General features: G+C 38.5%; 5 protein-coding genes and 2 pseudogenes across 5 annotated transcripts in view; 3 read left to right on the top strand and 4 right to left on the bottom strand.

Moving 5' to 3' along the window:
- Window positions 1-6802, bottom strand: part of LOC100660724 (olfactory receptor 51I1-like) — a 17592-nt gene extending 10790 nt beyond the window's left edge. The window contains 2 exon segments of the mRNA XM_064289494.1: window positions 5597-5712; window positions 6741-6802. Of these exon segments, the coding sequence (XP_064145564.1) occupies window positions 5597-5712; window positions 6741-6802 (178 nt within the window).
- A 421-nt stretch (window positions 6803-7223) lies between these two features.
- Window positions 7224-8171, top strand: LOC100661014 (olfactory receptor 51Q1-like). The gene has a single exon (XM_003421507.3). It carries the CDS (start codon window positions 7224-7226, stop codon window positions 8169-8171), a length of 948 nt encoding a protein of 315 aa, XP_003421555.2.
- A 15371-nt stretch (window positions 8172-23542) lies between these two features.
- LOC100661298 (olfactory receptor 51Q1-like) lies at window positions 23543-24489 on the top strand (annotated as a pseudogene).
- A 21781-nt stretch (window positions 24490-46270) lies between these two features.
- LOC100661580 (olfactory receptor 51Q1-like) lies at window positions 46271-47224 on the top strand. The gene has a single exon (XM_003421508.2). The coding sequence runs from the start codon at window positions 46271-46273 to the stop codon at window positions 47222-47224; it is 954 nt and encodes a 317-aa protein (XP_003421556.2).
- Window positions 47225-56149: 8925 nt separating this feature from the next.
- LOC100661864 (olfactory receptor 51I2-like) lies at window positions 56150-58057 on the bottom strand. Its single transcript, XM_003421509.3, has one exon. The coding sequence runs from the start codon at window positions 57663-57665 to the stop codon at window positions 56721-56723; it is 945 nt and encodes a 314-aa protein (XP_003421557.2). The 5' UTR covers window positions 57666-58057; the 3' UTR covers window positions 56150-56720.
- Window positions 58058-66573: 8516 nt separating this feature from the next.
- LOC100668869 (cytochrome c, somatic-like) lies at window positions 66574-66919 on the bottom strand (annotated as a pseudogene).
- A 3926-nt stretch (window positions 66920-70845) lies between these two features.
- LOC100662147 (olfactory receptor 51I2-like) overlaps window positions 70846-72089 on the bottom strand; it is a 1288-nt gene continuing 44 nt past the window's right edge. The window contains exon 1 of the mRNA XM_010600938.3: window positions 70846-72089. This exon is cut by the window's right edge and continues 44 nt beyond it. Within this exon, the coding sequence (XP_010599240.2) occupies window positions 70846-71790 (945 nt within the window). The 5' untranslated portion in view covers window positions 71791-72089.

Genomic DNA, 72089 nt, shown 5'->3' with positions numbered 1-72089 from the left:
GGGTTTCCAAGGAGTCCCCAGTGGATTCAAACTGCTGATCTTTTGGTTAGCAGCAGGAGTTCTTAACCACTATGCCACCAGAGTTTCCATTTTTAGCCTGGTGACATGGATTTCAGACTTCTGTACTACATATAAGATAATAAATTCGTGTTGTTTTAAGCCACTATAAGGAAACTTGGTGGTGCAGTGCTTAAGTGCTCAGCTGCTAACCAAAAGGTCAGCAGTTGAAACACTGCAGTCACTCTGCTGGAGAAAGATGTGCCAGTCAGCTTCTGTAAAAATTTCCAGCCTTAGAAACCCCATGGGGCAGTTCAACTCTGTTGAACTCTGTTGCTGTGAGTCAGAATGGACTCAACAGCAATGGGTTTAGGTTTGCTTTTTGTCCTTTCAAAATAGATCTGTTATTTAGATAGTTTAATTAAAAAAAAATTATACAACTTAGTTTTCCATTATTAGAGTCTTGAATAAAATTCATCATTGTTTTATGCTTGATTATAGTTGTATTCCTCTACGAGTCTGACAGTTTGTTGTATTGTGGGGGCTTGTGGATTGCTGTGTTGCTGGAAGCTATGCCTCCAGTATTCAAATACCAGCAAGGTCACCCATGGTTGACAATATCAGACTAAGACAGACTAGGAAGAAAGACCTGGCAGACTACTACTGAAAAAAAAAAATTATACTGTGAAAACCTCATGAATAGCAGTGGAATATTGTCTGATATAGTAGTGCCAGAACATGAGCCCATCAGGTTGGAAGGCACTCAAAAGACAACTGGGGAAGAGCTGCCTCCTCACACTAGAGTCAATGTTAATGATGTGGATGGAGTCAAGCTTTCAAAACCTTCTTTTGTTGATGAGACATGACTCAAAAGAAGAAGAAAGAGCTGCAATCATCCATGAATAATCAGAATGGAGAATGTACAAAGAATAGATCTAGGAATATTGGAAGTCATCAGAAAATGAAATGGAATGCATAAACATTGATATGCTAGGCATTAGTGAGCTGAAATGGATTGGTATTGGCTGTTTGGAAACAGACAGTCATATGGTCTACAATGCTGTGAAAGGCAAATTAAAGGGGAATGGCATTGCATTCATAATCAAAATAAATACCTTTCAGGATGTATCCTGAAGTACAAAGTTGTCAGGAATAGGGTAATATCCACGTGCCTACAAGGAAGACCAGTTAATGTGACTATTATTCAAATTTAAGCACCAACCACTAAGGCCAACAATGAAGAAATTGAAGATTTTTCCCAATTTCTGCGGTCTGAAATCGATCAAACATGCAATCAAGATGCACTGATCATTACTGGTGATGGGAATGCAAAAGTTGGAAACAGAGAAGAAGCATTGGTGTTTGGAAAATACCACTTTGGTGATAGTGATGATACTGGAGATTGAACAATAGAATTTTGCAAGACCAAAGATTTCATCATTGCAAATGCCTTTTTTCACCAACATAAATGATGACTCTACAAATGAACCTTGCCATATAGAATACACAGGAATCAAATCGACTACCTCTGTGGAAAGAGATTATGGAAAAGCTCAATAATATCAGTCAGAACAAGGCCAGGGGTCGTTGTGGAACAGATCATCAATTGCTCATATGCAAGTTCAAGTTGAAGCTGAAGAAAATTAGAACAAGTTCCCCAGAGCCCAAGTAGGACCTTGAGTATATACTACTTGAATTTAGAGACCATCTGCAAAATAGATATGACACATTGAACACTAATGACCAAAGACCAGACAAGTTATAGAATGACATCAGGGACATCATACAGGAAGAAAACAGAAGGTTATTAAAACAATAGGAAAGAAAGAAAAGACCAAAATGGATGTCAAAAGAGACTCTGAAAATTGCTCTTTAGCATAGAATAGCCAAAGCAAAAGGGAGAAATGATGAACTAAAAGAGCCCAAGAAAACAAAGTATTAAACTGAAACGTGCAAAGCCCTGGAGATAGAAAGCCAAAAAAGAAGAACAAGAACACACTGGGCATTTCTCAAGCTGAAAGAACTGAAGAAAAAACTCAAGACTCGACTTGCAATATTGAAGGATCCTATAGGGAACATACTAAACAACACAGAAAGATGGTTCTTCAAAAGAAGATGGAAGGAATGCACAGAATCACTGTACCAAAAAGAATCGGCTGGCATTCATCCATTTCAGAAGGTAGCATATGATCAAAAACTAACGGTACTAAAGGAAGAGGTTCAAGCTGCACTGAAGGCATTCTGTGAACTGAATTAGGGATACCAATTGAGATGTTTCAACAAAGGGACACAGCACTAGAAGTACTTGTTTGTCTATTCCAGGAAATTCAGAAGGCAGCTAACTGGGCAATCAACTGGAAGAGATCCTTATTTGTGATCATTCCAAAGAAAGGCGATCCTAGAAAAAGTGGAAATTATTGAACAATATCATTAATATCACATGCAAGTAAAATATTGCTGAAGATCACTCAAAAGTGGCTGCAGTAGTACACTGACAGAGAATTGCCAGAAGTTCCATCCAGATTCAGAAGAGGACTCAGGACCAGGGGTACATTGCTGATGTTAGATGAATCCTGGCTGAAAGCAGAGAGTAACAGAAAGATGTTTATCTGTGTTTTATTGACTATGCAAAGGCTTTTGACTGTGTGGATCATACACATGGATAACATTGCAAGAATGGGAATTCCAAAACACTTATCTGTGCTCATGAGGAACCTGTACTTAGGCCAACAGGCAGTTGTTCGAACAGAACAAGGTGATGCTGCGTGGTTTAATTCAAGAAATGTGTGTGTCACTGTTATATCCTTTCACCATACTTATTCCATCCGTGTGCTGAGCAAATAATCCAAGAAAATGGACTACGTGAAAAAGATTTTGGCATCAGGATTGGAGGATGACTCCTTAACAAACTATGATATGCAGAAGACACAACATAGTTTGCTGACAATGAAGAGGATTTCAAGCACTTACTGATGAAGATCAAAGATCTCATCCTTCAGTATGGAACACACCGCAACATAAAGAAAATAAAAATCCTCACAACTAGACTAAGAAGCAACATCACAATAAGTGGAGAAAAGATTGAAGTTGTCAAGGATTTCGTCTTACTTGGATATACAATCGATGCCCATGGAAGCAGAAGTCGAGATATCAAACCATGCATTGCATTGGGCAAATCTGCTGCAAAACATCTCTTTAACATGTTCAAAAGCAAAGATGTCACTTTAAGGACTAACAGTGTTTTCAGTCACCTCATATGTACATGAAAGCCAGGCAATGACTAAAGAAGACTGAAGAATAATTGATGCCTCGGAATTATGGTGTTGTCAAAGAATATTGAATGTACCATGGACTGCCAGATGAATGAACAAATCTGTCTTGGAAAAAGTGCAGCCAGTGAATCGATACATGCACACCCATGTTCATTGCAACACTGTTTACAATAGCAAAAGGATGGAAGCAACCAAGGTGCCCATCAATGGATGAATGGATGAATAAATTATGGTATATTCACACGATGGAATACTATGCATCATTAAAGAACAGTGATGCATCTGTGAAACAGTTCATACCATGGAGGAATCTGGAAGGCATTATGCTGAGTGAAATTAGTCAGTTGCAAAAGACAAATATTGTATAAGACCACTATTATAAGAACTCGAGAAATAGTTTAAACAGAGAAGAAAATATTCTTTTGTGATTATGAGAGGGGGGAGTGAGGGAGGGTGGGAGAAGGGTAGTCACTAATTAGATTCATAACACCCATTGCTGTCCAGTCGATTCCGACTCATAGCGACCCTATAGAGAGTAGATCAGAACTACTTTAGGTGAAGGGGAAGACAACACACAATACAGGCAAGGTCAGCACAACTGGACTAAACTAAAAGCAAAGAAATTTCCAGGATAAGCTGAACACATTGAAGGCCAGCATAGCAGGGCCAGGGATTTGGGGACTATGGTTTCAAGGGACATCTAAGTCAATTGGCATAATAAAATCTATTAAGAAAACATTCTGCATCCCACTTTGGAGAGTGGCATCTGCAGTCTTAAATACTAACAAACAGCCATCTAGGATGCATCAATTGGTCTCAACCCACCTGCATCAAAGGAGAATGAAGAACACCAAGGACACAAGGTAATAGTGAGCCCAAGAGACAGAAAGAGCCACATGAAGATAAGACTACATCATCCTGAGACCAGAAGAACTAGGTGGTGCCCGGCCATAACCGATGACTGCCCTGACAGGGAACACAACAGAGAACCCCTGAGGGAGCAGGAGAACAGTGGGATGCAGACCCCAAATTCTCATAAAAAGGCCAGGCTTAACGGTCTGACTGAGACTAGAAGGACCCCAGTGGTCATGGCCCCCAGACCTTCTGTTGGCACAGGACAGGGACCATTCCCAGTGCCTACTCTTCAGACAGGGATTGGACTAGACAATGAGATGGAGAGGGATGCTGGTGAGGAGTGAGCTTCTTGGATCCAGTGGACATTTGAGACTATGTTGGCATCTCCTGCCTGGAGGCGAGACGAGAGGGAATAGGGGGTTAGGAGCTGGTGGAATGGAAATGAAAAGGGTGAGTGGAGGGAGGGAGTGGGCTGTCTCATTAGAGGGAGAGAAACTGGGAATATGTAGCAAGGTGTATATACGTTTTTGTGTGAGAGACTGACTTGATTTGTAAACTTTCACATGAAGCAAAATAAAAATTAAAAAAAAAAAAAAAAGAAGAAGAAGTGCAGCAAGAATGCTCATTAGAGACCAGGATGGTGAGACTATTCCTCATGTATTTTGGACATGTTATCAGGAGGGACCAGTCCCTGGAGAAGGACATCATGCTCAGTAGAATAAAGGGTCAGCAAAAAACAGGAAAACCCTCAAAGAAATGGATTGACACAGTGACTGCAACAATGGACTCAAGCATAACAATGACTGTGAGGATGGTGCAGGGCCGGGCAGTGTTTGATTCTGTGTTCATAGATCCAGTATGAACTGGAACTGACTCAACAGACCGGAAGACAAGAACAGAGTCCTATTTCTTTTTTCTCATGAATTCTGTCATATGCATTTCCCATTAATCTGTCATGGTCTTAATATTGATAAATCTGTATACATTTATCTTTTTAACTTATTAATGCCTTCTATGTCTTGTTTTGGGGTCCTGGGTGGTGTAATTGTTTGTCTGATAAAAAGAGTTAAAAGTTCAAATCCACATAAAGACACCTTGAAAGAAATGCCTGATAATCTACTTCTGAAAAACCAACCAGTGAAAATCTTATAAAACACATTTCTACTCTGACATAAGTGCAGTCGCCATGAGTAGGAGTCCACTCAGTGGCACTGGTATAGCATGTTGAAATAATTTTTTTTTTTTTAGTTTCATTATTTTTCTGGTATAGAGAAACATTGAATTTTTCTGTGTTCTCATCCACTTGTCTTTACCTCAGTGGTTTTCGTAAAATTTAGAGAGACATTTCAATGAGAGTAAGTACCAGTATTATTTTCTCTATTACATATTTTGTTACTGATTTACATTTAACTTCTTAATCCATTTGGAATTTAGCAAAGGCTCTTAATGACAGAGCTGACTTACCAACTTACCAGTGAGAACTTGGGTCTCAGGATACCTCTTCAGGTAATCCTGAGGGGACCTGCCACACTTCCCCACCCTCCAGCCTAGGGATTTGCAAAAGGTTGTAACATAGCTGCCCCTGTGCCTAGAAGATAAAACAGAGGCCACAATTAGTGAAGAGGAAACCAGACACAAGAAACCACAGGTCAGATCCCTCTGTAAATGATAAGAGAAGAAAAGAGGGATGATAACTGTTGGTAGAGGATGAAGAGAATTAATACAGGTAACATACTTAGAATGGTGCCTAACATAGAAAGTACTCAGTAAACGTGATTGGCCTCACCTGGGCTGCTGTGTTAGCCTTCTGACCCGTCCTTCTCCTTCTCTCACCCTTCTCCTGTGCACCTGCCCTTTGCCTCCAGTTTTCTTTTGTTTCAATATTGAAGAAATATAATCTATAGTATCAGATGGCATTAACTAATGAAAATAAAAAGTGGTATGTTAGACTAGAAAAAAGGACTAACATGAGGAACACTGACATTAGTGTATGATAAAAGAGAGAGGCAATAGTAAAAAAGATGACACTGAATTGGAAGAAGTGAAACAAATGAAAATGTTGTTATAAAAGTCAAAGAAGAATTCAGAAGGAGATACTGGATATAAACAACTCAAAAAGGATGAAAACTCAATATTAGCCATTACTTTTAGTTAGGAGTTCTTTTTAAGTCTTTGTGAGAAAGAACAGTATTGGTAGTGTGATTTGGTTGAAAGGCAGATTTCAGATTGTTAAGAACTGAATGAGAGTAGGAAAACAGAAGCAGAAAAAATTTAAAAGTTTCCCGTGAAATAATCTGTATTGAGTCTTGAAGGGGAAAACAGTTGTGCGGACGCAAGTTCTGATAAGACAGATTAAGGAAGTGCAACGATGATGTTCTTGAAACTGTCCATAGTTACCCTCCAAAACTCTGAATGTTTGTTTGGATAGAGTTTAGATCAAATGGGCTAAAGATACAGTTATGGAATAAGAAGAGTATTTCTAATGTTTCTGGCTCTCTTTGGGTAAAGACCCTGAGTCTGGAGCCTCATTCGTCTATTATGCCCCAGATAACTAACACTACCCAAGACCCGTTCTGCTTCATCCTAACAGGCATCCCTGGATTTGAGGCCTCTCACATCTGGATCTCCGTCCCTTTCTGCTGCTTATACATAACCTCCGTCATGGGCAACAACGCCATCCTTTCCTGTGATGCCAAGGAGAATATACACTAGTATTAATCTTTGTATTTGGTTACTAAAATGTTGTTTGAAATATTAATGAGAGCACTTATCGTTAGCAAATCTCTAAGTATATATGTATATAAACATATATACAGGAGCAGGAGGGAAATGTAATACAAGAAGTTTGCTTGAAGTATAAATTAAGCTGGAAGACATGAAAGATTTAAAAAAATGAGTTCACTTTAAATAGAAATGCATTTCAGAAGAACCCACAGTCGATAGTGTTCTAGCTAATTATGCGGCTCATTAGTATCATGAAAAGCAATCCCAGACACATCTCTGAGTCTTGAATTGAATAGATAATGACTCTACGACAGCGGCTCACTGATGCGATTCTTATTGTAGGAAACAGACATTCTGGTTCTCCATTCATCAGTCATGTACAAGCAAAATAACACCACCCAAGACCCCTTCTACTTCATCCTCACGGGTATCCCTGGATTTGAGGCCTTCCACATCTGGATTTCCATCCCCTTCTGCTGCTTCTATACCATCTCCATTATGGGCAACACCACTATCCTCGCCGTCATCCTCAGAGAGCCATCTCTCCACCAGCCCATGTACCTATTTCTCTCCATGCTGGCCCTGACTGACCTGGGTCTCACCCTCACCACCCTGCCCACAGTCATGCAGCTGCTCTGGTTCAACATTCAGAAGATCACTTTTGAGGCCTGTTTTGCCCAGTTCTTTTTCCTCCATGGATTCTCATTCATGGAATCTTCTGTCCTGCTGGCCATGTCCTTTGACCGCTATGTGGCCATCTGTCACCCCCTCCATTATGCCTCCATCCTTACCAGTAAAGTCATTGGCAGGATCGGAGTAGCCATCATTTGCCGTTGTGTTCTGGCTGTCCTTCCCTCCCTTTTGCTGCTCAAGCGCCTGCCCTTCTGCCACTCTCACCTTCTCTCTCACTCCTACTGCCTCCACCAGGATATGATTCGGCTGGTCTGTGCTGACATCCAGGTCAACAGCTGGTTTGCACTTGTGGTGGTGTTGCTCATTATTGCAGTTGACCCACTGCTAATTGTGCTCTCCTACGCACTCATCCTGAGAAGTATCTTGGGCACAGCCACCTGGACTGAGCAGCTCCGGGCCCTCAATAACTGTCTGTCCCACTTTCTGGCTGTTCTGGTTCTCTATGTGCCTATGGTGAGCCTATCCATGACTCATCGCTTTGCAAAACACGCTCCACCACTGGTCCATGTGGCCATTGCCAATATCTACTTGCTGGCCCCTCCTGTGATGAATCCCATCATTTACAGTGTCAAGACTAAGCAAATACGCCAAGGAATCTTTCACCTCCTCTTCCAGAGGAAGTTGCAGTAAGAGTGGAATTTAGGTTTAGAGAAATACTTTTATACGTAACACGGAGTCAAGAGCAGAGACCACTGCCATCAAAACTGTAAATAGCATAGACCAAAGAAGAAATAGGGACTTCTTAAGACATTTTGAATGTAAACACAGAGACATGATTATTCCCTGACTAGAAATTAAAAGAGGTAGGGTTTTTAAAACCAAATTTTGCTCTTAGCCAGCCGTGTCTTTTTGAGGAAGAAAAAAAAGTTAAAAACATACTTTAAACTATAATCCCTGTTCGACTGAATAGCTGGGCTGTGGGCTGTGCGGACCATAGTCTCAGGGAACATCCAGCTCAATTGGCATAACATAGTTTATAAAGAAAATATTCTACGTACTACTTTGAGAGTAGTGTCCGGGGTCTTATATTTAAGCCTGTGAATGACCACCTAGGATACTCTACTGGTCTTACTCCTTCAGGAGCAAAAAGACACAAGGGAAAGATTAATCCAAAGGACTAATAGACCACATCTACCACAGCCGCCACCAGACTGAGTCCAGTACAACTAGATGATGCCCAGCTACCGCCACTGACTCCCCTGACAGGGATCACAGTAGAGGGTCCCAGACAGAACGGGAAAAAAATATAAGAGAAAATTCTAACTCAAAAAGAAAGGCCAGACTTGCTAGCCTGACAGAGGCTGGAGAAACCCTGAGAGAATGGCCCCCGGACACCGTCTCAGCCCAGTAATGAGGTCACTCTTGAGGTTCACCCTTCCGTCAAAGATTGAACAGGCCCATGGTACAAAACAAGACTAAAGGGACACACCAGCCCTGGGACAGAGACTAGAAGGCAGGAGAGAACAGGAAAGCTGGTAATAGGGAACCCAGTGTTGAGAAGAGAGAGTGTTGACATGTCGTGGGGTTGTTAACCAATGTCATACAACAATGTGTGTACTAATTCTTTGATGAGAAACTAGTTTGTTCTGTAAACCACCTAAAGTTCAATAAAAAAAAGAAAATAGATAAATAAATAAAATGCAATGACTGTTATGCCTTCTTCACAGTGGTGTTGTTATTAAGTATGTGATAAAATACAAGGATTTGTGTAATAAACTCAAAATGCTAGTAAATGTATGAAAATGCTTATTGAAGCTGGGATATGTTTATGTTCTCCTAAATAAATGCTAAAGGAGGTAAAAAAAAAAAATTAAAAGCAGATATCAGCTTTTAATTAAACACAAGTGCTCATGGAATCACACTCTGAAATCATGACACAGAATCTTCAAAAAATAGGAGGCCAAATTAAAGAAAGATGGTGTTGGAGATTGGTGCCACCTGAAAAGAAATCTGAACACCAATTTTCAAAAGCCAAAGCTGAAGGAGCCTGGAGTTTTAAGAACCTAATGAACTAATGCTCAAGGCAGAGTTCATTTAACGTCAGTGGTGGAACCACTGTTTCAGAAAGGTGGAAATTACTGCTGAGAGAAAATGGTAGATGCTGGTATGAGCTATAAAACAGACACTGTCTAGAAGATAAGCATAAAGAGAGTTTGAATGTTAACGGTGTGACTCATTAAAAAAAAAACTGTAAATTGTTACACTTGTTTTCTAAACTAGCTCAAGCTATGTATGCTGATGTTATGTGGGCATTTTTGATTTGTTTGCAAACAACTTAATAGGGCTTATAAGACCCTCTGGTATCTGTCAAGGAAACCTGGTGGCTCAGCAGTTAAAGTACTTGGATGCTAAAGGAAATATCAGTGGTTCAAGCTCACCACCAGTCCATGGGAGAAAGATGTGGCAGATATTTCCGTAAAGATTTACAGCCTCGGAAACCTATGGGGCAGGTCTACTGTGTACTATAGGCTGGCTATGAGTCTACTCGATAGGGGTGGGATTGGATGGGTTACCTGTCACTGACCTTCACTCCAGATACACTTACATCCCCTTTCTCACTTTCTCTGTGGACAAATACTGTTACTGAACATTTTGATCAAAGATTCTATAGATCAAAAAAGTGGAAATGTGGAACAGAATTTAAAGTTCTCAATGGAATCCAGACTGTCTGAGTCATTGTGGTTAGATGAGCCCCCAAAACTATTGCCCTGAGATTATCTTTGAACTTTAAATTTTAAACGTTAAACCAAAACTATCTCCTGAAGTCATCTTTGACCAAAAATAGCTTATTTTAATTAGTAAAATACTTCTGCTTTGAGCATTGTGCCCTTTTAAAGAATTAGCTATGTGAGGTCAAATTGACAATGGCAACTTGACAGGTTGGATGAGATGCTTAGGGGGTCAGTGAGTTTAAGACAATGGTGGTCAAATAATGTAGAAAAGAATGAGAATGGTAGTACAACTTGAAGAATATAATCAATGTCACTGAAATGTACGTGTAGAAATTGTGGAAATGACATAATTTTGGTTGCATATACTTTAACACACACACACACACACGCAAAATTAAAAGAGAACCTGTGACTTTCAGTTCTGGGCAGGCTGGTGTCACCTATGCCAGGCCAGTATTCTTGCTTACGCAACTAGAAAACCAGATTTAAAAATAATTACATATGTATATACACACACATATATATATACTATGCATGTTGTTAGGTGCCCTTAAGTCAGTTCTGACTCATAGCAACCCTGGAGTTCAGAGTCGAACTGCCTCATATGGTTTGCAAAGAGTGGCTAGCAGTTTTGAACTGCTGACATTTTGGTCAGCAGCCAAACACAACCACTGGGGCACAAGGGCTCCATGTATATGTATGTGTATATGTATATATATGTGTAGGTATAGGTGTACGTGTATGTGTATGTGTAGGTGTATATGTATGTGTAGGTGTATATGTATGTGTATGTTCTATGTATGTGTATATGTATGTGCGTGTGTATATGTATGTGTATATGTATATGCATATGTATCTGTATATGTATATGCAGATGTATATACACACACTTATGCACACATACGTACATATGTATGCATACATACACATATACATGTATATGCATGTGTGTGTGTACATTTAAAAGTCCTAATAAATTTTTAAAATAATGGAAACAAGAGACTCTAAGATTCTAGAAAGGGGAGAACCATGCGGAGGTGAACTGACCTATGCGGATATTTATTTTCTCAAGGCATTTTCTATTCTCTGCAAGAGAAAAAGTTCGAGACCTTGAGCCTTGCACAGACAGAGAGATGCTCCTGGGAAAAGAGAAAAATGAGGAGACCCACAGGTAAATCAGATACTGGATTTAAGAGAAAAAGACTTTAAAACAACTAGAGTAACTCTGATAAATATGTTCAAATAAGAAAGGGTGGAGAAAGTTGATGAAGTAATGAATTTAACCAAAGAATTTGACTTTATTTAAAATAATCTAACAGAAATTCCGTAACTGAAAAAAAAATCCAAAATAGAAAAATTAATGTAAATTAATGAATGTTTTAACAGAAGATTAAACACAGCAGAAGGCCAATCAGTGAACTAGAAGACAACTCAACAGAAGTAGCCAAACTGAAGCAGAGAAAAAGTAACAACTGAATGTATAAAAGACATATAAGAGACATGTGGGGAATAATAAAAAGGTAACATTTGTGGGAACTGGAGTAACAGAAAAAACAGAGAAAGACTGGGTGGAAACAATATTTGAAGAGATAAGGGCTGAGAATTCCCCCAAATTCATGAAAGCCATCAATCTACATTATTCAAGAAAGTCTCCACAATCCATGAAATCCATGCCTAAGAAATTCATATTCATATTCAATTTTCCAGAAACCAATGACAAAGAAAAAAGCACTGAAAACCAACAGGGAAAAATCTAAATATCTTTAAAGGATCAACAAAAATACATACAGCTACCTTCACCATAGGAAAGAAGGAAATCAAAAGGTAATGGAGTGATACATTTAAAGTGATAACCACTACTTTCAATTCTATATCCAGCGAAAATATCTTTAAAAATTAAGGTGAAGTAAAGAAGATTCAGGTAAACAAATACGAGAGAATTTCTTAATAGTAAACCTACACTTAAGAGATATTAAGAGAGTTCTTTAGGGAGAAGGAAAATGATCTCAGAGAAAAACACAGACATACAGTGAAAAAATAAACAGCAATGGAAATGGCTATTATGTGGGGAAGTATAAATTAATATTGCCTCAATAAAGCAATAATATCCAAGTTGTATCGAGGCTTTGAATAGAGTTAGAATTGTAATGCATGACAATAACACAAAAGACAATGGATTTAACTTGAATTAAAAAGGCTCTAAAGTTCTAGCATTATTGAGAAAGTGGAAAAGTACCAGTTTAAGATAGGCTTTAAGAAGTTAAGATCCTTGGGTTACACAAAGGATTTGCACTTGGCTACTAACCCAAAGGCTGGCAGTTCAAACCCACCTTCAGAGCCACAAAAGAATGGCCTGATGATCTGCTTTTGTAAAGATTACAGCCAAAAACAAACAAGCAAACAAAAAAAACCCATGGTGCTCAGTTCCACCCTGTAACATTTGGAGTGGCTATGAGTCCAAATCAGATCGACAACAACAGTTTTTTATTTTGTTTTTTTTGGTATAAGAATTTAAGATGCAATTTGTGATCTATAGGGCAATCACTAAAAGAATAGTAAAACGATTATTTCTAATGAACACAATAATGTGGTTGTTAGATGGCATCCAGTGGGTTCTCAGAGCAGCCCTATGTCCTGTGTGAGGAACTTTTAAATTTTGAGGTCCCAGGACGTCTAATTGGGTGGGATTTCAAGACTAAAATTAAGTATTCCATTCAAAAGTTAAACTCATGGTTTTACTTCTACACTCCTGATAACCATTAAAAAAAAAAAAAAAAAACCCAGTGCTGTCAAGTCGATTCCAACTCAGAGGGAAACCCTGATGGGGTAGTGGTTAAGTACTACGGCTGCTAACCAAAGGGTCAGCAGTTCAAATCTGCCAGGTGCTCCTTGGAAACTCTATGGGGCAGTTCTACCCCGTCCTATAGGGTCGCTATGAGTTGGAATCAACTCGACAGCACTGGGTGGGTGATAACCATTAGACTTCTGTTAAAGTTTACTGTTTGAAAAACAAAGCTCAGTAGTGCTTGTTATGTTGAGAGTGTTCCCACAACTGGCCTTAGAAAAAGCTTCATTGAGTTGTTCAAGTAAATTAGAGCCTATAGGTAAACATGTTTTACCTACCTTAAGCAGCTTCCCAGCAAGCACCTAGGTCTTACCTCTTTTCTCTCAGCTAAATAAGCAGAGTTCGTTTACACTTTCCTAACTAATGGTCAGTTCTGTATGCAAAGATTCCAATTAAGTTGGCCCAGATGAAATTATATCACTAACTTCCATATGGCTAAACTTTCATGTCAAAATTGTTTATACTTTTCATCTTAGAAACATTGCCTTAGTTAAATTGTATCAAGTATGAGAGCTTTGTGTTAGACTAGAAACTCATGTAAAGAAAGTTTCACAGTTAATCGTCACCCCTGTAAATCTTACCTCATTTCCTGTGGTTGGTTTGATGTGAAATTGTTATCTGCACTCACTCTGTTGTTGTTAGGTGCCATCTCATCAGTTCTGACTCATAGCTACCCTATGTACAACAGAACAAAACACTTTCTGGTATTGTGCCAGCCTCACAATCGTTTTTATGCTTGAGCCCATCATTGTAGCCACTATGTCAATCCAGTTCGCTGAGGATCTCACTCTACTTGTTAAATATCTCTTTGTTTTGCCCATAAGGCAGAACATATTATTACAGTCAAACTGAAGTCATGCTTCCTCTCCCTCAGTTCATTCCTCCAATAAATCTAATTAGTTAAAATATCAAATTGGAGTCTCGGTCCAGTGACTTCATGAAGACAGTAGAATAGAACAAAACAGTGCCCAGTCCTATGCCATCCTCACAACATGTTTTATGCTTTACCTAGCCCATTGTTGCAGCAGCTGTGTCAATCCATCTTGTTGAGGGTTTTTTTTTTTTTTTTTGCTGACCCTTTACCAAGTATGTTGTCCTTCTCCAGGGACTGGCCCCTCTTGATAATGTCCGAAGTACATGAGTCTAAATCTTGCCATCCTCACTTCTAAGGAGCATTCTGGTTGCACTTCTTCCAAAACAGATGTGTTCATTCTTCTGGCCATTCAAGGTATATTCAATATATTTCACCAACACCATAATTCAAAGGCAACAATTCTTCTTCAGTTTTCCTATTCATTGTCCAACTTTCACATGCATAAAATAAGACGATTGAAAATATCATGGCTTGGGTCAGGTGTACCTTAGTCCTCAGAGTGACAGCTTTGCTTTTTAACACTTTAAAGAGGTCTTTTGCAACAGATTTGCCCAATGCAATGCATCGTTTGATTTCTTGACTGCTCCTTCCATGGGCATTGATTGTGGATCCAAGTAAAATGAAATCTCTGACAACTTCAATCTTTTCTTCTTTTATCATGATGTTGCTTATTAGCCCAGATGTGAAGATTTTTGTTCTGTTTATATTGAGGTACAGTCCATAAGGAAGACTGTAGTCTGTGATCTTCATCAGTAAGTCCTTCAAATTCTCTTCACTTTCAGCAAATAATGTTGTGTCATCTGCATGTCACAGCTTGTTAGCCTTCTGCCAATCGTGATGCTGCGTTCTTTTTCATACAGTCCAGCTTCTCGGATTATTTGCTCAGCATACAGATTGAATAAGTATGGTGAAAGAATACAACTCATGCACACCTTTCCTGATTTTAAACCCCACGGTATCTCCTTGTTCTTTCTGAATGAGTCCCTCTTTGACTATGTACAGGTTCAAACAGGAGCACAATTAAGTGTTTTGGAATTCCCATCCTTAGAATGTTATCCATAATTTGTTATGATCCACACAGTCAAATGCCTTTGCATAGTCAATAAACCAAAACCAAACCCAAAGCGGTTGAGTTGATTCCAACTCATAGCAACCCTATAGGGCAGAATAGAAATGCCCCATAGATTTTTGAAGGAGTGCCTGGTGGATTTGAACTGCTGACCTTTTGCTTAGCTGCTGTAGATCTTAACCACTATGCCACCAGGGTTTCCAATAAAACACAGGTGTTCTCTGCTTTCTGGTACTCCCTGCTTTCATCCAGGATTCATCTGGCATCAGCAATGACATCCCTGATTCTGAGTCCTCTTCTGAATCCAGCTTGAACTTCTGTCAGTTCCCTGTCAATGACTGCTGCAGCCACTTTTGAATGACCTCCAGCAAAATTTTACTTGCATGTGATATTAATGATATCGTTTGACAATTTCCAGAGTCTGTTGGATCACCTCTCTTTGGAATAGGCACAAACATGGATCTCTTCCAGTTGGTTGGCCAGGAAGCTGTCTTCCAAATTTCTTCAAATAGACGAGTGAGCATCTCTAGTGCTACATCCTTTTTATAGTCATTTTAATAAATGGAATACAAAAAAAGTATAAAAGACGTCTCCACTCGGGATAATGAAAAACTCGGTGGGGTAGTAGTTAAAAGCGACATGTGCTAACCAGAATGTTGGCAGTTGGAATCCACCAGCCACTCCTTGGAAATTCTATGGGGCAGTTCTACTCTGTCCTATATGGTAGTCATGAGTTGGAATCAAGTTGATGGCAATGGTTTTTTTGTTTGTGTGTTTTTGGTATTCCGGATAACACAAAGCATGATTTCAGGTGGCAGAATAATGACATCTCCTCATCTCCTTGGCCAGAGATGCCCATGTTCTTGTCACAGGGATCTGTGGATATGTTATAAGAATGCTTAGAAAGGGAAGTGGGAGAGAAAAGAGAGCCAGAGAGAAGGTAGCCTGAGAATGACTCAGGCTGATGTTTCAGGTTTTGAAGATAGAGTGAATGGAACCTCAAACCAAGAAATGAGGGCAGCCTCTAGAAGCTGGAATAGGAAAGGAAATGGATTCCATCCTAAAGTCTCTATAAAGAAAGGCAGTCTTGCCAACATCTCACTTTTAGCCTAAATCCAAAAACCAAACCTGTTGCCATCCAGTCAATTCCTACTCACAGTGGCCCCATGGGACAGGGAACTGCCCCACAGGATTTCCAAGGAGTGCCCAGTGGATTGGAACTGCTGATCTTTTGGTTAGCAGCAGGAGGTCTTAACCACTATGTCACCAGTGTTTCCATTTTTATCCTAGTGAGATGGATTTCAGACTTCTCAACTACATGTAAGATAATAAATTCATGTTGTTTTAAGCCAGTATAAGGAAACCTGGTGGTGCAGTGGTTAAGTGCTCGGCTGCTAACCAAAAGGTTGGCAGCTGAAACACTGCAGTCACTCTGCTGGAGAAAGATGTGCCAGTCAGCTTCTGTAAAAATTTCCAGCCTTAGAAACCCCATGGGGCAGTTCTACTCTGTCGTGTAGAGTTGTTATGAGTCAGAATGGACTCAGCAGCAATGGGTATAAGTTTGGTTTTTGTCCTTTCAAAGTAGACCTGTTATTTAGAAAGTTTAAGTTATATATATATGATTTAATTTTCCATTATTAGATCTTGAATGAAACCCATCATTGTTTTATGCTTGTTTTTTTTATAATTGTATTCCTCTATGAGTCAGTCGGTTTGTTGTATTGTGGGGGCTTATGGATTGCTGTTATGTTGGCAGCTATGCTGCTGGTATTCAAATACCAGCAGGGTCACAACTGTGGACAATACCAGACTAAGAAGAAAGACATGGCAGTCTACGTTTGCAAAAATATTAGCCCGTGAAAACCTCATGAATAGCAGTGGAATATCGTCTGATATAGTAGTGCCAGAACATGAGCCCCTTAGGTTGGAAGGCACTCAAAAGACAACTGGGGAAGAGATGTCTCCTCACGCTAGAGTCTACTTTAATGAAGTGGATGGAGTCAAGCTTCCAGAACCTTCATTTGTTGATGAAATACGACTCAAAATAAGAAAAAAGAGCTGCAATCATCCAAAAATAATCAGAATGGGGAATGTATAAAGTATAAATCTGGGAATAATGGAAGTCATCAGAAAATGAAATGGAATGCATAAACATTGATATCCTAGGCATTAATGAGCTGAAATGGACGGGTATTGGCTGTTTTGAATCAGACAGTCGTATGGTCTACTACGCTGGGAAAAGCAAATTAAAGAGGAATGGCGTTGCATCCATTAAAAAAACAAAAAAAATTCGGGATCTATCCTGAAGTACAGCATTGTCAGTAATATCCACATGCCTCCAAGGGAGACTAGTTAATGTGACTATTATTCAAATTTACACACCAACCACTAAGGCCAAAGATGAAGAAATTGAAGATAATTACCAACTTTTCCAATCTGAAATTGATCAAACATTGCTATCAAGACTCACTGATAATTACTGGTGATGGGAATGGGGAAGTTGGAAACAAGGAAGAAGCATTGGTAGTTGGAGAATATGGCCTTGGTGATAGAAATGATACTGGAGATCGAATGACAGAATTTTGCAAGACCGAAGACTTCTTCATTACAAATACCTTTTTATACCAGGATAAACAATCACTATACACATGGACCTCACCAGCTTGAATACACAGGAATCAAATCAACGACATTTGTGGAAAGAGATGATGGAAAAGCTGAATATTATCAGTCAGAACAAGAGCAGGGGCCGAGTGTGGAACAGATCATCAACTGCACATATGCAAGTTCAAGTCAAAGCTGAAGAAAATTAAAACAAGTCCCGAGAGCCCAAGTATGACCTTGAGTATATACTACCTGAATTTAGAGACCATCTCAAAAATAGATATGATGCATTGAACACTAATGACCAAAGACCAGATGAGTTGTACAATGACATCAGGGACATCATACATGAAGAAAACAAAAGGTCATTAAAAAGATAGGAAAGAAAGAAAAGACCAAAATGCATGTCAGAAGAGACTCTGAAAATTGCTCCTGAGCATAAAATAGCTAAAGCAAGAAGAAGAAATAACGAAGTAAAAGAGCTCGAGAGAACAAAGTATTATAATGAAATATGCAAAGACCTGGAGATAGAAAACCAAAAAGGAGGAACAAGAACACACTGGGCATTTCTCAAGCTGAAAGAACTGAAGAAAAAATTCAAGACTCAGCTTGCAATATTGAAGGATTCTATAGGGAACATACTAAACAACACAGGAAGGTGGTTCTTCAAAAGAAGATGGAAGGCTCACTCCAACAAGAATGGCATTAATCCAAAAAACACAAAACAATAAATGTTGGAGAGGCTGCGGAGAGATTGAAACTCTTATACACTGCTAGTGGGAATGTAAAATGGTACAACCACTTTGGAAATCTATCTGACGTTATCTTAAACAGTAAGAAATAGAACTACCATACAACCCAGAAATCCCACTCCTAGGAATACACCCTAGAGAAGTAAGAGCCTTCACACAAACAGATATATGCACACGCATGTTTATTGCAGCTCTGTTTACAATAGCAAAAAGCTGGAAGCAACCAAGGTGTCCATCAACGAATGAGTGGTTAAATAAATTGTGGTATATTCACACAATGGAATACTACGCATCGATAAAGAACAGTGACGAATCTGTGAAACATTTCATAACATGGAAGAACCTGGAAGGCATTATGCTGAGCGAAATTAGAGGCAAAAGGACAAATATTGTATAAGACCACTATCATAAGATCTTGAGAAATAGTATAAACTGAGAAGAACACATACTTTTGTGGTTATGAGGGGGGGAGGGAGGGAGGGTGGGAGAGGGTTCTTTACTGATTAGTTAGTAGATAAGAACTGCTTTAGGTGAAGGGAAGGACAACACTCAATACATGGAAGGTCAGCTCAACTGGACTGGACCAAAAGCAAAGAAGTTTCCGGGATAAACTGAATGCTTCAAAGGTCAGCGGAGCAAGGGCAGGGGTTTGGGAACCGTGGTTTAAGCGGACTTCTAAGTCAATTGGCAAAATAATTCTATTATGAAAACATTCTGCATCCCACTTTGAAATGTGGCGTCTGGGGTCTTAAATGCTAACAAGAGGCCATCTAAGATGCAGCAATTGGTCTCAACCCACCTGGATCAAAGGAGAATGAAGAACATCAAGGCCACACGATAACTAAGAGCCCAAGAGACAGAAAGGGCCACATGAACCAGAGACCTACATCACCTTGAGACCAGAAGAACTAGTTGGTGCCCGGCCACAACCGATGACCGCCCTGACAGGGAGCACAACAGAGAACCCCTGAGGGAGCAGGAGATCAGTAGGATGCAGACCCCAAATTCTCACAAAAAGACCATACTGAATGGTCTGACTGAGACTAGAGGAATTCCGGCGGTCATGGTCCCCAAACCTTCTGTTGGCCCAGGACAGGAACCATTCCCGAAGACAACTCATCAGACATGAAAAGGACTGGACAGTGGGTAGGACAGAGATGCTGATGAAGAGTGAGCTATTTGTATCAGGGGTACACTCGAGACTGTGTTGGCATCTCCTGTCTGGAGGGGGGATGGGAGGATAGAGAGAGTTGGAAGCTGGCAAAAATGTCACGAAAGAAGAGACTGGAAAGGCTGACTCATTGGGGGAGAGCAAGTGGGAGTACGGAGTAAGGTGTGCATAAACTTATATGTGACAGTTTGACTTGATTTGTAAACGTTCGCTTGAAGCTCAATAAAAGTTAATAAAAAAAAAAGAAGATGGAAGGAATACACAGAGTCAGTGTACAAAAAAGAATTTGTTGGCATTCATCCATTTCGGGAGGTAGCATATGATCAAAAACTAATGGTACTGAAGGAAGAGGTTCAAGATGCGCTGAAGGCATTCCATCAACTGATACAGACACCAATTGAGAGGTTTCGACAAAAAGACGCAGCACTGGAAGCATTTGTTTGTCTACCTGAAGAAATTCGGAAGACAGCTACCTGAGCAACAGACTGGAAGAGATCCTTATGTGTGACCATTCCAAAGAAAGGTGATCCAACAAAATGTGGAAATTATTGAACAATATCACACACAAGTAAAATTTTGCTGAAGATCATTTCAAAGTGCCTGCAGCAGTACATTGACGGCGAACTGCCAGAAGTTCAAGCCAGATACAGAAGAGGACTTGGAACCAGGGATATCATTGCTGATATCAGATGAATCCTGGCTGAAAGCAGAGAGTAATAGAAAGATGTTTACCTGTGTTGTATTGATTATGCAAAGGCATTCGACTGTGTGGATCATAAGTTATTGATAACATTGCAAGAATAAGAATTCCAAAACACTTATCTCTGCTCATGAGGAATCTGTACTTAGGCCAACAGGCAGTTGTTCGAATAGAACAAGGAGATACTGCATGGTTTAATTCAAGAAATGCGTGTGTCACGGTTATATTGTTTCACCACACTTATTCAATCTTTTTGCTGAGCAAATAACCAGAGAAGATGGACTATGTGAAGAAGATTTTGGCATCAGGAGTGGAGGATGATTCCTTAATAAACTACGATATGCAGATGACACAACCCTGTTTGCTAAGAGTGAAGAGGATTCCAAGCACTTACTGATGAAGATCAAAGATCTCACCCTTCAGTATGGAATACACCTCAACGTAAAGAAAACAAAAATCCTCACAACTAGACTAAGAAGCAACATCATGGTAAGCGGAGAAAAGATTGAAGTTGTCAAGGATTTCATTTTACTTGGATATACAATCAATGCCCACGGAAGCAGAGGTCGAGAAATCAAACAATGCATTTCATTGAGCAAATCTGCTGCAAAACATCTCTTTAACATGTTCAAAAGCAAAGATGTCACTTTAAGGACTAATGGTGTTTTTAATCATCTTATATGCATACGAAAGCCAGGCAATAAACAAAGAAGGCTGGAGAAAAACTGATGCCCTTGAATTATGGTGTTAGCAGAGAATATTGAATATACCATGGACTGCCAGATGAACCAACAAATCTGTCTTGGAAGAAGTATAGCCAGAGCGCTCATTAGAGTTGAAGATGGAGAGACTCTCTCTCACGTATTTTGGACATGTTATCAGGAGAGACCAGTCCCTGGAGAAGGACATCATGCTCCGTAGAATAGAAGGTCAGCAAAAAACAGGAAGACCCTCAACGAAATGGATTGACACAGTGACTGCAACAATGGACTCAAGCATAACAACAATTGTGACGATGGTACAGGACGGGGCAGTGTTTGATTCTGTTGTACATAGGGTTGCTATGAATTGGAACTGACTCGACAGCACCTAACAACAACAACATAGTTGTATTTCTTTTTTCTGAGGAATTCTGTCATATGCTTTCCCATTAATCTAATATGGTCTTAATATTTATAAGTATTAATACATTTATTTTTTTAAAGATATTAATACATTCTATGGCCTGTTTTGGATTCCCTGGTGGTGTAATTGCTTGTCTGATAACAAAAAGTTAGAGGTTCAAATCCACCTAAAGACACCTTGAAAGAAATGCCTGAATCTGCTTCTGAAAAGTCAGTGAAAATCCTACAAAGCACATTTCTACTCTGACACAAGTACAGTTGCCATGAGTAGGAGTCCACTCAACGGCACTGGTATAGCATGTCATAATAATTTTTTTTGTAATTTCACCATTTTTCCGGTATAGAGAAACATTTAATTTTCCTGTGTTTACATCCACTTGTCCTTACCTCAGTGATTTTTGTCTGCTTTTGTAAAATTTAGAGAGACATTTCAATAAGAGTAAATACTAATATTATTTTCTCTATTACATATTTTGTTACTGATTTACATTTAACTTCTTAATCCATTTGGAATTTAGCAAAGGCTCTTGATGGTAGAGCTGACTTACCAGCTTACCAGTGAGACCCTAGGTCTCAGGATACCTCTTCAGGTAATCCTGAAGGGACCTGCCACACTTCCCCACCCTCCAGCCTAGGGATTTGCAAAAGGTTGTAACATACCTGCCCCTGTGCCTAGAAGATAAAACAGAGGCCTCAATTAGTGACGAGGGCACCAGACACAAGAAACCATGGGTCAGATTCCTCAGTGAATGATAAGAGAAGAAAAGAGGGATGATAACTATTGTTAGAGGATGAAGAGAATTAATACAGGTAACATACTTAGAATGGTGCCCAAACATAGAAAGTACTCTATAAATGTGATTGTCCTCACTTGGGCTGCTGTAATAGCCATCTGAATGGTCCCACTCCTCCTTCTCTCGCTCTTCTGCTGTACACCTGCCCCTTGCCTCTAGGTTTGTTTTAATATTGTAGAAATATAATCCATGGTATCAGGATGACATTAACTAATGAAAATAAAAAGTGGTATGTTAGACTAGAAATAAGGACTTACCTTGAGGAAGAGTGGCTTTAGTGTATGATAAAAGAGAGAGGCACTAGTGAAAGAGATTACAATGAATTGGAACTAGTGAAACAGGTGAGAATGTTGTTATTAAAGTCAAAGAAGGATTCAAAAGGAGATGTTGGATACAAACAACTCAAAAAGGATGAAAACTCAATATTAGCCATTACTTTTAGCTAGGAGTTCTTTTTAAGTCTTTGTGAGAAAGAACAGTATTGGTAGTGTGATTTGGTTGAAAGACATATTTCAAATTGCTAAGAACTGAATGAGAGTAGGCAAAGAGAAGCAGAAAAAATTTAAAAGTTTCCTATGAAATAAACTGTACTGAGTGTTGAAGAGGTGAACAGTTTTGTGGAAGCAACCTGTGATAAGATAGATTTAGGAGGGCCAACAATGGTGTTCTTGAACTTGTCCTTAGTTACCCCCCAAAACTCTGAATGTTTGTTTGGATAGAGTTTAGATCAAATGGGCAACAGATAGAGTTACAGAACAATAAGAGTATTTCTAATGTTTCTGGTTCTTTTTGAGCAAAGACCCTGAGTCTGGAGCCTCATTCATCTATTAAGCCCCAGATAACTAACACTACGCAAGACCCGTTCTGCTTCATCCTAACAGGCATCCCTGGATTTGAGGCCTCTCACATCTGGATCTTCATCCCCTTCTGCTGTTTCTACACCATCTCCATCACGGGCAACACCACCATCCTTTCCTCTGTGATGCTAAGGAGAATATACACTAATATTAGTCTTTGTATTTGGTTCCTAGAAAGTTATTTGAAAGATTAATGAGAGCACTTCTAGTTAGTAAATGCATATGTCTAAGTATATATGTATATAGACATACACAGGAGCAAGTGAGAAATATAATACAAGAAGATTGCAGGAAGCATAAATTAAACTGGCAGACATGAAAGATTTAAAAAAAAAAAGCTCATTTTAAATAGAAATGAAAGCAGAAGAACCCACCTTTGATAGTGTTCTAGCTAATTACGTGGCTCAGTAGTATTAGATAAAGCAATCCCAGACACATCTTTGAGTCTTGAATTGAATAGATAATGACTCTATGACAGTAGCACACTGATGAGATTCTTATTGTAGGAAACAGACATTCTGGTTCTTCATTCATCAGTCATGTCCAAGGAGAATAACACCACTCAAGACGCCTTCTACTTCATCCTCACGGGTATCCCTGGATTCGAGGCCTTCCACATCTGGATCTCCATCCCCTTCTGCTGCTTCTATACCATCTCCATCATGGGCAACACCACCATCCTCGCCGTCATCAGCACAGAGCCTTCTCTCCACCAGCCCATGTACCTATTTCTCTCCATGATGGCCCTGACTGACCTGGGTCTCACCCTCACCACCCTGCCCACAGTCATGCAGCTCCTCTGGTTCAACATTCAGAAGATCACCTTTGAAGGCTGTTTTTCCCAGTTCTTTTTCCTCCATGGATTCTCATTCATGGAATCCTCTGTCCTGCCGGCCATGTCTTTTGACCGCTATGTGGCCATCTGTCACCCCCTCCATTATGCCTCCATCCTTACCAGTAAAGTCATTGGCAGGATCGGAGTAGCCATCATTTGCCATTGTGTTCTGGCTGCCTTCCCTCCCTTTTGCTACTCAAGCGCCTGCCTTTCTGCCACTCTCACCTTCTCTCTCACTCCTACTGCCTCCACCAGGATATGATTCGGCTGGTCTGTGCTGACATCCAGGTCAACAGCCGGTTTGCACTTGTGGTGGTGTTGCTCATTATTGCAGTTGACCCACTGCTCATTGTGCTCTCCTACACACTCATCCTAAAAAGTATCTTGGGCACAGCCACCTGGACTGAGCGGGTTCGGGCCCTCAATAACTGTCTGTCCCACTTTCTGGCTGTTTTGGTTCTTTACGTCCCTATGGTGAGTGTGTCTATGACTCACCGCTTTGCCAAGCATGCCTCTCCCCTTGTCCACGTGGTCCTGGCCAATATCTACCTGCTGACACCTCCTGTGATGAACCCCATCATATACAGTGTAAAGACTAAGCAGATCCGACAGGGAATCTTTCTCCTCCTTTTTCAGAGAAAAATGCACTAATGATTGAGATTTAGGTTTACAGGAATCCTTTTGCTTGAGTCACATGAAGTCAAGAGCAGAGACCACTATCATTAAATTTGTAAATAGAATAGATGGCGAAGAAATGTTGTTGTTGGTTGCTATCTAGGCTGTGACTCATGGCAACCTTATGTATAACAGAACACAATGTTACAGGTCTTGCGCCATCATTGTGATTGGTGGTATGTTTGAGTCCACTGTTTTGGCTATGTGTCAATCCATCTCATTGAAGGTTTCCCTTGTTTTTGCTGACCCTCCACTTTACCAAGAGTAGAGACTATATAAGAAGTTTTCAATATAAATAAAGGGACATGATAATACCTTGACTAGAAATTGAAAGAGGTACATTTTTTTTTAAACCCAACATTAGTCTAAACCAGCCATGTGACTTTGGGGAAAAAAAATTAAAAATATAATTGAAAATTTAATCTCTATTATGTCCTTTTCATAGTGATGGTGTCGTTATTTAGTGTGTGCTAAAATATAAGATTTCCATTATAAATGCAAAATTCTGGTAAATGAATAAAACTGCTTTTAAAGCTGAAATATGTTTATCCCCTTAAAAACAATTGGTAAAGTCAATATCAGCTTCCAGTTAAATAAAGGTGCTCATGTAACATCAATCAAATAATGGAAAAGTACCTTGATAAACTAGGTCAAATTAAAGAAAGAAAGAATCTCGGATATGGGTGCTACACGGAAATGAAAAATGAGCACTAAATATCAAACTAAAGTGGAAGTAGCCTGGGATTTGAGAACCAGTTGAACTAATTTTCAAGGCAGAGTTCATTTAAACTCATTGATGGGATCAGCCTTTCAGAGAAATGGAAATGACTGCTGAGAGAAGGTAATAGACGTTAGAAGGAGGTATAAGACAAACCCCTCCAGAAGATAAGCATAAGGAGAGCTTGAATGTTAAGGGTGTGATGCATAGAAACAACTGTGAATTGTTTAAATTAGACTTGTTTTCTAAGCTTGGTTTAGCTGTGCTGTTATTTGGTTGGGCACCTTTAATTTGTCATCATGAGTTGTTAACAAAGGAGCTGAGAAATTCGTTTAACTTTTTAGAGGCGCACTTTCTTCATATGTAAAATGTGTATAATTATGCTTCCATGACCTATTTTAATTAAATTAAAAAACACAGGTAAAATGTGTTTAATAACACAGGTAAATTGTCTTAAATTTTCAACAATTATTTTGGCAAAGGAATATGAATTCAAGAAGACATATATATATATACCTATAAAAAAATGTATATAAAATGTGTGTATGTATGTATGTGTGTGTGTATATACCAAAAAACCAAAACCAAACCCATTGCTGTCAGTCAATTCTGACTCATTGCTGCTCTATGGGACAGAGTAGAACTGCCCCGTAGAGTTTCCAAGGAGTGGCTGGTAGATAGGAACTGCCAACCCTTTAGTTAGCAGCCAAGCTCTTAACCACATATACATATATGTATACATAGCTATACATACACATATGTATACATATATAAACACACACACATACATATGCCTAGTAATGCCCACTAACCCCCCTGAGATATTTCCTACCAAAGTCCCAACTTTCACTGAAACTTCAAAAACAAGATTATAGATAGTGTTGTCAATAATAGATAAAATTCAGGGACAGACAGGATTAAGTCTTGGAAAAGCATATGGATTAAGAATGCCTCTATAAAACTCTTAATTTTTTAAGAAACTATATTAAATTGTTAATTAAATGTCCCATCACAGACTGAGATGTATCTCAAAAAATATCCCTATGTTCAATGGACTTTCTCCAACAGCATCAGGGCCCCAATTTTAGTACCACATTCAAGTGTGAAGCCAGGGAGTTGAGTCAGGTCTCAAAGTGTAACCCATTTAGTTGTGACACATGGCAGTGAAACAATATCTAGCCGCTTGTCCGCCTCTGCCAAGGTGGTGAAATCAGATCTAGTATCTCACCCTTAATTATTTTTAAGACTAAGTTGTTAGAAAAGATGTGTTTTACTTACTATATAATTAATTTTGTTTCTTAAATCGAAGACCAGCTACACTAAATTAACAGTAAAAGTCTGCTGCTGAGTAAAATCTGCTTTTGTCGTTTAAGGAAGAGCATTCAAATACAATTATGTTTCCCATGTCCTCACTTTCCCTTTTTCTAAAAAAGAGATAATATTAATATTGTTATTATCACTTAAAAAAAAAAAAACTCCCAAAAAACAACATGGGATTTCATTTTTTTTTTTTTTGGCTCCTCAATACATAAATGCTGTTATTTATTTGTTTGTTTATTATTTATTTATTTAAATTAATGGTGTAGTTAAGCAACCATTGATAACTGGGACTTTCCAAGTTAGAGAAGTTAATACTGTTAACAGTCCCAGGGGATAGAAATATAATATCTATTTTGAAAATTGGGATTTTTAGGTTCAGAAATACTAAATTAACTTGTCATTGCTACATGGTTACCAAGCAATGCAATTTTCAGTAATCTGCTTGGCTTCTTGTTTTAGCCCTCTTCTTTCTCTCTCTGCGTCTCCTTGACTCCCATCACTTCAATTACCTGCTTGTTATTGCTGTTGGTGACCTTTTTTACCACAGAAGGAAATGTCCTGTGCCATCTTCATGATCATTACTATGTTTGAGTCCATTGTAGTGCCTTGTGTCAGCTCATCTCATTAAGGGTTTCCTTCTTTTTTAGCGACCTTCTACTTTACCAAGTGTGATGTCCTTTTCTAGCAATTGGTCTTTCCCAGTGACACGTCCAAAGTAATAGAGCTGAAGTCTTGCTATCCTCCCTTCTAAGAAGCATTTTGGTTGTATTTATCTAAGATTGGTTTGTTTGTTCTTTTGACAGTCTATGGTATAGTCAATATTCTTTGTCTGTAGCACAGTTTGAATGCATCAATTTGTCTCCTGTCTTTCTTTTTCACTACCCACCATTCGTACGAGCATAAGGAATGGAAAAGATCATGGCTTGGGTCAGACATAACTTAGTTATCAAAGTGACATTTTTGTTTTTTAAAACTTTAAAGAGGCCTTTTGCCACAGATTTGGCTAACCTAAGAGGAAAAAAATCAGCAATTATCTTATCTTTGTTTATAATTTTTTTTGTTGTTTATAAATCCCAAATCCATGCTCATAGCCTAAAATTCTTTTTTAGCTTCAAGAATTATACATCCAATTTTTGTCTCTATTAGGATGGCACACCATCATCTCAAACCCATATATTTAAAACTATACTCCTGCACCTCATGCACAGGTATGACTTATCCATCAGTGGAATCTTGTGTGTTGTTGTCATGCTGAACAGGGTTCAGTAGAGCTTTCAAACTATGACAGATTAGGAAAAAAGACCTGGCAATCTACTTCCAAAATTCAGCAAGGGAAAACCCTATGGATCATAACTGCTCTATTCAAAACCTAGCATGGGGTGGCACAGGACTGGGCAGCATTTTGGTCAGCCTTGCAGAAGGTTGCCGTGAGTCAGGGGACAACTTGACAGCATGTAAAAATAATAACAACAGAAAAAATTAAGATGCAGTTTGTAATTTATAGGGTAATCACTAAAAGAATGGTAAAATAATTGTCTCAACACATTAATAGATTAAAAATAAAACAATTATAGAGGAAGTCCCCATTCAAGGAGATTCTGGATAACAGAAAGCATGACTGGATAGTAAGAACAATGATATCACCCACCTACCCAAACACCTCATGGAATTTGTTTCCTTGGTTTGGAGGTTTAGGGTCATGGTTTCACAGGACATTCCACTTATTTGACCTAAAAACTTATTTAGGTTCTACCTCCTAGTTCATTGCGTAGTAACTGGAGTGTTATAAGCTTGCAGGCGGCCATCCAAGGCACAACAATTGGTCTCTATTCACCTGGAGCAACAGAGAAAGAAGGAGACTCAGGAATAGGAGGAGAATATGGAATGTGTGGGCTAATTGCCTCTGAACAACTGCCATGCTTGCCATGAGAACTGAATGGCATTCGGTTACCATTATTGAACACGTTGATCGAGGATTCAATAGAGGAATCCTTATGAAGGCTTCCTTGAGCCATGGTGAACCCCTGAAACTATTGCCTTGAGATAATCTTTAAACCTTAAACCAAATGTATACCTTGGAGTCTTCTTAAAACCAAACAATAGTTTAGCTTAACCATAAAAAAAAGTCTGCCTTGAGCATTAAGCTATTTTAAGAACTATCTATATGGGATCAAGCTGACAACAGCAACTCGAAAGATTAGATAGGAAGCTTAGTGGGCAGTGAGTATATGTTAATGGGGGAGGAACAACTCAGAAAAGGAGGGTGAGAGTAACTGCACAACTTGAAGAATGTAATCAGTGTCACTGAAATGTAGGTATAGAAACTGGTGGCTTGGTGTAAGGTTTGCAGCGTCCATTCTAAAAAACAATAATAAAATAAATGTACAAAAAAATTTTTTTTAAGATGTCCATGTACTAATTCCAGGGACTGTGAATACGTTAATTTACATGACAAATTGATTTACAAGAATTTTTATCTCTAAGTAGCATAAACTAAAGAGCTGAGACTACTACCATCAAAACTGTAAATAAATGGGGAAGGAATGTTGTTTGTTGTTAATTGCCACTGAGTTGGCTCCACTCATGGTGAACTTATGCGTAACAGAACAAAGTGTGACATTGTCTTGTGCCAGCTTCAGAATCATTGGTTTGTTTGAATCCATTTTTGCAGTTATTATGTCAATTCATCTCATTGAGGGTTTCACTCAGTTTTGCTGACCATCTGCTTTACCAAGAATACGAAATGTATATGAATCTTGCAGTGTAAACAAACACGGTTATTCCTTGACTAGAGAAATGGTAGGTTTTTCTTTTTTCTTTTGATTCAGCTTTGCTCTTAATTTGTCATATGACTTTGGGAAAAACATTAAAAATATAATGCATATTCTACCTTTTCCACAGTGGTTTTGTTATTAAGTATGTGAGGGTACATAAGATTTGTGTTGTAAACTCAAATGCTGGTGTGATGGTTAATGCCAAGTGTCAACTAGGCTAGGCTACAATTCTCAATAGTTTGGCAGACACTATGTAATCATCTTCCATTTTGTAATCAGTTTTGAGCAGCCAATCATTTGAAAGGGGAGTTTCCTTGGAGGTGGGGTCTGCCTTCAATACATAAATGGATGCTCTGGTAAAGCTTGCTTCCTCCTGATGCTGCACTCTTCTCGTTGTGTGACCTCTGGTTCTCGAGACATGAGAAGCCTTCAGACTGCTGCCTGATGAGCCAAATTTGAATTTATCAGCCCCTGGAACCACATGAGCTGCCTGTCGCCTGAACCATGGATTTGGGATTTGCCAAACCCCAGAATTGTGTAAGCCATTTCCTTAAAGGAAATGCCTCTGTGTATATTTATACAAACAATTCACTGGTTTTGATCCTCTAGAGAACCCAGATTAAGAGAGCTGGTAAATGAATAAAAATGCTTATTGAATCTGGAATGTTTATGCCCTCATAAACAATGTCAATGTCAGCTTTTACACACAGGTGCACATGTAATCTCAGTCTGCAAAAAAGAAAGAAAACCTTCATAAAGTGGAGTCCAAATGAAAGATAAAAAGAAAGAAGTTGTGGGTATTGGTGCTACATGGAAATGGAAAATGAACACTAAATATCAAAATCCAAGGTGGAAGGAGACTGAAGATCTTCACAACTGTTGAACTAATTCTCAAGGGAGAGTTCAGTTAAACTCAATGGTAGAACCAGAAATTTAAAGAGATGAAAACTATCACTGAAAGAAGATGGTAGATGCTCGTAGGAGCTAAAGACAGACAGACACATCTGGAAGAAAAGTATAAAAAGAGCTTGGATATCAGAAGTTGGAAAATATAGAAATAACCACAAATTGTTTAAATTAGACTTGTTTTCTAAGTGGCTCAATGTGTGCTGTTATTACGTCTAGGACCTTTGATTTTTCATCACGTCTCATTAAGGAATGACCTTTGAAAGTTGTTTCTTCATATGTAATATGTGCATAAGTACATGGTTTTAATTAATTATGTAAAACACATGCAAATAGTCTTAGATTTGCAGCAATCACTTTGGTAAAAGAATATGGAGTCAAGGGGAGAGACCACCTCATCAAACCTGTGAATGGTATCCGTGGTGGTACGTAATGGTACTGTGATAAGAGATTTTCAATAGAAGTAAAAAAATTTAAAAAAACACTGTTTAGAGTACAGATTTCTCTTAATAAATGTCATTTTCTGCCCTTTATTAATTCCATTCTGTGATATTTTCAATTGTCATCTACATGTTTGTGTATATATCTCTGTGTGTGTGTGTATTGTTGTTAGGTGCCATCAAGCCAGCTCTGACTAATGGTGACCCTAGCTACAACAGAACGAAACACTGCCCGGTCTTGCAGGATTCTTACACTGGTTACTATATTTGAGGCCATTGTTGTAGTCATTGTGTCACTCCATCTCGTCGAGGGTCTTCCTCTTTTTCACTGACCCTCTACTTTACCAAGCATGATGTCCTGCTCCAGGGAAGGTCCCTCCTTATAACATGTCCAAAGTCAGTGAGACTCACTTCTAAGGAGCATTCTGACTTCTTCCAAGACAGATTTGTTCATTATTCTGGCAGTCCATGGTATGTTTAGTATTCTTCATCAACATCACAATTCAAAAGAGTCAATTCTTCGGTCTTCGTTATTCACTGTCCAGCTTGCAAATGCATGTGAGGTGACTGAAAATACCATGATTTTCTTCAGGAACACCTTAGCCTTCAGAGTGGGATCTCCGCCTTTTAACACTTTAAACAGATCTTTTGCAGCCTATCTGCCCAATGCAATGCGTCATTTGATTTCTGGACTGCTGCTCTCGTGGCGCTTGATTATAAATCCAAGTAAAATGAAATCCTTTACAAATTCAGTCTTCTCCCTGTTTATCATGACGTTGCTGATTGGTCCAGTTGTGAGGATTTTTGTTTTCTTTATGTTGAGGTGTAATCCATCCTGAAGGCTGTGATCTTTGATCTTCATAAGTATGTGCTTCAAGACCTCTTCACTTTCAGCAAGCGTGTCATTTACGTAATGCAAGTTGTTACTGAGTCTTCCTCAAATCCTGATACCACATTCTTCTTCATATAGTCTAGCTCCTTGGATTATTTGCTCAGCATACAGGCTGAATAAGTATGGTGAAAGGACACAACCCTGATACACACCTTTCCTGATTTGAAACCACATGTTATCCCCGTGTTCTGTTCGAATGATTGCCTCTTGGTCTACGTACAGGTTGGGCATGAGCACAATTAAGTGTTCTGGAATTTCCATTTTCATGATGTTATCCATAATTTTTTATGATCCATAGAGTAAATGCCTTTGCATAGTCAATAAAACACAGGTAAACTTCTTTCTCCTATTCTTTGCTTTCAGCCAAGACCCATCTGGCATCAGCAATGATATCTCTCGTTCCATGCCCTCTTTGGAATTCCGCTTGAACTTCTGGCAGTTCCTTGTTGACATACGGCTGAAATTGCTTTTGAATGATCTTCAGCAGAATTTTACATGTATATGATATTAATGATATTGTTCAATGATTTTCAATTATTTTGGATCACCTTTCTTTGGAATTAGCACAAATACGGATATCTTCCAGCCAGTTGGACAGGTAGTTGTCTTCCAAATTTCTTGGCATAGATGAGTGAGCGCTTCCGGTGTTTTATCTGTTTGTTGAAACACCTCAATTGGTATTCTGCCAATTCTTGAAGTCTTGGTTTCCACCAATGCCTTCAGCGCAGCTTGGACTTATTCCTTCAATACCATCTGTTTTAGATCTTATGCTATGTCCTGAAATGGTTGAATGTTGACCAATTAATTTTGGTACAGTTACTCCCTATATTCTTTCACCTCTTTTTAATACTTCCTGCATCATTCAATATTTTGCCCATAGAATCCTTCTGTATTACAAATGGAGGCTTGAATTTTTTCTTCAGTTCTTTCAGCTTGAGAAATTTTGAGTGTGTTATTCTCTTCTGGTTTTCTAATGTCTCTGCACGTTCCATTATAATACTTTGTCTTCCCGAGCTATGCTTTGAAATTTTCTGTTCAGCTCTTTTATTTCATCATTTCTTCCATTCACTTTAGTTCCTCTATGTTCAAGAACAAGTTTCAGAGTTTCTTCTGATATCCATTTTGGACTTATTCCTCTGTGTTCATGGGTTTTCTCCGTTGTTTGAGAACAATATATACAATCTTGCTTTTTGTGTCTGAGTAGTGAGAGTTGGGAAATGTAGATATATATATATATATACACACACATGGAAACCCTGGTGGCATAGTTGTTAAGTGCTAAGGTTGCTAAGCAAAAGGTCAACAGTTCAAATCCACCAGGCGCTCCTTAGAAATTCTATGGGGTAGTTCTACTCTGTCCTATAGGGTCGCTATGAGTTGGAATCAACTCGACGGCAATGGGTTATATATATACATGTATATATGTATTTGTGTATAATTGGAAATATCCCAAGTAGGTTGGGAATGCCCAGGTAGGTACCTGGGAATGCCCTTACCAACATACTTCCAACCGACTTGGGATAATTCCCTTTACACACAAATATTTTTGTTTTATTCCTAGGAATGCTCTCACTAGTCCACTTGGGATATTTCCTATTCATATGTCCTGGTGGCACAGTGGTTTTAAGCTTGGCTGCTAACCAAAAGGTAGGCAGTTAAAATCCACCAGACACTCCTTAGAAACCCTATGGAGTAATTTTACTCTGTTTTATAGGGTCCCTATGAGTCTGAATCAACTTGACGGCAATGGGTTTATATATATATATATATATATATACACGTACATATTTATGTATACATATATTTATATACATATATGTGTGTAATGCAATATATCCGAACCTAAGCTTCCCAACTCTTATTTCTTGGACACAAAAAACAAGATTATACAAAGTGTTCTCAACAACAGAGAAAATCCAAGAACATGGAGGATTAAGTCCTCGAAATGTGGATCAAAAAAGGAGCCCTCTAGAAAAGCCTTATTTTTTTTAAGTCTATAATAAATTCTTAAATGTCCCATCACAGGTTGAGATGTATCTCAAAAAAGTATTCCTGTGTTCAGTGGATTTTCTCCAGCAGCATAAGGACCTCAACTACAGTACCAGGGAGTTGAATCTAGTCTCCAAGTGTAATCCATTTAAGTCGGATGAACCACACAGCAGTCAGACAAGGTCTGGTTCCTAGTCCACATCTCCCAAGGTGATGAGATTAGATCAATGCTTCATCCTTAACTACTTATTTTTAAGGCTAAGTTATTAGAAAAGATGTATTTTAATTACTATACAATTCATTTCGATTTATAAATCAAAGACTAGTTACACTAAAGTAACAACAAAAATCTGTGCTGAGTAAAACCTGCTTTTGTCACTTAAGTAAGAGCATTCAGAACATGTTCTCACGTCCTCACTTTTCCTTTTTCTGAAAGGAGATAATCATAACACTGTTATTATGATTTAAAAAAAAATTCCATACAATATGGGATTCTCAATGCATAAATGTTGTTATTGTTTATATTGAACTATTTTTTCGGATGGGTAAGTAAACAGTCACCGATAACTGGGTTATTCCAAGTTTGAAAAGTTAATCCTTATAGCCGCTCCCAAGGTATAGAAACATAATATTTATTTTGGAAATTAGGATTTTTAGGCTCAGAGAGGTTATGTGACCTCATTATTACGAGATAATCAAGCAATGTGGGGCCCGGATGTCACAGTGGTTAAGTTTTTGTCTGCTAACCAAAAGGGTGGCAGTTCAAATCCATCAGCCACTTCTTGGACATCTTAAGGGGCAGTTCTACTCTATCCTACAGGGTCACTATGAGTTGGAATAGCAACGGTTTTGGGTTTTGGGTCATTAAGTGACATAATTTTCAGGAATCTACCTTAACCCAACCAAACCCACTGCTGTGGAGTTGATTCCAACTCATAGAAACCCTGTAGGACAAAGTAGAACTGCCCTATAGAGTTTCCAAGGCAATAAATCTTTGAAGAAGCAGGCTGTCCTGTCTTTCTCCTGCGGAGTGGCTGGTCAGTTTGAACCACCACCTTTTGGTTAGCAGCCAAGCGATTTAACCACTGTGCCACACACGAGCTCCTGGAATCTACCCAGGTCCCCTTCTCTCTAAGCTCCCTTGTCTCTTAAAGTTCAATTATCTTATATGTCTCTGCAACTCACAAAAATGTACTCAGAGTTTATCATTCTCTTCTGGTCTCCAGAATTATGTACCCAATTTTCACCTCTGCTAGAATGGCTTACCATCATCTCAAATTCAATTTGTCTAAAACTATACCTATTACCTACTACTCTCTGTACTGTTAACTGCCCTCCTCCCATGCACACATTTATTTTTCTGGCAGTATTGCCTCAGTAAGCTGTTCCCATATGCTCTCCAATTAGAAAGCTCGAATTCTGTCTATCAGTGTATCCCCAGAGACAAGTAGAGATTCTGGTTTATACTACATATCTAATGAATATGTATTGATTAAATGAATAAACTTGTGGCCTTGCCTTTCTCAGTCATGACACCTTCCCATTCAAACAGTCAACAAAGTCATGTTTATTCTCTCACCTAAATCAATTTCGAAACTTTTTATTTTCTCCCTTTTCACTGCCTCAATTCCTGTCCAAAGAACAATCATCTGTGGCCTGAAATATTTCAGTATCTTAACAGTGCATTTACCCTTACCTCCTTCCCAATATATTGTTGTTTTTTTATATATATAATTTTTATTGTGCTTTAAGTGAAAGTTTACAAATCAGGTCAGTCTCTCACACAAATACTTATATACACCTTGCTACATACTCCCAATTGCTCTCCCTCTAATAAGACAGCCCGCACACTCCCTCCACTCTCTCTTTTCGTGTCCATTTTGCCAGCTTCTAACTTCCTCAAACCTCTCATCTCCCCTCCAAGGCGGAGATGCCAACCTAATCTCAAGTGTCCACCTGATCCAAGAAGCTCACTTGTCACCAGCATCCCTCTCCATCCCATTGTCCAGTCCAATCCCTGTCTGAAGAGTTGACTTCGGGAATGGTTCCTGTCTTGGGCTAACGGAAGGTCTGGGGGCCATGACCATCACGGTCCTTCTAGTCTCAGTCAGGCCATTAAGTCTGTTCTTTTTATGAGAATTTGGGGTCTGCATCCCATTGCTCTCCTGCTCCCTCAGGGGTTCTCTGTTGTGTTCCCTGTCAGGGCAGTCATCGGTTGTAACTGGGTACCATCTAGCTCTTCTGGTCTCATGCTGATGTAGTCTCTGGTTTATGTGGCCTTTTCTATCTCCTGGGCTGGTAATTACCTTGAGTCCTTGGTGTTCTTCATTCTCCTTTGATCCAGGTGGATTGAGACTCATTGATGCATCTTAGATGGCCACTTGCTAGGGTTAAAGACCCCAGACCCCTCCCTCCAAGGTGGGGTACAGAATGTTTTCTTAATAGATTTGATTATCCCAATTGACTTATATGTCCCCTGAAACCATGGTCCTAAAACCCCTGCCCCTGCTACGCTGGCCTTTGAAGCATTCATTTTATTCCAGAGACTTCTTTGCTTTTAGTTTAGTCCAGTTGTGCTGACCTCCCCTGTACTGTATGTTAGCTTTCCTGTCATCTAATGTAGTTCTTATCTGCTATCTAATTAGTGAGCACCCCTCCCCACTCCACCTCCCTCCCCCCTCTCCTAGCCATCAAAGGATATTTTCTTCTCTGTTTGAACTACTTCTCGAGTTCTTATAATAGCGGTCATATACAATATTTGTCTTTTTGCAACTGACTAATTTCACTCAGCATAATGCCTTCCAGGTTCCTCCATGTTATGAAATGTTTCACAGATTCCTCACTATTCTTTATCAATACATAGTATTCCATTGTGTGAATATACCATAATTTATTTATCCATTCATCCATTGATGAGCACCTTGGTTGCTTTCATCTTTTTGTTATTGTAAACAGTGCTGCAATAAACATGGGTGTGCGTGTATCTGTTTGTGTAAAGGCTCTTATTTCTCTAGGATATATTCCAAGAAGTGGGATTGCTGGATAGTATGGTAGTTCTATTTCTAACTTTTTAAGGAAGTGCCAAATCAATTTCCAAAGTGGTTGTACCATTTGACATTCCCACCAGCATTGTAGAAGTGTTCCAATCTCTCCACAGCCTCTCGAACATTTATTCTTTTGTGTTTTTTGGATTACTGCCAGGTTTGTTGGAGTGAGATGAAATCTCATTGTTGTTTTGATCTGCATTTCTCTAATGGCTAATGATGGTGAACATTTCCTCATACATCTGTTAGCTACCTGAATGTCTTCTTTAGTGAAGTGTCTATTCATATTTTTGCCCATTTTTTAATTGGGTTGTTTGTCTTTTTGCAGTTGAGTTTTTCCAGTATCATGTAGATTTTAGAGACCGGGCGCTGATCAGAAATGTTATAGCTAAAAACTTTTTCCCAGTCTGTAGGCAGTCTTTTTACTCTTTTGGTGAAGTCTTTGGATGAGCATAGGTGTTTGATTTTTAGGAGCTCCCAGTTATCTAGTTTTTCTTCTACATTCTTTATAATGTTTTCTATACTGTTTATGCCATGTATTAGGGCTCCTAACATTGTCCCTATTTTTTCTTCCATGATCTTTATCATTTTAGATTTTATATTTAGGTCTTTGACCCATTTTGAGCTCATTTTTGTGCATGGAGTGAGGTATGGGTCTTCTTTCATTTTTTTGCAGAGGGATATCCGGTTATGCCAGCACTGTTTGTTGAAAAGACTGACTTTTCCCCAATTACCTTTTTGGGGGCCTTTGTCAAATATCAACTGCTCATATGTGGATGGATTTATGTCTGGATTCTCAATTCTGTTCCATTGGTCTAGGTATCTGTTGTTGTGCCATTACCAGGCTGTTTTAACTATGGTGGTATACTAGGTGCTAAAATCAGGTGGAGTAAGGCCTCCCACTTTGTTCTACTTTTTCAGTAATGCTTTACGTATGCAGGGACTTTTTCCCTTCCATATGAAGTTGGTGATTTGTTTCTCCATCTCATTAAAGAAAATCGTTGGAATTTGGATTGGACTTGCATTAAATGTATACATCGCTTTTGGTAGAAAGACATTTTGATAATGTTGTCTTCCTATCCATGAGCAAGGTATGTTTTTCCACTTATGTAGGTCTCTTTTGGTTTCTTGCAGACGTGTTTTGTAGTTTTCTTTGTATAAGCCTTTTTTTGTCTCTGGTAGGATTTGTTCCTAAGTATTTTATCCTCTTGGGGGCTACTGTAAATGGTTTTGATTTGGTGATTTCCTCTTTGATGTTCTTTCTGTTGGTGTAGAGGAATCCAATAGATTTTTTTATGGTTATCGTGTATCCCAATACTCTGCTGAACTCTTCTATTAGTTTCAGTAGTTTTTTCTTTTTTTTTTTTTTTTTGAGGATTCCTTAGGGTTTTCTTTGTATAAGATCATGTCGTCTGCAAATAGAGATAATTTTACTTCTTCCTTGACAATCTAAAAAAAAAAATCTAGATGCCCTTTATTTCTTCATCTAATCTAATTGCTCTGGCTAGGACCTCCAGCCCAATGTTGAATAAGAATGGTGATAAAGGGAATCCTTGTCTGGTTTCCACTCTCAAGGGAAATGCTTTCAGGCTCTCTCCATTTAGAATGATGTTGGCTGTTGTCTTTGTATAAATGACCTTTATTATGCTGAGGAATTTTCCTTCTATTCCTATTTGCTGAGAGTTTTTATCATGAATGGGTGTTGAACATTGTCAAATGCCTTTTCTGCACAAATTGATAAAATATGTGATTCTTGTTTTTTGTTTTATTTGTGTGATGGATTCAATAAATTGTTTTTCTAATGTTGGACGATCCCTGCATGAATGAATGTATGAATCCCACTTGGTCATGGTGAATTATTTTTTGGATATATTGTTGAATTCTATTGCTGGAATTTTGTTGAGGGTTTTTGCACCTAAGTTCATGAGGGATATATGTCCTGTAATTTTCTTTCTTTGTGGTGTCTTTACCTGGTTTGATATCAGAGTTATGCTGGCTTCATAGAATTAGTTTGGGAGTATTCCGTCCTTTTCTATGCTCTGAGATAACCTTTAGTAGTAGTCGTGTTAACTCTTTCTCTGAAAGTTTGGTAGAACTCTGCAGTGAAGCCGTCCAGACTGGGGCTTTTTGTTGTTGTTGTTGCTGGGAGTTTTTTGATTACCTTTTAAATCTCTTCTTTTGTTCTAGGTCCATTTTGTTGTTCTACCTAAGTCCTGATAGGTTAGGTAGGTAGTGTGTTTCTAGGAATTCATCCATTTCTTCTAGGTTTTCAAATTTTCTGAAGTACAATTTTTCATAGTAATCTGATATAATTCTTTTAATTTCAGTTGGGTCTGCCGTAATACTGCCCATCTCATTTCTTACTCGGGTTATTTGCTTCTTCTCCTGTTTTTCTTTTGTCAGACTGGCCAATGGTTTATGAATTTTGTTGATTCTTTTAAAGAATCAGCTTTTGGTCTCGTTAATTCTTTCAATTGTTTTTCAGTTTTCTAATTCATTTGGTTCTGCTCTAATTTTTATTGTTTTCTTCTAGTGCCTGAGGGTTTCTTTTGTTGCTCTCCTTCTATTTGTTCAAGTGTAGGGAAAATTCTTTGATTTTGGCCCTTTCTTCATTTTTTTTTCTCTGTGTATTTACTGATATAAATTGGTCTCTGAGCCCTGCTTTTGCTGTGTCCCAAAGGTTCTGATAGGAAGTGTTTTCACTCTCATCGGATTCTATGAATTTCTTTTTTCCATCCTTAATGTCTTCTATAATCCAGTCTTTTTTGAGCAGGATATTGTTCAGTTTTCAAGTGTTTGATTTTTTTCCCTGCTTTTCCTGTTATTGATTTCCACTTTTATGGCCTTATGGTCAGAGAAGATGCTTTGTAATATTCCAATGTTTTGGATTCTGCTAAAGCTTGCTTTATGACCTAATATGTGATCTATTCTAGTAAATGTTCCATGTGCACTAGGAAAGAAAGTATACTTAGTTGCTGTTAGGTGGAGTGTTCTGTATATGTCTATGAGGTCAAGTTGGTTGACTGTGGCATTTAGATCTTCCATGTCTTTGTTGAGCTTCTTTCTGGATGTCCTGTCCTTCAACCAAAGTGGTGTTTTGAAGTCTCCTACTGTTATTGTGGAGCCGTCTATCTCACTTTTCAGCTCTAATAGAGTTTGTTTTATGTTTCTTGCAGCCCTGTCATTAGGTGCATCAAAATTTAATATAGTTATGTCTTCTTGGTGTATTGCCCCTTTAATCATTATATAGTGTCCTTCCTTATCCTTTACGTTGGATTTAACTTTAAAGTCTATTTTGTCAGAAATTAATACTGCCATTCCTGCTCTTTTTAGATTGTTGTTTGCTTGATATAGATCTTTTCCATCCTTTGAGTTTAGGTATTTTTGTGTCTCTAAGTCTAAGGTGTGTCTCTTGTAGGCAGCATATAGACAGATCGTGTTTTTTAATCCACTCTGCCACTCTAGGTCTCTTTATTGGTGTATTTAGTCCATTTATATTCAGCTTAATTATGGATAGGTATGAGTTTTTTTTTTTTAATGCATTTAGTGCTACCATTTTGATGTCTTTTTTGTGTGTTTTTGACAGTTTCTTTTTCCCACTTAATTTTATATGCGGAGTAGACAATCTTTATATATTGTTCTTTCCTCATATTCATTATTGTTGATTTTGTTTCTGCTGAGTCTCTATTTTTTTCTTGCATTTTATTTTGATGAGTAGAGTAGTATGTCTCCTTTGTGGTTATCTTTTTATTTACCCCTATTTTTCTAAATTTAAATCTAATTTTCTTTCTTCATGTCGCCATTTCTTCCTCTCCATATGGGAGGTCTATGTTCACATTTCTTAGTCCCTCTTTATTGTTTTAATGTCGTCTTCCTTTACGTAATACCATTGCTGTTACCCTGTTTTCAGCTTTTTTCTTTGAAACTTGCTTCATTTTTTTTTTTTTTTTTTTTTTTTGATTTCCCTGTCTGGTTTGACTTCTAATTGCCCTGCCCAGTCTCCTAGTCTTGGGTTGATACTTGATGTTATTGGTTTTCTAACCAAAGAACTCCTTTTAGTATTTCTTTTTTTTGGGGGGGGGGAGTAAATTTTTTTTTTTAATAATTTTTATTTTGCTTTAAGTGAAAGTTTACAAATCAAGTCAGTCTCTCACACAAAAACCCATATACACCTTGCTACACACTCTCTATTACTCCCCACAATGAGACAGCCTGCACACTCCCTCCACTGTCTCTTTCCGTGTCCTTTTTATCAGCTTCTAACCCCCTCTACCCTCTCATCTCCCCTCCAGGCAGTAGATGCTAACTTACTCTCAAGTGTCCACCAGATCCTAGAAGCTCACTCCTCACTAACATCCCTCTCCAACCCATTGTCCAGTCCAATCCATGTCTGAAGAATTGGCTTCAGGAATGGTTCCTGTCCTGTGCCGACAGAAGGTCTTGGGGCCATGACTACCGGGGTCCGTCCAGTCTCAGTCAGACCATTAAGCCTGGTCTTATGAGGATTTGGGGTCTGCATCCCACTGCTCTCCTGCTCCCTCAGGGGTTCTCTGTTGTGTTCCCTGTCAGGGCAGTCATTGGTTGTAGCCGGGCACCATCTAGTTCTTCTGGTCTCAGGATGATGTAGTCGCTGGTTCATGTGGCCCTTTCTGTCTCTTGGGCTAATAATCACCTTATGTCCTTGGTGTTCTTCATTCTCCTTTGATCCAGGTGCGTTGAGACCAGTTGATGCCCTTTAGTATTTCTTGTAGTTTTGGTTTGGTTTTTACAAATTCCCTAAACTTCTGTTTAGCTGGAAATCTCCTTTTACTCATTTCACCTGCATATTTAAGAGACAGTTTTGCTGGACATAGGATTCTTGGCTGGCAATTTTTTTTTCCTTCAATTTCTTTAAATAAGTCATCCCATTACCTTCTTGCATGCATGGTTTCTGCCTAGTAGTCCAAGCTCATTCTTATTGGCTCTCCTTTGTAAATGACTTTTTGTTTACCCTTAGCTGCTCTTAAAATTCTCTCTTTATCTTTGGTTTTGGCTAGTTTGATTATAGTATGTCTTGGTGACTTTCTTTTAACAGCTACCTTATTTGGAGTTTGATGAGCATCTTGCATAGCTATCCTCATCTTTCACAAAATTAGGGAAGGTTCCTGCCAACAAATCTTCAGTAATTCTGTCTGTATTTTCTGTTATCCCTCCCTGTTCTGGTACTCCAACCCCTCGTAGGTTATTTCTCTTGATAGAGTCCCACATCATTCTTGAGGTTTCTTCATTTTTCTGAATTCTTTTACCGGATTTTTCTTCAAATATATTAGTGCCAGTTGATTTCTCTTCAATTTCAGAAATTCTGGCTTCTACTTGCTCAGTTCTCCTCCTCTGACTTTCTATTGAGTTGTCTACTTCTGTAATTTTTCTGTTAATCTTCTGAATTTCTGGTTGCTGTCTGTCTATGGATTTTTCCAGCTTATTAAATTTTTAGTATGTTCCTGAATATTCTTTTTAATTATTTCAATTGCTTTATCCGTGTATTCCTTGGCTTGTTCTGCATATTGCCTCATTTCCTTCCTGATGTCTTGAAGGGTTCTGTATGTTAATCTTTCGTATGCTGCCTTTGGTAATTCCAGGGATGCACTTTCATTTAGAAGATCCCTTGATTCTTTGTGTTGAGAGCCTATTGAGGTGATCATGGTCTGGTTTCTTTATGTGACTTGATATTGACTGTTGTCTCTGAGCCATCTATATGTTATTGTATTAGGTTATGCTTGCTTAATGTGTTGTAGCTTCTTGCTTTGTTTTATTTTGATATTCCCAGATGGGTTGCTTGAGTGAGCTATCTTGATTATTTTTGCCTTTGGAGCCCTGACATCTATTCCGCCATCTTGTCTCTGCCTCTCTCCCAATATATTCTTAAAGCTGCAACAATCTTAGGGAAAAAAAAAAAAAACTTTCAGACAAGCATGTTAATACTCTATAAAATAACCTTTCAGTGGCTTATGTCGCACTTAGAATAAAACTGAAAAGATCTTCACAGGGCTGATAAAACTTCTGTGATTTGTACTGACCTTCTCTGCAGCTACACTTACATCCCTCTTCTCGCTTTCTGTCTGAACTACTTACTCCATTCCCCAGAGCACCAAACTAAGTTTCAGTGCACAGCTTAAGGCATGCTGTCTCATGCCTCTGTAATGATTTTTTGCCCTTCTTTATCCACCACAGTCCTCACCTAATTACCCTTGTCTCATCCTTTAAGTTTGAGCCCATGATTTGGTTTCTTAATGCAACTTTGTTTTATCCACCGCACTAGGAAAAATTTCTTAGTCAAACCTTCTCAGTATAGCCTCCTATTCCTCTTTTTTTTTTTTTTTTTTTTAACACTCAGCCCTCTTTTTCTATGACAGCCTTGGATGTATACTAATAAACATGGTTGAAAATTTTAGCAGTCTCAGTAACTGTTCTAATTTCTTATTTTTCCAACCCACCTGCTAGAAATGAGGGTTGGGGGGGGCCTTGATTATTAACCCAAAAGTTGGTCATTTGAACTCACCCAGTAGCAGTGGGAAAAAAGGCCTAGTGCTCTGCTTCCATAAAGATTACAGCCAAGAAAATCCTATGGAACAGTTCTACTCAGGTAACACAGGGGCTTGCCATGAGTTGGAATTGATTTTGTGGCAATGATTTACTGTATTTTTGTAACATTGATAAGCCTAGTTGGTACTATCACCAACACTTTGGTGTTTCTAGATGTTGATCCACCACTCATAGGTGAATCTTGGTGTTCTCTTGTTAAACATAAACAATTTTAGAACTTCAGTATCAGACAAGGCCAATATTCGGCCATGATGTATAAGAACAAAAGCACCACTTCATAATCGTCTTTGAACACAGACAAGATGTGAACACTGTCCTAGCCACAAATTACGAAACATCCCCCTCTCTCATGTAATACCAGTGACTCCTGCTTCTTTACCAATTGCAGCTTTAACCTCTTTTTACACTGCCCTCCTTATGGATAACGTTTATTCAGATAGCCAGTGATAAAATTCCCCACTTCCGGACAACATCTTCACATTCTGAAACCTTCCCCCGAATCACCTAAAACATACCCAAATCCTGTATAACCGCTCTTACTGCGATGCCCAGTTGTTCCCCCATGGTGTGCATACAACTCAGTGCAACAATAAACTCAACTTCCTCACTGAAGGTGTGTTCCTGGTCTTTTTTAGCCTGTTAAAATAGATACTCTGATTTTCACTCTTGCTAAGGATGTTCAATTTCTTCTCCATTTATCATGATGTTATTTATGGATCCAGTTGTCGAGATTTTCATTTTTTTCACTTTGAAGTGTAATTTACACTGAAGCTTGTAGTCTCTGACCTTCATCCATAAGTGCCTCAATATGTCTTCATTTTCAGCAAGCAAGGTTGTGACATCTGCCTTTCCCAGGTTTTTAATGAGTCTTCCTCCAAACCTGATACTGCATTCTTCTTCATATAGCCCAGCTTCTTGGATTATTTGTTCCACAAACAGATTGAATGATTGAGGTGAAAGATACAACTCTACTGCACACCTTGGCTAATTTTGAACCATTCCGTACTTCTTGCTCTGTTCAGAGGAATGTCTCTCAATCCAGGTATAGGTTCTTTATGAGCACAATTAAATGTTCTGGGATTCCCATTATTTGTAATGTTATCCGTAGTTTGTGGTGAACCATATAGTCAAATGCTTTTAGGAAGTTAAAAAAAAAAAAAAAGTTATACCATTTAATTTTCCATAGTTAGAGCCTTGGAGGAGATTGACCCTTGCATTATGCTCATTTATGGTTGTATTTTTTTCTTTTGTATTGAACTTTGTCCTATATTTCCCATTAAACTTTAGTGGTCTTCATATCGATAAATGTTGATACATTTAATTTTTTATATTTAAGATATGAATCCCCTCTATGGCATCTTTTAATAAATGTTTTTGTAAGGTTCTTTTAAATTTCATCATTTTTCTATTATAGGGAAAAACTTAATTATCCTGTATTCATATACACCTTTACACTGTGCAATGTTGACTATTGCATCTAAACGTAGAGATCCCTGCCAATGAAAGATTTAAATGCTTATTTTTGTTGTTGTTGTTGTTGTTACTTCTTGACAACTAAAGTTTTAAACCATTTGGAATTTAACAAAAGCTCTTACTGACTGGTCTGACTTACTGGCTTACCAGTGGGACCCCAGGTCTCAAGATGACTCTTCAAGTAATCCTGAAGGACCTGCTACAACTCTCCACCCCCCACTTTAGAAAGCTTCAAAAATTGTATAACATACCTACCCCTGAGCCTAGAAGAGAAAACAGAGGCCAAAAATAGAGAGGAGGGCACTGGACATCAGAAACCACAGGTAAGATTTTTTTGTGAAAGATCAAGGAATAAAGGAAGGAATAATGACTGTTGTTAATGGGTGAAAATAATTAATACAGGTAACACACTTAGAAAGCTGCCTAAACATATAAAGCACCTAATAAACATAACTGCCCTTACCTGAGCTATTGGAAGAGCCTTCTGACTGGTCCCTCTCTTTCTACTCTCACTCGTCTCCTAGGAACCCTGCTCTTTGATCCATTATTTTTGGATATTGTAGGCATACAATGCATGGTATCACATGACATTAACCAATGAGAATAAAAAGACAGTCTAGAAATAAAGAGTAACTTTGAGGAATAATGAACTTACTGTATGATAAAAGGGAGAGGCAATAGTGAAAGTGATGGCAATGAATTGAAACAGGTAAAAATGTTGCTATAAAAGTCAAAGGAGGATTCGGAAGGAGATATTGGATATAAAGAACTCAAAAAGAATGAAGACTTAATATTAACCATTACTTTTAGTTGTTGTTGTTGTCGTTAGATGCTATTGAGTTGGTTCTGACTCATAGTGACCCTGTGCACAACAGAACGAAACGTTGCCTTGTCCTGCACCTTCCTCACAACTGTTGCTATGCTTCAGCCCAATGTTGGCTCTGCTTTGAAGAGGCAGCTCTTCTGCAATCATATTTTGAGTGCCTTCCAACCTGAAGGGCTCATATTTCAACACGTTATCACGCAATTTTCTGGTATTCTTCATAAGGTTTTCACTGGCTAATTCTTTTCAGAAATAGACCCACGGGTCCTTCTGTATATTGTATCTTAGTCTGGAATCTCAGCTGAAAGCAGTCTATCATGGTTGACCCTGCTGGTATTCAAATACCGGTGGCATTGCTTCCGGCATCACAGCAACACACAAGCCTCCACGTAAGACAAACTGACAGACGCATGGGGGTATTTCAGTTAGGAGTTCATTTTAAGCCTTTGTTAAAAGAGTATTGATAGTGTGATTTGGTTAAAAGGCGGATTTCAGGTTGCTAAGAACTTAATGAGAGTAGGACAGCAGAAACAGAAAAAATTAAAAGTTTTTTGTGAATCCATCTGTATTGAGCCTTGAAGGGGAGAACAGTTATGTGAAAGCAACCTCTGATAAGATAAGCTGAAGAAGGGCAGCAATGATGTTCTTGAATTTTCCTTAGTCATCCCCAAAACCCTGAACCTTTATTTGGAAGAATTTAGATCAAATGGGCTAAAGATAGAGTTATGAAATAAGAAGAGTATTTCTAATGTTTCTTTGAGCAAAGACCCTGAATCTGGAGCTTCCTTCATTGGTCATGTCCCAGATAACTAACACTACTCAAGACCACTTCTACTTCATCCTCACGAGCATTCCTGGATTTGAGGCCTCTCACATCTGGATCTCCATTCCCTTCTGCTGCTTCTACACCATCTCCATCATGGGAAACACAACCATCCTCACTGTCATCTGCACAGAGCCATCTCTCCACCAGCCCATGTACCTATTTCTCTCCATGCTGGCCCTGACTGACCTGGGTCTCACCCTCACCACCCTGCCCACAGCCATGCAGCTCCTCTGGTTCAATGCCCGGGAAATCAGCTTTGAAGCCTGCTTTGCACAGATATTTTTCATTCATACGTTCTCCTTCATGGAATCCTCTGTTTTGCTGGCCATGTCCTTTGACCGCTATGTGGCCATCTGTCGCCCCCTCCATTACACCTCCATCCTCACCAACAAAGTCATTGGCACAATTGGGTTAGCCATCCTTTGCCGCTGTGTTCTGGCTGTTCTTCCCTCCCTTTTCCTACTCAAGCGCCTGCCCTTCTGCCACTCTCACCTTCTCTCTCACTCCTACTGCCTCCACCAGGATATGATTCGGCTGGTCTGTGCTGATATCCCGGTCAACAGCTGGTACGGATTTGCCCTGGTGTTGCTCATTATTGTGATGGACCCATTGCTCATTTTGCTTTCTTATGCAATGATTCTAAAAAGTGTCCTGGGTGTTGCCTCTATGGTTGAGAGATTCTATGCTTTCAATAACTGTCTGTCCCACATTCTGGCTGTTTTCGTCCTCTATGTCCCCATGGTTGGAGTATCTATGACTCACCGCTTTGCGAAGCATAACTCTCCAATGGTCCATGTTATCATGGCCAATGTCTACCTACTGGCACCTCCTGTGATGAACCCCGTCATTTACAGTGTTAAAACCAAGCAGATCCGCCGGGCAATTATCCACTTCCTTTCCCAAAGAAATATGCACCAGAGATGAGGGAATTAAATTTTTTTTAATCACCCAGGAGTAAGAGTTGTAGACTTAGGGAAAGAGTATAGTTTAAGAATTGGACAATGAAGACTATAAAATAAGCAGAATATTTTTTTTTGCATACTGTTTTGACAATTTTGAAGTTTCACTCTATTTATTCAAGACATCACTTTCCCAAATTAAAATATAATTATATATTCACATAAACTCATGCATTTATGGGAACAATTTTACCTTATGTAACAAAGAAAAACACAGTAAGAAATATTGAAGCTCAAAATTATTCGATTTTTAGTGAGAAAATAAACCCAAGACTTTCATAAAATAAAATATTATTCTACCAGTACATTTCATACTGAGATAACATCATGGAAAAAAAACAGATTCAAATAGTTTTTTAAAATGCTAAACTAGACTAATTTTTCTAAAGGTTCACCCTTACTAGGAATACTAAGTGAACTTGAATACTTATGTAATTCTTCCATATTTATTTACAAAATATCAAAATGTTTTAATGCTGTTTATAAGCCTTAATAAGAGCATTTTATTTGTGCATTTTTATGATTTTTAACCTGATATGTATTTTTATTTCTCCTATCTTAGACTTTTTAGTGCTTATTAGTCCCTATAAGCAAAATAGAATAAGAAGTTCTTTAATATGAGAATTTTTTAATTTTAATTTGTGTCTTATTTGGTTGAAGGCAAAGCTTGTCAACTTGTTTTTTAAACAATATTTGATATTCATCCAGTTAAAAAAAAAAGTCTGAAACACTTGGGCCAGAGAGAACTGCAGAGGGAGGCATTTAGAGCTGGGAAGACGTTCCTCAATTTCATTATCTCCTATTTTCTGAGGCATTTACCCAGTTAGAGCTCAAGGTCAACAAATCAAACCAAACCCGTTGCCACGGAATGATTCTGACTCACAGTGATCATTTTTTTTTTTTTTTTTTTGCCACACAAAGATTTTTCTCCCAATCTTTCCTTGGTTCTCTTATGTACATATGAAAATTCTACTTTTTAAAGAGAAAAAGTCATTTACTTAGGCCACTTGGGATTTCTTTTTAATGATCAAGTCAGGTCATGAAGCTCAGACCAAACCAAAACAGCATTTACAATTCCCTGTTTTCCTTCCAATTCTACTTCTGATCCTAGATTTAAAGCATCAATTCAGGTTAAATCACACAACTTTTGAAAGAGTCAGGATGGTCCGCTTAGATGAGTAAAGATCTTTTGCTCTCAAAACCATGTAGAATCTGTTTCATTATTCAAATTTTTGCACACATTTCCTCCCCTTTGATGGCAGATCTGTTTGATTTGAAAATGTGGCATAGGCAACAAATTCCTATGATCAATTAGTCTTCAGGTGTGACCTCCCTCTCCTTCAAAATATACAGCCACCTTTATAATAAGGGCCATGATTACAAACAGACCAATAATACCTTTGCTGTGTCTAAGTGGAGAAGGAGTACTTGTTTTTTGTTTTGTTCTGTTCCTTATGAAGATATATGGAAAACTGGCAGCATCATTCTACAACTTTGACATAAGAAAAAAGCAAATTCTAGACCTGGATATATACATCAGCAACTCTTACAGAGGAAAAGATATCTCTATACCTAAGTGTATCCATGAGAATGCATAATTGCATATAAGCAAAAACAAGGGAAACCTTTAATGAGATGGACTGACATAATTGCAGTGATAATGGATTCAAACCCACCAACGATCATGATGACAGCACAGGACTGGTCAATGTTTCCTTCTGTTATGTATAAAGTTCCATGAGTCAGAGCTGACTTGGCAACAACATATATAGATGTATAGATAGAGATAGATATAGATACAGATGATACAGATATAAATTATGTATGTGTGGTTTCTGTGTGCATACATAGATTCAACTTCTTAAGAAATATGGCAGACTGCTATATGATGTTTGTTATTTCTCTGCCATTTATGCTGAAAATTTTGTGACTTGAAATTCATAGAATTTATTAAACAAAGCAATACAACTTTCAAGCTCATTATTCTATTTCCCTACCATTTTTTATTAGCTTCCATTATTTCACATATAGCCTAGGGATGTCCAATAGAAATAAGCTACATAGGTACTTCTGGGGTCTTAAAAGCTGTGAGCAGCCATCTAAGATACCTCTACTGGTCCCACCCCATCTGGAGCAAGAGAGAATGAAGAAAACCAAAGACACAAGGGAAAGGTAAGTTAGAAAAACTATTGGGCCACAGTTACCATAGTCTCCACCAGACTGAGCCCAGTACAATTAGGTGGTGCCTGGCTACCACCTCTAATGGCTCTGACAGGATCACAATAAAGGGTCCTGGGCAGAGCCGGAGAAAAATGTAGACCAAAATTCTAAGTAAAAAAAAAAAAATGACCAGACTTACTGGTCTGACAGAGACTGGAGAAACTCCAAGAGTAAACTCCCCGACACCCTTTTAACTCAGTACTGAAGTCACTCCTGAGGTTCACCCTTCAGCCAAAGGTTAGATAGGCCCATAAAACAAACAATAATACACATAGCTCCACCACATATAAAAGACTAAACAGGCTCACCAGCCCAGGTACAAGGATGAGAAGGCAGGAGGGGGCAGGAAAGCTGAACAAATGGAAATGCAGAATTCAATGTCGAGAAAGGAAGAGTGTTGACAAGTCAGGGGGCTGGCAACCAATGTCCCAAAACAACATGGCTATTAATTGTTTAATGAGAAACTAATTTGCTCTGTAAACCTTCACCTAAAGCACAGTTTTAAAAAAAAAAAAGGTATAAGGTACACATGTAGGTTACAATTTTCTAGTAGCAGGAAAAGGGAAAATTTTTAAAATACATTTTAATTAAGCCAATATATCTAAAAAGTTATTTCAATATATAATCAGTGTAAAAGTACATTAGTGAGATATTTTACATCTTTTCTTCATTCTACATGTTCTAAATTTGGTGTGTATTTTATATCTACAGCATATCTCAATTTTAACTACCCACATCAAGTGCTCAGTAGCCATGTGTGGCTAGTGACTACCATATTGTGTGGCATAGCTTTAATCTTACAGGGCTGCAAAACATCTGTGATCTCGTCATTTGGTGATTGTTACTCAAAAACACAGTCCCTGAGACAGTGAAAAGATGGCCAGAAAGTTTACTAGATAAAATCTTAATGCATTTTTTTTTAAAGCATGAAGCTATCATTTTGGATTTTTCTAAGTCTGGCATTCTTAAACAACTGTGAAAAAAGATAAATTCTATTCATAATAATCTGAAACTCTCTCTGAGAATTGCTGCTAAGCAATCATGTCCCCAGAGATGATGATTTCTATGGTAAAAGAAGTGACAATAAAAATAGCCCTGCTAAAAATGAGATTTGATCATACATGCAAGGTTTATTCATGTACGTTCATGCTTTAGAGTTGTGGCTTATATGGTATAACCATCTGCTGACAATATTCAAGACCTAGAGGGAAATTCCCTGCCCCAGGGAATTACTAAAACATCCATTCCTAAGCCTTTAGATCTATTCGTCATACTGGGTCCAAAAATCAAATAATTATATATCTATCCTCCAGTCGATCCTGACTTATAGGAACCCTACAGGACAGACTAGAACTTCCCCATAGGGTCTCCAATGGTGTATTCTTTCCGGAAGCAGTCCACCTCATCTTTCTCCTACAGAGTGGCTGGTGGGTTCCAACCACTGACATTTCGGTTAGAAGCCAAGCTCTGAACCATTGCACCACCGGAGTTTCTTATATCTACCCGACTAAAAGCTAAATAGTGCCTGACATTGAGTTAATACACAAAAAATATGAATTTAATAAAGAAAGGAAGTAGGAAACCACTACCTTCAATGAAAGACACACATCCATTCATAACTTTCTGAGTACCGATCTGAAAAATCATCTTCCCGTGCATTGAATGGTGAGATTTGACATGGATTTGTTCAGGACAGTCACTTTGGCCTCACAGAAACTGTCAAATTACTACTTTTCAATCACTACATATAGCCCTGGAGAAAAGGGAAACATTACACAAAATGCCTGAGCACTTTTTATAGTTTTAAGGGAATGAACTATTAGATATTCTATTTCCATATACTCTCTTTGCTTAAAATGCTTTGCCTGCGAATATATCTGGTTTACTGGATTTCTGATACACCTTTTTTCCGTCCTTTTCACACTCTCATTTCTCTCACTTTACCCCCCAAAAAAGAAAATACATAGTTTATCAAAGCCACCTTGAATCATCCCAAGATACACAGATTTTGACATAGATTTTGACGAAGCTAATGATATCGATAGCTGGGGAACAAAAGTCAAATGGTAAAGTCAAATGGCTTTAGTTCATTACTTTCAACAGAAGTAAAGACGGAACAAGTAGAATTAAGGTTTATTGTTGTTGTTGTTGTTAGGTGCCGTCGAGTCGGTTCTGACTCATAGAGACACTATGCACAACAGAAAGAAACACTGCCCGGTCCTGCGCCATCCTTAAAATCATTGTTATGCTTGAGCTCATTGTTGCAGCCACTGTGTCAATCCACCTTGTCCAGGGTCTTCCTCTTTTCCGCTGACCCTGTACTCTGCCAAGCATGATGTCCTTCTCCAGAGACTGATCCCTCCTGACAACATGCCCAAAGTATGTAAGACGCAGTCTTGACATCCTTGCTTCTAAGGAGCATTCTGGTTGTACTTCTTCCAAGACAGATTTGTTCGTTCTTTTAGCAGTCCATGGTATATTCAATATTCTTCGCCAACACCACAATTCAAAGGCATCAATTCTTCTTTGGTCTTCCTTATTCATTGTCCAGGTTTATTAGGTCATTAAAAACAATTTTTAAATAATATATCATCATTTGGTTTTTGTTAATTCCAAAAGCATTGAAAAAAATAGTACCAGGCCACGGTAAAACTGCCCCAATACCATCTTCTTATTTGAGTGAACAAACTTCTCAGTGTTTACATTTACAAAAAGAAGAGAAGGTAAATACGAACAGAAATGATACTGACACACAGTCCCTTCTTTCAGAAAGTATTCTATTCAGATAGGAAAACTGTTGTTGCTGTTAGGTGTGGTCGAGTCCATTCCAACTCATAGTGATCCTATGTACAACAGAACAAAACACTGCTCCATCTTGCACCATCCTCACAATCGCTGTTGGTCCTGACCATTGTTGCAGCCGCTGTCAATCCAACTAGTTGATGGTCTTCTCCTTTTTGCTGACCCTTTACTTTACCAAGCATAATGTCTTTCGCCAGGGAGTGGTCCTTCCAGATAACATGCCCAAAGTATGTGAGATGTGGCCTCGCCATTCTTGCTTCTAAGGAGCATTCTGGTTGTACTTCTTCCAAGACAGATTTTTTTTTGTTCTTTTGGCAACCCATGGTATGTTCAATATTCTTGGCCAACACAACAATTCAAAGGCATCAATTCTTCTTTTATCTTCCTTATTCATTATTCAGCTTTTGCATGCATATGGGGTGATTGAAAACACCATAGCTTAGGTCAGGCTCACTTTAGTCTTCAAAGTGACGCCTTTACTTTTCAACACTTTAAAGAGGTCTTTTGCAGCAGGTTTGCACAATAAAATGTGTCTTCTGATTTCTTGACTGTTGCTTCCAAGGGTGTTAGTTGTGGATCCAAGTAAAATGAAATCTTTGACAACTTCAGTCTTTTCATTTATCATGATGATGCTTATTGATCCAGTTGTGAGGATTTTTTTTTATGTTGAGGTGTAATCCATATGGAAAGCTGTGGTCTTTGATCTTCATCAGTAAGTACTTCAAGTCATCTTCACTTTGAAGAAGCAAAGTGTGTCATCTGCATAACACAGGTAGTTAATGCATCTTCCTCCAATCTTGATGCCCTGTTTTTCTTCATAGAGTCCAACTTCTTGAATTATTTGCTCAGCATGTAGATTGAATAGGTATGATGAAGGGATGGACACTTTTCCTGACTTTAAAACCTGCAGTACCCCCTTGTTCTGTTCGGACAACTGCCTCTTGGTCTGTGTAGAGGTTCCTTAGGAGCACAATTAAGTGTTCTGAAATTTCCATTCTTTGCTGTGTTATCCATGATTTGTTATGATTCACACAGTCAAAGGCCTTAGTATAGTCAATAAAACAAGGGTCTACATCTTTCTGATATTCTCTGCTTTCGGCCGGGATCTATCTGACATCAGCAATAACATCCCTGGCTTCACATCCTCTTCTGAACCCAGCTTGAATTTTGGGTAATTCCCTGTTGATATACTGCTACAGCTGCTTTTGAATGATCTTCAGAAAAATTTTGCTTGTGTGTGATATTAATGATACTGTTTGATAATTTCCGCATTCTGTTGGATCACCTTTCTTGGGAATAGGCATAAATATGAATCTCTTCCAGTCAGTTGGCCAGGTAGCTGTCTTCCAAATTTCTTCGAATAGACTTGAGGGCCTTGTTTTTCACCAGTGACTTCAGCGCAGCTTGGACTTCTTCCTTCAGTACCATCAGTTCCCTATCATACGCTACCTTCTGAAATCTTTTTGGGATAGTGACTATGTGTATTCTTTACATCTTCATTTGATGCTTCCTGTGTTGTTTAATAATTCCCCATAGAATCCTTCACTACTGCTACTTGAGACTTGAGTTATTTCTTCAGTTCTTTCAGCTTAAGAAATGCTGAGCATGTTTTTCATTTTTGGTTTTCTATTTCATTCTCTTTCCACATGTCATTATAATACTTTACTTTGTCTTCTTGAGCTGCACTTTGAAATACTCTGTTCAGGCCTTTTACTTAGTCATTTCTTTCTTTTCTTTAAGTACTGGATGTTCAAGAGCAAGTTTCAAAGTCTCTTCTGACATCCATTTTGGTCTTTTCTTTCTTTCTTTCTTGTCTTTTTAATGATCTTTTGCATTCTTCATGTATGATGTCCTTAATATCATTCCACAACTCATCTGGTCTTTGGCCATTAGTGTTCAAAGCATCAAATCTGTTCTTGAGATGGTCTCTAAATTCAGGTGGGATATATTCAACGTTGTACTTTGGCTCTTGGGGATTTGTTCTAATTTTCTTTCAGTTTTAACTTGAACTTGCCTATGAACAATTGGTGGTCTATTCTGCAGCTGGCACCTGGCCTTTTCTGACTGATGATATTCAGCTTTTCTATCATCTCTTTCCACGTATGTGGTTGATTTGATTCCTACATATCGTGTATTCCATCCAGTGAGGTCCATGTGTATAGTAGCCATTTACGTTGGTGAAAAAAAGAATTTGCAATCAAAAAGCCATTGGTCTTGCAAAATTCTATCATGAGATCTCCAGCATCATTTCTATCACCAAGGCCATGTTTTCCAACTATGGATCCTTCCTCTTTGTTTCCAGCTTTCATATCCCAATCACCAGTAATTATCAATGTGTTCTGATTGCATGTTTGATCAATTCCCAACTGCAAAAGTTGGTAAAAATCTTCAATTTCTTCAACTTTGACCTTAGTGGCTGGTGCCTAAATTTGAATACGAGTCACATTCACTGGTCTTCCTTGTAGGTGCATGGATATTGTCTTATCATTGACAGCATTGCACTTCAGGATAGATCTTGAAATGTTCTTTTTGATGATGAATGCGACACCATTTCTCTACAAGTTGTCATTTCTGGCATAGTAGACCATATGATAGTCCAATTCAAAATGGCCAATACCAGTCCATTTCAGCTCACTAATGCCTAGGATATCGATGTTTATGCTATCCATTTCATTTTTGACAATTTCCAGTTTTCCTAGATTCATACTTCAGACATTCCACATTCTAAATATTAATGGATGTTTCAGCTGTTTCTTCTCATTTTGAGTCATGCTACATCAGCATATGAGGGCCTCGAAAGCTTGACTCCATCCATGCCATTAAGGTCAACTCTATTTTGAAGAGGCAATTGTTCCCCAGTCATCTTTTGAATGCCTTTCAACCTAGGGGGCTCATCTTCCAGCACTATATCAGACAATATTCCAGTGCTATTCATAAGGTTTTCGCTGGCTAATTCTTTTCAGAAGTAGAGCTCTAGGTCCTTCCTGGTCTATCAGTCTGGAAGCTCAATGAAACCTGTCTACCATGGTTGATCCTGCTGGTATTTGAATACTGGTGATATAGCTTCCAGCATCATAGAAACACAAAAGCCCCCACAGTATGACAAACTGACAGACAAGTGGGGAAAATAGGAAACTATATGTAAGTAAAAAATGCGCATAATAATACACAGACATTATGGTATAAGTCTACATGAAATACAGTAGAGACATAAAATTAGAAAAAAAAAATCTATTCTACTACCACTGGAGGTGGAGTGAGCAAGTAGGGAGAAAGCAGGTACTAAAGGAAGTGCTAGAAATCTGACCTACAGTAAATAATCCAAAAGGTGAATCATTCCCTGGCCCACGATATCTGTTCAATAAACATTTTTAATGAATTTAGATTTTCATGAATGATGTATGGTTAGCAGGTGTATACGCATGGATAAGAAATTCTAAGTAGAAGCTATAAAAACAAAGAAACAGATGCATAAAGAAATCAGGAAACTATACATTGTTCAATAATGTTGGAGCAAGTTATTTGGAGATAGGGAAGATGGTTAGAGCCACTGGGTGGCACAAAACATTAACACGCTATACTGCTAAAAAAAAAAAAAGTTTGGTGGTTTGTGTCCACTCTGAGGCATCTCAGAAGAAAGCCCTGGCAATTTAAATCCAAAAAATTAGCCATTGAAAACCCTATGGAATACAGTTCTACTCGTACACACACGGTGTTGCCATGAGTCGGAGTCTACGCAAACACAACTGATACTGGAAAGGAGGATGATTAAGGGCAATAAGACACGAAAGACAGACAATTGCAGTGGTGGAATCATCAAGAGACATTTTATCAAATTTTATTTGACTGAAAGATCACTTAATGCAACTTGTATGCAATTACATTTATCTCATTTTAAAGACCAGGTAAATGACATACGTTACATGAAACAAATCTTGCTGAACATAATTATTATATATATATGTTCATATATATGCAATTTTAACTAATAATCCTTTGACGCAATCATTGGGAAAATAATTTTTTCCCATTAATACAGTGTTTCTATACTAATAAGTAATTTTCTATGTGATGATTTACTTTAAACAAGATAAGTGAAATATATCATGGCAAAAATGAGGGACAGATTATCAGAAGGTTTATTTTTTAATTAAAAAAGAGGGAAACAAAGTCCCCCCCCCCCGATCATGAACCATTTAACCCTTCTGAAATCTGTTGGCTTGGGACTTAACTACTGCAAGACTGTCACCATACATCTGGTGACAGGAATCCTAATAAACCCCCCCCCCAAAAAAAAACCCAGTGCCCTCGAGGAATCCTAATAGTGGGTCAATATTCAAAATTAAGTTTAAAAATCCTTGTCAAAGCAGATCTTGGAAATTCAAATGTGAGTAGTAAGTATCCATTGGCTCATGGCCTTTCAACATGTCCCCTTCTGCTCAAAACTTGGTTCCCAATAGTGTTTTGTGAAGTCTTATGCGAATCTCTTTGGTTTTGATGGAATATATGACAGGGTTGAGCATTGGAGGCACGAAGAGGTAGATCAGAGACAAGAGTGTGTGCACATACTTTGGTGCATGCCTCCCATAGCGAGCAGCAATGGATACACCAATCATTGGCACGTAAAATGTGAGCACAGCACAAATGTGTGACACACATGTGTTGAGTGTCTTTAACCTCTCCTCCCGGGAGGCAATGGCCAGCACAGAACTTAGTATGAGAACATAGGAGAGGAGAATGAATGCAGAGTCCAGGCCAAAATTAGAGATGGCAATGAACAAACCAAAGATATTGTTGATGGTGATGTCACCACAGGGCAGGTGGATCAAGTCTGGGTGCAAACAGTAGGCATGGGAGAGTACATTGGCCTTGCAGAAGAGCAGCCTCTTCAAAAGGAAAGGTAGTGGGAAAACCATGCAGAAACTGCGGATGATAACAGACATGCCCATGCGCAACACTTGGGCATCAGTGAGCACTGTGGCATACCGCAGTGGGTTACAGATGGCCACATAGCGGTCAAAGCTCATGGCCAGTAGGATCCCAGACTCCGTGAAGGAGAAGAAGTGGATAAAGAACATTTGAGCCATACAAGAATCAAAGCTAATCTCCTTTAAGTGGAAGCAAAATGTGGCCAGCACAGTGGGCAGTGTGGAAAAGGACACACCTAGGTCATTGACTGATAGCAGGGACAGGAAATAGTACATAGGCTGATGCAAGCTCTGTTCCTCCTTGATAATGAAGAGAATAAGGGCATTGCCCACAATGGACACAGTGTAGAGCACACCAAGCAGCAGAAACAGCCAGTGTTGGGAGGTCTCCAGCCCTGGGAGCCCCGTCAGTGTGAAAGGAGGCAACCCTGAGCTGTTGTGGAGGTTATCTTCCATGATGGGACTCCTGCTTAGATTCTAGGACCACTATCCTGTAAAGAAGACAAATATAAAATATAAAATATCTTCCACGGCCTCTGCCTAATATCTTAAGACCATATTATGTCATTCAGTTTCTCACTTTATAAAAATAAATCAATTTTATTCTGTAAGTCACTCATTCTTGCCCTTTACTAACACCAAGATTTCTGGAATCATGTAAGTTTTCTCAACTTATTCAGCTGGCTAGACAGGTCACTTTGCCTTCCTTTATGACTGTGTCTATTTTTATCATACTCTTCCTCACCTTCAAAGGTATGAAACTCTTTTTAATCAATCCATAGGTATTACTTGGTTTAATACTTAAGATAAAATTCTCCTGATCACTACTTCCTCAGCTAGGATGTAACCTCTCCACATACTCCAAACAGTTATTCACTGAACAGTGAATTTTTCCTTCATTTACTTTCTCAGGCTACTGAGAATTCACTACCTTATTGTGACTCCCCAGCTTTGTTATTTCTCAGTAGTCTCTCAATTTTTCCAACTTTTCATCCAGAAAGATATCCCTTCAAAAACAGAGAGGTAATTTTTCAGACATTAAGACACACTATTGTTGTTGTGTGCCATCAATTTGCATTCACTTCCAAATTCCATCCACCTTTTCATTTTTCTGGATTCCTTGGGTGATGCAAATGGTTAACTCACTCAACTGCTAATCTAAAGGCTCAAGTCCACCCTGAGGTGCCACAAAGAAAGGTCTGGCGATCAACTTCCGAACACTTAGCCATTGAAAATCCCGTAGAGCACAGTTCTACTCTAACATACATGAGATCACCATGAGTGGGAGCTGACTGCAAAACAGCTGTTTTGTTTTTGTCTTTTCATTCCTCTGTCCATTTAGCTCATGGCAACAAACTGCTACCCAAAAAACTTAATTTGCTGCTAATTCACTTCCTAATAACTTTTTTCAGAAAAAAATATACCTACTCCTCACTTGTCAGCACAGTTAAGTTCCAAAGACTAGGTTATTAATGGAAAAAATCGACATTATACAGAAATGGAGAATGACCACAACAGATCACAAAATAGAAGACGACTAAGTCATTACATAGCTGTCAAATTACATCATTACAAAACTGCCAAATTACATTATTACATAACTGCCCAATTACATCTTTATATAATAATTTCCAGACCACTGAGAATCATGAGATACCTAATGTGGTCAGAGCAAGGTCTTGAACAGAAAAGGGGCTCTCTAAGTCACTAATCCTTTCTAGGTTGGTTCCATTTGCTGTTAACTTTCCTAATGAGGCTTTGAACGCCCAAAGAGGAGAGTCATAAAAATTCTTAGGACCAAGGACTTTGCAAATGTAAATACTAGAGCCAGCTCTATACCTTCATGTTTAGCATTTCATCAGTCTTTGCTCCTCCATCTCCACTCAGGACTCCCCTATCCCTCCTTCCCAGAATGAATTTTTTTTCTCCATTCCAAATTCTTAGGACTCCTTTATTTCTCTACCCATAAGCTTTTACTTCACTGTCTGTTTCCCTATATAAGCAGTGTTCAGATACCTCTGATTTGGACTCTTTTAGCATTAAGTAGGGCCTTCCAAGTAGCTTCTAAATAACCAGGGTCTTTTTTTTTTTTTTTTTTTTAATATACCCTCTCATCGTCTCATTGCAAATGATTCTGAGAAAACGTTGGAAGTGCTTTCTTACACCAAGGCATCTATTGTAAAGTGTAACCTGACAAGGTACCTCTTTGGAGAAAGTAATTCTTAAGCAGAAAGTATAATAGGATTTCAGAGAGGAAGAGCAACTGATAGGTAATATAGCCTGGGAGTGAAAGAAGGTGAGAGCATGCAAGTAGAGGGAAAAATCAACTCAGACTAAGGTCAGTCTTTCCCCCTTAGGATTGTCATATGACAGCATTCAGGATTTAGAACCTAAAGACAGAGTACATTAGAGCCTGACATACCAGCTTACCTACCTGAGACAGCCTTATTCAGGGAAAGTTCAGAGGGAGGGAGATAAGCCCTGGGGCACTGTACATCCTGCCCATAGCCAAAAGTTACCTTGGTCAGCTTCCTAGCCTGGGCAATATAAGGCTATCTTCAAGAAATCCCTTGAGCTTATTTAACCTCATGTGCTCATGGACTGCTGGGAATACAGAGATGCTCCAAGCTTCTGAGCCTGGGCATATCCTCACTCCCAGGAGTATCAAAGTAGCAGGGATGGTCAGAACCAGAAGAGACCTGGGAGAATGTTGTATTTTACAGAAGAGGTAACTAAAGCCTAGAAAGGGAAAGGGACATCTCAAACTTCCAGTGGTCATTAGTGGCAGAATGACATTTAAATCTAGGTCTTCTAACTCAGTGCCCTGGCTTTTCCATTTTGTTACCATATCAATAGCCACACACACAAAAAAAATGCTGAATCTCCTGAAGAGTGATCAGACCCCATAAAATTAATTTTAGCATTCAAATTTATTAGAACATGTAAAATTCCAACTTGAGTCATATATGAACAAGGCCCTAACATGATAAGTAAAGAAGTAGCACTGGTATATTGTGGATATTCATAAAGCTAGGGTAATTATAGGTCAGATTACAGAACACACTTGTCTTGATTAAAAAGGTGTTGAGGACACAGCAGTGTGCTGCCTTCTCCACAGGTGTTTATTGAACACCCACTTGAGAGACAATATAGACAGATAATAGGGTTTAGCTGATAAAACTTGGAGCCAGATGGACCTTAGTTTGAATCCAGGTGTCACTACATGCCTTGGAGAAGTTTCTAACTGATATAGAGCTTCATTTTTTCCCTGAAAAATAAGTAATGGTCATCCTTACATCATAGGAAAATTGAGGCAATTAAATGAAATAAGGCATGGAAAGTGTGTAGCCTACAGGCCACCACATAGCACTTAATGGATGTTAGTGGTTATGTTTAACTCTTAAACATTGGATCCTGAGAGTTAAACAATTGGGAATGGATATAGATCAAAACATAACAGCACCAATGGTAATAAATTGTTGGAATAGATGGAACAGCTCATTTCGCCTGCAAAATCCTAGCAGCTACAGTGATTGGTAACTGGAGACTAACACTTGAACCAAATGAGAAAGGAAGTGAAAGAAGTCTGTTTTAGAAAAAGTCTCTCTGATATGGAAAGTTTGCCTGTGACTAAGCAGGATGAAAAAGTAGTGGGTTTTCAGCAATACCACTCAGAGGTAAGTCAGATCAAAGGATTGAGTATGTCACCTAATACACTCCTTGATCTTCTTCTCAAGGTCACATTAATCCTCACAGAAAAAGATCAGGAAATTACTGAGTTTGATTAATCAACATGGATTGATCAGCAATTTGACCCATTATTTCTGTGTCATAAGCTTTTCTTTTTAAGTTCTTCCATCAGAAAAAATAAATAAAGTAATAAGCTTTTCATTTAAGACTAAGTCATAATCCCTACCTTCAAAGTGTATGATATAAGGTTTATGTTAACACGAGTAACTATAAATAGAGGCATTCATTCAATGTTAGACACTATTTTAGTCATGACAGTGTACAGATGAATAAGTATATGAATCCATAGACTAATTTGGGAGGCCCCTAATGCAGTGAGTATGGTGATACAAGAAGATTCTGGGGGAAAACAAAGCAGGGGAATTTGCAAAATCCAGGACAGTCAGAGATTTCCTGGAGTATGCGATATTTCTCCTGACTGTCAAAGAAATGATCAGAAATATTCTCCCAAAGATGTCCATGCCCAAAAGCTGGATGTAACTAAGATTATGGGCCTTAGAATAGAGATTTGTTTGTTTGTTTTTAAACCCAGATGTACCCAATCTAATCACAGGAGCATTTAAAGGCACAGAACTTACTCAAGCTGGAGCCAGAGAAATGTGAGGACAGAGAAGTCAGAGTGCTTAAAGCCTGAGAGGCACTCGGCCCCCCACTGCTGGAGGATGTCAAATGAAAAGCATCAGAAGTAATGTGGGCAGCCTTAGAAAGCAAAGACCTGTCCCTGACTAATAGCCTGCAAGGAAATAGAAACCACAAAGAGCTGAATTCAACCAACAACCTGAATACTCTTGGAAGCTGATTCTTCCTCAGAGGCTTCCGTAAGGGATGCCTCACTGCTGACACCTTGATTTCAGCGTTGAGAGATTTTAATGGAGCACCTAGTCAAGCCCACCTTAATTTCTGACCTGCATAAATAGTGAGATAATAGATTTGTGTTATTTGAAGCTGATGAATTTGTGGTAATCCCTTGTAGCAGCAGTAAGAAATAATACAATGAATGCCAGGTGGAAGAGAGAGGATAGGCAAAGAAAAAAGGACTGCTTCCGGGAAAAATGAAAACATAAGTACAGTTAAAAAGGCTTGAAAAAGAATGCTGGAGGAGGCGAATGTGGGTAAAACAAGGGAGATGGATAGCTACAGTTTTAAGAGTGAGTTGGAAGTTCGTGAGAAATTAATCTATAAAAGTAATCTGGGCAGATTATGCATAGTCTCATTTGTGGGGCCAAATAATTTGGAGAAGAAAGATTTACACAAATGTTATAAATAGGGAAAGAAGATAAGCAAAGGCTTAGTGATGAAGACTTGAGAATTCGTGTGTAATCCACATTGACATTTTTCGGAAGTAGGAAGTAAGATTATCAGCTGGGAATCAGATGTTGGAGTAATGAGAGCTTTGAAAGAGAGACAATATGAAATAAGAAACATGCAAGCATCTGTGACCATTGTTGAGTTTCCATTACTATTTGGGCTGATTAATATTGACCTGGTTTATTATTCCGTCAAAGTCTATCTATCTTCTGGATCACATTACTATTCTATTAAATGCTTTTCATTTTCCTTGGCAACCTCCCCTGGAACCCTCTGTTCTCTTGCTTCAATCTGGATCAGTTTCTTCCCCAAAGTATTGTACAGCTGTCATCAAGGCCATTGACATAACTACAGTCCTGGGTTGGACCCTCTTTCCAGGATCACATGTCCTCCATTGTTTCATCATCTACGTTTGTTTGTTGAAGTTCTTTTTTCCATCACACTTTATTGAAGGAAGATATTTTTATTAGGATACAATGTTTTTCATTTTGATGCAACATTGCTTTCCTCTCCTTTTCCTCAACTGTTTGTATAGAAGCTTTTAAATGGTATACACTGTACTAGGCACTCTCAAGGGTGCATAGTTTACTTTGGAATACTAATCTATAAAAAGATACTAGATGACTGTTATGATCCTCTTCTAAACTGATATTTTCCATCTTGGGATAGAAATACAATCACATTGTTATCAAGGGACAAATCATGGGCTTTTTCTCAGTTATAAGACAGACCCTACGAAGCAGGGAAGGACAGTGTGCTTGAATCACTAATTCAGATCTGATCCTGATGTTTCCATACCCATTCTTGGATTTGCTAGAAGTAGAAGAATAAGAGGGAGTCCCTTAAGACATGTCTGTGAGGGTCCAAGTTAGAACCCTTCCTGATATTAAGTTGAATGTGTGGCACTGTGGCACGGTGCGAGGTGTGTTGTGTGAAACCTGAGGGAGAGAGGCACAGACAGAGTTGGAGGACCTGAATTGAGGCTTCACAACTGTGTAGATCTGTACCAAGAAGTTCAAGAGACCAAACAACCCCACATCAGACCCAGATTCCAACCAGTAGTGCTGCCTACACCTTCTACTCCTCAAAGCTTTTGGAGTTTCTCCATATACCACCACCAACTTGGGAAATGCTTTATCCTTTTGTTCCACAGAGTAAATGTCTCAGCATTTGTCTTCAGAAGTTCAAACAAAAACACAGACTGTATGACCCTCGGACCTGCTTCCAAAACTATTCCAGGTCAGAGCAAAAGGTGGATAGCCCTAGCTTTGCCTAAAAAGAAAGCTGAAATTTATGGTACAGCTCTAGAAGAATGAGCAATGAAACCTAAGACTGCCTTAAGAGTGGACATGAATCACAGGAAGAGGCTGAAGAAGCCAATGACCTCAGCGCATACATAGCTGTTGGACTTGATATCCAGAGTCTGTGATGGTGAGACTACAGCTGTTATCACAGAGGGGTTCTAGACTCACAGTCATCATCAATGAACTAGGGAAAAGTCTGAGTTACATCTCCAGATTGGCGAATTATAGATCTAGACAGAGCCGTAAACTCTGTTTGCTGGGCTGAAGACAACTGTCAAGAGCAAATGTTTGCTGAGCCTCATCTAGACTGAGCTGATTTTTGAGGCCAAAGGAAGGATTCTGAGACTCTTTGCTTATAGAACGTGACATGGAAAATATTAGCTTAAATGTTGCTAGTCAGCTTTTCACAATACCTAAATTGAACCAAATGATTGTTACAAAATTCTTTAGGTTTCAAGAAGCAAACAAAGGTACTGCCATTGAAAGCATCATTTTTACTTATTATTATGGCAATAACTTCATTATAAGTCATGTTTGTGACAGAGCCAAAATTATTAAACAGCAACATCCATTCAAAAATGATTATTTAAGCAGCTCTTAAACACCGGGCATGGTACTATTTGTTTCTTTAATTTGCTATGGGTACACACTGTGCTATTGGTACGCTCTGTGCTACGGGTAGACTCTGTAGTACATAGGGTGCAAGCACTATAAATGTGTAATGTCCGTTTGTGGCATGTTTGAAACTGTCAAGCACAAACCATTTTTTATTCACTGGAGTCATATCCGTAATGCACACATGACTGAGACTATGATCAAAAACAAAATCCTCATGTAAAAATTGTTCTTAACTAAAATTGTGATCTATTTTAGAGTAAAATATTTTAGGATATGATTTCTGCTAATTCTTCCAAGTGAAAGAGACAGCTAAGATGTAAATTTATGCAAACATGATCTTTTATTAATTCATTCTTCTATTATTTTTGTGTTTATGCCTGTATATATCAGGCTCTGTGTTAGGACCTGAAGGGAACAAAGAGAAACAAGATATGCCTCCTGCCCATGAGTTTCTTAAAGCCTAGTAACCGAAAAAAAAAAAAAAAAATCTCATTACCATCATGTCGATTCAGGCTCATAGTGACTCTGTAAGAGAGAGTAGAACTGCCCCATGGGGTCTCCAAGTAGTGGCTGGTGGATTTGAATCGCCGACCTTTTGTTTAGCAACCCTAGCACATCTTAGGTATTAACCACTGCACCATCAGGGCCCTGAGCAAAGCCTAGTAGAGGAGACAAATTAACCAAAGCAACTGACCTCATTAAAGCACATTGCAAGTACACTGGGAACATAAAGCAGGGAGTGAGCAGTTCTACTTAAAATTCAAGAAAATCTCAAAATCTTTCTTTAGACTATGGCCTATGCAATTGACATTTTGAACTTAAACATATAATTCTGTGTTTATCCTTGATGAATAAAATAACATAAATAAGTAAGCCACCTTTATGTATTATTATTTAACTTAGAACTGCCTATTTTCTTCACTCTTCTGAATAAGCATTTGAGGTAGATAAGTTACAGAAGAGGGAATTAAGACCTAGAGAAGTTCAGTCCACTTATTCAGGATTTCATAGCTTCCCCCGTAGGAACTGAGTAACGGAGTGGGGGCATTATGGGGAACAAAGGGAGAGGAAACAAAATTTCCTAAGATGAAACTCTGATTTTAGGAGTCATTAGTCGTTCATATGTTCATTCATTAATATCTTCACTTATTTATCCATTTTTTTTCAATTATTCTTTTATAATTATTCTACTATCATTAAACATTATCTGGGTGGAAGGCCTATGGCAGGTCTGATGTCAATGGACAAGGTGGAAAAAGGCAAGACTTCTGTCTTCGGGAACTAACAGTCCACCAGAGGAAAGCAGATATGTATGGACTTAATGGCAATAATGACAGATGGAGGGAAGAGTCACAAAAGAGATATACACAAAAGGCATTTTCAATGGAGATTAGCAGGTATCTTAGGCCCCCCATGTGAAAAGAACATAACCAGTAATCCTAGAATCTAATCCCAACTACCTAAATATCATAGCTGTCAAATTCCAAAACGTCCCAACTTTTCACACACCATGATTGCAAGGACCATGGGTCCTGGAAACATCAGGAATCAACCACCCAAGGTCAACATGCATGTTGATAATGTTGTGACACCTAGTGCATAATTTCTCCACCTGTTCCTCAGCCTTTTTCGGAGTTGCTAGGCCAATAACCAAAAGTCCCAGACATATCACCAAGTGTCCTGAAACTAGTCCCCAGTTCCTCCAGAGAATAGTCCCACCCTGTAGTGACCCTTGATATTCTCCTGGTAATTCCTTTTTTTTTTTTTTTTAGTCTTTATTTACTTTTTTAATTTTTTGAAATAGTCTTTATTTGATATCATAAACAAACCACACTGAAATGCCTTTTTGTTAATTAAAAGGGAGCATTTTAGATACAGGGAATTTTAATTAGATTAACATAGTTAAGAGCAAAAAAATAAAGTGGCCGTTGCTTCCCTGTCTCCAGCCCTTGCATTCAAACAGGCTGATGAATACAAATTGAAACACAGAGAAGCCTTGCTCTGTTCCATGAGACAGTGAAGAAATTTCCCCACTATTAAATATATCCATATAACCAGTTATACAAATCTAAATATAAAATCAATCTCCTATAGGTTGTGAGATGGCTTTTACCATCTTTGTGAAAAACTGAACATTACTAACTCAACCTAGCCTCAAATCCAAACATATCTTTAGAAGGGGAAAGAGATGATAACACTTGCTGAACTGAAATTACTGTAAAAATTTAAAAAGTTTGATCATATTTATTTAACCACAGCCAATCTTATTTACTTCAGGAATGTCCAACAAAAATATTCTATCAGCCATTCATGATCTGAATTCTGGTGTATGAGACCAATTTAAATATGGTGCATGTAAAAAAAACTCACGAGATATTACTACTTTGTAATAAATAAGGCAGTGACCAATGATTACTCATCAGTAGCTTTCTTGAGATAAGCTATCAAGTCTGCGCTTTCTGCTTTCTTCTTAATGCCAGTGAAGATCATTTTTGCTCCTGGAATGTACTTCTTGAGATTCTCCAAATAGTCCCTCAGTGTGTCCTGTCCCCAAGTGATACCTTTGCTCTTATTGGCATCTGTGTAAGAGAATCCAGGGCCTTGACCGGTCTTCTGCCCAAACAAACCATGCAGATTTGGCCCAGTCTTGTGCTTGTCTCTCTTTTCCACAGTGTGGCACTGGGCACATTTCTAAACAAAAATTTTCTTGCCCTTCTCAACATCACCCATTTTGAATACACTGTCCCCTCATGCACAATTCGAAGGTCACCGCTCAGAAGCTGAAAGTCCTGCTTTCTGTCTCCTGGTTACTCTTGAAGGGAGACAATTTTTCTACCTCTAGAGGACATTGACATGAGTTAATTTCTGGATAAGGCCCAAGATGGTCCTGGAAATTGTTAGCCCAATGTGTTAGACTAAATGATTGATCATTGAAACTAGAACTTGTAGTATCGCACTAGCATCCCTGGATTGATCTGTTGAGCTTTAGGGATCTGGCTGGCTATATCCCCAACACTAGAGCTTCTAGATCTGCCAGAAAGTCAGAACTTTACCCTGAAGTGCATCTTGAGAAGCCTGCAGTGTATCTCCTTGGTCTTAATGGAATTGATGATGGGTTTGATCATGAAAGGCACAAAGAGGTAAAGGACTGACATGAGGATATGAACAGCATGGGGTAGGCCATTACCAAAACAATGCACCATGGACGCATGTACCATAGAAGATGAGCACAGCTAGGACATGGGAGACACATGTGTTGAGTGTCTTGAGTCGCTCCTCACGGGAGGCAATGGCTAACACTGATCTCAGAATGAGTACATAAGTGATGAGGATGAGTGCAGAGTCTAGGCCAAAGGTGAACAGCCACAAATGAAAGGGAATGGTTCCACTAGAGAAAGAAAGTGCTTATCCCTTTGGATAGACAGAGAGGAGCACTTGGAAAGCACCTCAGTGGGGAGCCAGCAGGGCCACCAACACTCAGACCCCTCCACTAGGCTCACAGCTTGGAGCTCTCAGGCTGCTCTCGGTTGCCTCCATTTCTTTCCTCCCTCTCATATCATGACAAACAGAATGCATATGTATTATAGAAAAATAGAAAACACAGACAAACGGAAGATAAATCTTCCCAAATCTCACTAACCAGAGACTGCTAATAAAACTTCTGCAAATTCTTCAAACATGTCTATGCAAATATGTAAATGCATAGCAATAACATTACATGTTGATGTGCTTACAAAAAAAAAAAAAAGTGCTATAAATACTATTTGATAATAGTTTTTTTGAAAATACTCCTTTGTAGTAGTTTATACATTTTTCCAAGCTATCCTATTCTATAAGTCTTTGTTTCAGCCTTGTCTTCTATTTCCATCATTATAGCTTTTTTTTTCTTTTCTTCATTTTAACATTTAGTAGTGTATTATATTCCTGTTCACAATTTCTCACCTTTTTAGAATTTTTGAAGGAGGGAAATATCACTTGTATAAAAATTCTAAATTAACTTTAAAATCATTTTGTTGGGTTCAGAAAAATATCCTGAATTAGTTAAATTGATTTGAGAACTGGCACTTTCAAATATTTGCTTAATCTTTCCACTAAGGAATATGCTTTTGTGTTTATTCGTTCAAGCTTACTTTGAAACCTATCAATAATATTTTCACATTTTTGGCCATGAAATTTCTCATTAAAATATTGTCTAGTACTTGAGAAATTACTAGTTTTGTTTATTTATATTTGACATATTTTCTCAATGTTCAGTATTTCTGTGTTTTGTTACTTCACGAATTATGTCACTTGAAAATAATGGCTGTACACTCTAATTCATCTGTTTATCCAATCCACAAGTATTAATTTAAATCTACTATTTAATTTGCATAATAAAAATTCTAAGGTTAAAAATTTGATTACTGTAAAAATAGTAGTTTCCCTATATTGAATAAATGTTATATGTTAAACACTGTATCAACCATCTTACATATATTGTTTATAAAAACCAAACGATCTGGTTTTTTAAAAGTAATTTCACAAATGAGTAAATTGAGACTCAGAGAGGTTTGTCTGTTTTTTTCCTAAGTCTATATTCAGCCTGCCATAAAGTTCACACTTCTTCTACTATAAACACACAGTCCATTCATTCAGAAAGTATTCCATTCAGATAGGAAGCTGTTGTTGTTTTTGTTGGGTACCGTTGAGTTGGTTCTGACTCATAGCAACCCTATGTACTACAGAACAAAACTTTGCCTGGTCAAAAACACTATTGTGCTGGACCCCGTTGTTGCAGCCACTGTATCAATGCATCTTGTTGACAGTCTTCCTCTTTTTCACTGACCCTCTACTTTACTGAGTATGATGTCCTTCTCCAGGGACTGGTCCCTCCTGATAACATGTCCAAAGTACGTGAGATGGACGTTTATGTGTTCCACTTCATTTTTGACTATTTCCAAGTTTCCTAGATTCATACTTCATACATTCCATGTTCCAATTATTAATGGATGTTTCCAGTTGTTTCTTCTCATTTTGAATTGTGCCACATCAGCCAATGAAGGTCCTGAAAGCTTGACTCCATCTAGGTCATTAAGGTTAACTCCACTTTGAGGGGCCAACTCTTCCCAGGTGGTATTTTGAGTGCATTCCAACCTGGGGGCTCATCTTCTAGCACTATGTCAGACAATATTCTGGTGCAATTCATAAAGTTTTCACTGGCTAATTCTTTTCAGAAGTGGACAGCCGAGTTCTTTTTCCTAGTCTGTCTTAGTCTGGAAGCGCAGCTGAAATATGTCTGCCATGGGAGACCCTGCTGGTATTTGAATACTAATGGCATAGCTTCGACCATCACAGCAACAAGCAAGCCCCGACAGTGCAACAAACTGACAGGCATGTGGGGGAAAAAGGAAATATATATAATAAATGAAGTGCATAATAATACCTACACGTTGTGTTATAAATCTACATGAAATACATTAGATGCATAAAATTAATAAAACATCTGTTTTGCCATTATTGGAAGTGGAGGGAGCAGGTAAGGAGAAAGCAGGCACTAAAGGAAGTGCTAGAAATGCGATCTCCAGGACATAATCCAAAAGCTGAGCCACTTAACGGCCCATGATAACTGTTCGATAAATATTTTTAATGATTTTATTTTTTAATGAGTGGTGTATGTTAGCCAGGCATATGAGCATGGATAGGATATTCTAAGTAGAAGCTATAAAAGCAAAGAAACAGACAGAAAAAGAAACCCGTTGATTCCGGAAACAATACATTGTTTAATATGGTTGGAGTAAGTTATTGGGGGATAGGAAAGATGATTGGAGCTGCTGGATGGCAGAAAAGGTTAACACACTATACTGCAAACAGAAGGTTGGTGGTTTGAGTCCACCCAGAGGCATCACAGAAGAAAGGCCTGGTATCTACTTCCAAAAAATCAGCCATTGAAAACCCTATGGAATACAGTTCTACTTGTACAAACATGGCGTTGCCATGAGTTGGACTCCATTCAACCACAACTGATACTGGTAGGGAAGATGGTTCAGGGCAGTAAGACATAAGGGATTGACACTTGCAGTGGTGGAATTATTATGAGACATTTTACCATGCTTTATTTTACTGAAAGTTAGATCATTTAATGCAACTTATATGCAATTAAATTTATCTCATTTTAAAGATCAAGGGAATGATGTACCTGTGTTAGGTGAAATAAGTCTTGCTGAGTATAATTATTGTATGTATATGTTCATATACATGTGATCTGAACTAATATTCCTTTGAAATATCATAGAGAAAATAATTCTTTCTGACATTAATACAGTATTTTCATGATAATATGTAATTCCCTTTGTGATGATTCACTTCAAACAAGGATAAGAGAAATATATTGTGGAAAAAAATAAGAGACAAATTATAAGGTTGTACGTTTTTCAATTAAAAAAGAGGAAAAAGAAGCTTTTTTTTCCTCCCTAAATCATAACCGATTTAATCTTTCTGAAATCTGTTGGCTTGGATCTTAACTATTGCCAGGTTGTCACCATATATCTGCTGACAGGAATCCTAATACGGGACAATATTCAAAATTAAATTTGTCAAAGGTGGTCTTGGAAATTCAAATTTGTAGAGTAATAGTAACCATTGTCTGACTCATGGCCTTTAAACATGTCCCATTCTGCTCAAAATTTGGTTCCCAGCAGTATTTTATGAAGCCTTCGATGAATCTCTTTGGTTTTTATGGAATAAATGACAGGATTGAGCATTGGAGGCACAAAGAGGTAGATCAGAGACAAGAGTGTGTGTACATACTTTGGCGCATGCATCCCATAGCGAGCAGCCATGGATACACCAACCATGGGCACATAAAAGACTAGCACAGCACAGATGTGTGACACACATGTGATGAGAGTCTTTAACTGCTCCTTCTGGGAGGCAATGGTCAGCACAGAGTGTAGTATGAGCACATAGGAGAAGAGAATGAGTGCAGAGTCCAGGCCAAAGGTCGAGATGACAATGAATAGGCCAAAGATATTGTTGACAGTGATATCACCACAGGGCAGGTGGATCAAGTCTGGGTGTAAACAGTAGGCATGGGAGAGTACATTGGCCTTGCAGAAGAGTAGCTGCTTCAGAAGGAAAGGTAGGGGGAAAACCATGCAGAAACTGCGGATGATAACAGACACGCCCATGCGCAACACTTGGGCATCAGTGAGCACTGTGGCATACCTTAGCGGGTTACAGATGGCCACAAAGCGGTCAAAGCTCATAGCCAACAGAATCCCAGACTCTGTGAAGGAGAAGAAGTGGATAAAGAACATTTGAGCCATACAAGAATCAAAGCTCATTTCCCTTAGGTGGAAGCAAAATGTGGCCAGCACAGTGGGCAGTGTGGAAAAGGACACACCTAGGTCATTGACTGATAGCAGGGACAGGAAATAGTACATAGGCTGATGCAAGCTCTGTTGCTCCTTGATAATGAAGAGAATAAGGGCATTGCCCACAATGGACACAGTGTAGAGAGCACCAAGCAGCAGAAACAGCCAGTGTTGGGAGGTCTCTAGCCCTGGGAGTCCCGTCAGTGTGAAAGGAGGCAACTCTGAGCTGTTATGAAGGTTATCCTCCATGATGGGAATCCTGCTTAGGTTCTAGGACGGTTATCCTGTAAGAAGACAAACAAAATTTCATCATGGCCTCTGCCTAATAATATCTTAAGTCCATATTACGTGACTCAGTTTCTTACTTTATAAAAATAAATCAATTTTATTCCCTAAGTCACTCATTCTTGCCCCTCACTGACACCAAGATTTCTGGAATCATCTGAGTTTTCTCAGTTTAATCAACTGTCTAGACAGGTCACTTTGCCTTCCTTAATGCCTCTATCTATTGTCGTCATACTCTTCTCCACATTCAAAGACATGACTTT

The sequence above is a fragment of the Loxodonta africana genome, chromosome 7, assembly GCF_030014295.1.
Source record: "Loxodonta africana isolate mLoxAfr1 chromosome 7, mLoxAfr1.hap2, whole genome shotgun sequence".
Classification (NCBI taxonomy): Eukaryota; Metazoa; Chordata; class Mammalia; order Proboscidea; family Elephantidae; genus Loxodonta; species Loxodonta africana.
Note: the sequence above shows the minus strand (reverse complement) of the source record. Positions and strands in the feature narration are given on the sequence as shown.

Excerpts from the sequence above, each read along its gene's own strand:
- LOC100661014 (XM_003421507.3), top strand. The coding sequence starts at position 7,224 with ATGTACAAGCAAAATAACACCACCCAAGACCCCTTCTACTTCATCCTC.
- LOC100661580 (XM_003421508.2), top strand. The coding sequence starts at position 46,271 with ATGTCCCAGATAACTAACACTACTCAAGACCACTTCTACTTCATCCTC.
- LOC100661864 (XM_003421509.3), bottom strand. The coding sequence starts at position 57,665 with ATGGAAGATAACCTCCACAACAGCTCAGGGTTGCCTCCTTTCACACTG.